Source organism: Colias eurytheme, chromosome 27 (assembly GCF_061535395.1).
Source record: "Colias eurytheme isolate Ceu_HAF_F1 chromosome 27, ilColEury1 Martin Lab GWU primary, whole genome shotgun sequence".
Classification (NCBI taxonomy): domain Eukaryota; kingdom Metazoa; phylum Arthropoda; class Insecta; order Lepidoptera; family Pieridae; genus Colias; species Colias eurytheme.
The window spans coordinates 2,430,647-2,502,735 of record NC_143006.1 but is presented as its reverse complement, the minus strand read 5'-3'; the positions used below and the strand labels follow the sequence as shown (position 1 = coordinate 2,502,735).

The window sequence follows — 72,089 nt, the reverse complement described above, 5'->3', positions numbered from 1 at the left end:
CTGGACCGATTTTGATGAAATTTGGCACAGATAATTTTTAGACCCTGAGAAAGAACATAGGCTACCTTTTATTGCGAAATAAGTACCACGGGCGAAGCCGGGGCGGACCTCTAGTAGAGTCTAAAAACACAGATTACTAAAATATAATTAAAACTAGTTTACTAATAGAAACACATACTGTTAGCACATTACCAAGAACAAAATGTATTCACTTGGTATTGAAAGTGATTACATTTTAGTTTTATTACTCTAACATGTTTTTTGCTTAGTATTAAGTCCTTGTTTTTGTTTTCTTATAAAATAGTGTGGTACAAGAATAAATAATTTCTTTCTGATTTTCAGCTCCCAATTTTTTACAAAACTAAAGAAATTCTCTACATACATACATTTTTCACATTTTTACCCGTAACACATATCTAAACAAATTCGCCAACCAGCTCCTGGACTATACAATAAAATACCTTGACACTACGGCCACCCGCGACGCCAATACATGCAGAAGATCCACGACTCGATTACTAGACTAATATTAATGTAATTTCTATCTAGATTTTCTATTCTGGGAAAGCGTAATTAGGGTTAGGGTTGGCGCCGACTTGGCAGGTTAATGTTTGGAATTAGAAAAAGGTATATATAGATTAGGAATGTTCATAGATTTGAATTACCTAAGGGCAGTGTATGTATATGTTGTATGTTTAATTATATGTCTAAATATGGATCAATTAGTGTAATATAGAATTCAAAGTATTTTAAAGAAGTAGTTGCTAATTATGAACAAGGAAATATTTTATAATAGTATGAATAATATTCATTAGGTTTAGATATTATTTCAGGAATAACAAGATAAAACGTAATATTATATAACTGCTGTACTTTTATCAATAATCTGATACTTATATATTTAAATATTATAATATTAATAGGTAGTAGTAAGTAAAGCATAATGTGCGTTAACCTTTATAATATGGAAATGAAGCATATGCAATTTGTAAGTTTTGTGCTGTGAAATAAGGGACCATTTATTAGTCTTATTTCATGCGATATTTAAACATGAATGTCAAACATAATTTGCACTATTTTTTAATATGAATAACTAAGATAAGGAAAATTTAATTTTAAAATCAGGAAAAGGATTTTTGTATGCTAGCTTTTCACCCCGCGTAGTCAATGAAAAATGCTCCTAGTTCCCGTTTTCCTGGGATTTCCGGGAATAACTTTTACTGGATTTCATTCAAATCGGTTAAGCGGTTTAGGCGTGAAGGAGACAGACAGACAGAGAGAGTTATTTCAGTATTTATAATATTAGCATGGATGATGTCTATTTAATAGTTTTAATCTACATGAAACGAAAACTAGCTACTTGACTGGGCTCTACTAGGATAGATAAGGGATAAAATAAATAAGTATAGCATAATATATCACTACAATAGTTTAAAGGGCTAGATAGCGTTCGACTGATTAAATAATTTTCAAAATTGGTGTAATAGTTTCAGAGCTTATTTGTTACATACAAACAATTATTTCTTCTACATATAGATAATGAGAGACTGATTCCTGATGGGTAATCATTTGAATTCCACTAATGATAGATTATTATGCTAATGTATACAAACTAATTATAGCTAATATAATAATTAATCTATTAAGTATAACGATAACAATTGAAAGGTAGTGATTGATATTATGTTACGTTGCATTTAGATCAACGAGCGAATGTTAATTCTAACCCCACTATGTTAAATTCCTTTAGTGTTAACAGGCGTAGAGCATCTTTCTTTGTTCTTAGTGCGTTCGAAAAGATTCTATGCAATGTTCTTTTACTGAACAACACTGAATACGAGTTTTCGTTTACACTAAAGACCGCGAAAGAATGATTTTGCTCTAGCTCTATAATATTATGTTCGTTTGATGTAAATGCACGGATAGGCGTTAGCTCATAGACTGTTTAATACAGTGAATTTTGAAATTAACTGTCTATTTTTCGCATGAACTAACGTGCAATTGAAATATTGAAACATCTCAACTTTATTCTGTAAATATTTTAATATTTAACTGTTCTACAGAATAAAGTTGAGATGATAAAAAAATTAAGTAATATTAAATCATTACTTCATTTTTTAATCATTACATTACCTTTATCTTTACTGTCTAGTGTCTATAATGACATACATTTACATTATTTCAAATGAAACAACTACAAAAATTCACAATTAAAAATGAAAATACACTAAAATGTATTGAAAACTTATTCCCATTTCGCTTGGCACAAAATCCCCTACACTGTCTCTATTAAAATTTAAAAATTGCCTTTACCGTAAAGACGAGGCTATTCAATATACCTCATAAATAATTTACTGACCTGCTGACGTTGCATTATTCATTCCTTATCCAGCCATGTCATTTTCACGCGCCATTTTTAAAAGATGATTCAATTTTGACTTGTAAATTTAGAACTATTTTAGGTTAGTTTGAAATTGATGATAGAAAAAGAGGAATAATTTTTCGCTCTACCTGTATGTTTCTATGTAGGCGACATGTTTGTATGTAACTGAATCGTTTAGACTGGATTTTGACCCACTGTCAACAGACAGATTTAATTCGAAGTTATACACTCGGTAAATATAGATTTTCATGAGTTTAAACTCGTGAAAATTATTTTACTGTCATAGCGTGTTTTTTTTAATAAGGTATAAAATATTAATATGTTGGTTAATAGCGTCTGAAAGCAACAGTAGGTATTACATGTTTCATGTATTATTTATCACGAATTTATGCATTTTACGGGATATACGAAAACAGTCAATAGTAAAAACAAGAAAAAATATGAGAAATACTTCAGTAATAATTCAGTTATAGATTGATATTGATAATTACTTATTCTTTCTTATATATAAAAATGAATCGTAAAATGTGTTGGTAAGCGCATAACACGATAACGGCTGAACCGATTTCGATAATTCTTTTTTTATTATATTCCTTGAAGTACGAGGATGGTTTTTATGTAAAGAAAACGTAAATATGTACCACGGGCGAAGCCGGGGCGGACCGCTAGTCTTATATATAAAAATGAATCGCAAAATGTGTTGGTAAGCGCATAACTCGAGAACGGCTGAACCGATTTCGATCATTCTTTTTTTATTATATTCCTTGAAGTACGAGGATGGTTTTTATGTAGAGAAAACGTAAATATTATGTACCACGGGCGAAGCCGGGGCGGACCGCTAGTTGATAATAGTTATTTAATTCTTCTAGCTTACTAGATCTACTGGTCGGATGGTCTACTAGTCCATTATTATGCCAAAATTAACAACCTTAAAACAAAGATATCTACTACTGTAATAATCCATACTAATATTATAAATGCGAAAGTAACTCTATCTGTCTGTCTGTTACTCAATCACGCCTAAACTACTGAACCAATTTTCATGAAATTTGGTATGGAGATATTTTGATACCCGAGAAAGGACATAGGCTACCTTTTATTGCGAAATATGTACCACGGGCGAAGCCAGGGCGGACCTCTAGTAAACTATAAAACCGAATAAAAAAGTCTTTAAAAGCTCGATGTCGCCCAAACGCCTCGACAAACAGTTTGAATTTCCATACCCGAGTTCACTGTAAATTTTATTTTTTCATAGTTATCAATTTACCGGCAAAATGATGAAGTATTGTGATAGTAGAGCGACATAACAGCACTCTGAATTGCACGTGATTTATGATATTTTGATGCAAGATTTATTTGGAATTTTATTTGCGACTTGAAATAAACTGCTGTTTTATGGACTTATTGTAACGCGTAATGTTCTGGTTCATAGTTTATTGTTTGTTTTTAAACTATTGCATAGATTCTATCGCGGGCCTTGAGCGCGGGGACCGAATCGAGAAATTCCATAACGAAAAAACCTCACGCTCCCCACTCCGACGGGCTCGGAGGTGTGGCTTGAAGGCATGCTATGCAATAGCTTTACCGCGGCAGTCCCCGAGTGCCGCGTCTTTATTTCGTCTTTTTTTAACGTCTTTTTTTTAGTGTGAACTGATATTACGCGTGACGATCCTTCCAAGTTCATCTTTTAATTTCAATTTTCAATTATAAAATTAGTAGGAAGGATAGGATGTCCCTAAATAGCAAAAATATTTCCTCATAACAACTATCGCATACCACAGTAAAAAACTCAAATTCATTAATTATCTTTTATCGAAAGCTCCGTAAAACTTAAAATTGATTCCATTTAACTGAACTCCCAGTGACTCCAAGATCGTCTGTCGTAACTTTAAAAAAGAAAATTTTAACTTAAGCCAAGTTAAACAAAAGTGGGTGACTTGGGGAGTTAAGTTGGCTGGGTAAGTAAGTTACTAAGTTACGAACTCGGCTTATCTCTGTACCAATACAAAAACATGTCATTTGTTTCAAGTTCAACTTTTGAACCTTGGTCTTGTTTTGAATTAAAAAATATACTAGCTAGAGCCGGCGGCTTCACTTGTACACGAAGTAACCTATTTATTCATACCATATTTTTCTATACGAATATTAAACGCGTTTAACCAGCATCGTACATGTCCTTTATTTTTACGGTTGCCTGGAAGAGATTGCTTTAAGCAATAAGGCCGCCAATTGTGCACTTACCATATTCATGTTCTCTATGTTAAATTATATATGTTTTTTATTACTGGTATTGTACAATAAAGTGTAAAAATAAATAAAATAAATAAATAAACGCGGTTTATTTATTAAATTACATGCGGTGCATTTAAATCAGAAGATTGCTTATTCTAACCCTACTTTGTCAAATTATTTTAGTGTAAACAGTCGTAGAGCATTCTTTCGTTGGTCTTTGTGCGTTCGAGATGATGCATTTCGATGCAATGTTCTACTACTCAACAAGTGATATATTTTTATCAAAATTCCATTTTATTTCAGTTTTTTTTTACTCAAGAAATTAATGTATTTTTTTCAGATAAACATACCTTTCCGAAATATAATATCATCAATTGATTATTCGTTAACGGTTTCAAAACTATACCAACATTCTAGAATAGGTATATGATTCCAAAGGTACCAACATAAAGTAAGAACTAAAAACGCGATACAGAAGTAAAGAGCGAAATTAAATTACGTGGCAGTTGAAAGCTTTTAAAGAAATAAAAGTTTTACAATGTTGCCTCCTTTTATTTAACTTTACTTGCAGTTAGATATAAAGTGTTGGTATGAAACGTGTGTGTTGCTTTATTCCTTTTTATATACCTGAAGTAGGTTTTCAGAAGACGTATTACGGTGCTATAGAAATCTTCACTACATAGTATAAAACAAAGTCGCTTTCTCTGTCCCTATGTCCCTATGTATGCTTAAATCTTTAAAACTACGCTACAGATTTTGATTCGTTTTTTTTAATAGATAGAGTGATTCAAGAGGAAGGTTTTAGTATATAATTTATTATGTTTTAAAAAACGCGGGCATGCCATGGGCGGAAATATAGTCTTATATATAAAATTCTCGTGTCACAATGTTAGTCTGCATACTCCTCCGAAACGGGTGGACCGATTCTCATGAAATTTTCTGTGCATATCGGGTAAGTCTGAGAATCGGCCAACATCTATTTTTCATATGTACCACGGGCGAAGCCGGGGCGGGCCGCTAGTAGTAATATATAAAATGAAAAAGTGACTGACTGATCTATCAAGGCACAGCACAGCTACATAACCGGTCGTACTGAAATTTTGAATGCAATTTTTTTGCAAATAAGTCTTCCAATTAATAGAGGCAGATGTAAATAATTTTTTGGTGTTTTTATGTGCTTATTTTGTAAAGGATGACCTATAAACTACTGGACTGATTTTGAAAAATTTTCACAAGTGGAATACTCATTATCTTCTCTTACGTAGACTATGTATTTGAAGTGAAACTTCTTAGCGCGTTGACAGTAAAATTTCAATGTAGCGTCATGGGAATACCGTCACGTCACGTAAAGCGACGATTTTGGTATCTTTTAATCTTGCCAAAGAAGTTTCACTTCTGACACGTGTGCTCGGCTCTTTTTTTATTTTTAATCCGTGTAGAGCAGAGACAAACTTTAAGGGCCGATTTTTCAATGCTTGGATAAAACTTATCCGTCCAATAAAGTATTACACAATAATATTAAAATGTCACGTAAACTGTCAAATACGGGCAATTAGAATACGTTTTTAAAATGGTAGTTTTATACATTATTCGACGAATAAGTTTTATCCAAGCATTGAAAAATCGGCCCTAAGTCATATAATATCTAAATCTATACACAAAGTACAATGATCTTTAAATAAGAATGACTCAAATCAAAACACGTGTAGGTAGATATTTGTAAATAAATCCAATAATGAGAAACGTTCTGAAATACCTCAATTTTCAAGTAAACAATCTTGTCCATTGAACCAATGAATCACGCTAATTTACGAACGAATTTTATAGAATTCACTGGAATAATAATTACTTCGAAAGAATAAACACAATCCAGATGTATTAAGTTAATTGATGTATTTGTACCTACCGATTTTTGGTAATAAAATGTTTTATATTTTATTATATATATATATATATATATATATAATATATAAGGTTATTTATAGTATCTATATATATATATTATGTAAGGTTATTTATAGTATAGTCATTATACATGTATGTATAGTTATTTATATGTGCATAATATAATGTACTTTTTGTGTAAGTATCATACTTTTTTATTTTCATGTTTATATTTAAATTCTAATTTTATTTCTAAAATTTTATTTACTAAATATTTCGCTTTTTTACCGCTTGGTTGCTTGGCAGAGATCACTGCTTAGTGATAAGGCCGCCGATTGTACTACATCTTTCTTGTACCATATTTTCTTTTTATTGTTTCCTATTTTTATGTGATTGTATTACAATAAAGTGTTATAAATAAAAAATAAAATACTTAATGCGTGAGCGTTGTTAATAATATAGTGAAATAGACTGTAAGTTCATACTATAGTTCGTAATTCGTATATAACAAAGGTATTATTTGTTTAAAAAAATCGCATCTCCTCCAACCTCATATTACGTGTCTATACTAAATATTATAAAGCTGTTTGTTTGTTTGTTTGTTTGAACGCGCTAATCTCATGCACTACCTAGGTACCGGTCCGATTTGAAAAATTCTTTCGGTGTAAGATAGCCCATTTATAGAGGAAGGCTTATATCATCATAGGACCAGAAGCGGAGCCACGCGGGGTAGTATATTATATAACATTTACTAGTGTTTAATTAAACAAGATTTAAATAAATTTTGATAAGATCAAATACACGATAAACTTTCGAAAATGTCCCTCAAAGTCAGAAAAATTACTACCACACTATTACAACTAAAAATATATCCAAAATTCATTTTCACAACACAAAACTGCACTTTCGCAAAGCAGTCTAAGACAATGATAAAGCAGATAATATATATGTATTTACTATACTATGGCCCATATATTTTCAGTATTTCTCTCTTGACACAAAGTTCGAATGCATACCCGTATAAAACTATACAAGAACTGTGAAATAAGAAAATATCGAACAAGAGAAGCGTTTCAGTTTATTCCGATACAGTTGTAACATAGATCGAGTCACGTACGACCGTGATTTCACTGTTCCAAATCACTGCTGTTATTTAACTGTGATTTTTAAAAATCGTTCTAGAAATTTCGAACGCTTATAGAGATGGAATTGCAAATCATTTTACAAATGAGTTTTCGTCGTGACCTATGGTTTGACTGGAGTTCAAACGCTTTGAATTAAAATTGAATTTTATTTGTGTTATTTACATATTGCGGAATAGGTGTTTTTGACAAATGGAACACATGTACTAACGAGGAAATTAATACTCGATAAAATAAATATTCAATAATTAGTATTCTTATAAAAATGTTATTAATAGAATTAATTGATTTGTGAGTTAAAATTCAAAGTTCACAGTATCGTATTAAAATAAAAATGTACAGTTTGACTTTCATGTCATTTCTTCATTTATGAATTAATATGTTTTATTCTATAATGGAAACTATTACTTATTACTATTACTATATTATGATGGATGCATTAAATAAATATTATAAATACTTGTTTCATCAGTATATTATGGAATTTCAACACTAAATACTATAACATTTGACAAATTACGTTACAATTATTATTAACTGTGACTTGTTTTCGTATCCTCATTGCTATTTTAGTAGCATTTCACAGACGAAGCACATCACTAGTTGAACAGCGTCACGTAAACATGTACAAAATATGATTTCCAATTTATGTGCTGGTTTATATTTTAATGTGATTCTCGATGTGCCTCAGACACAATTTAAATATGAAAGAAATTTAAGTACATATGTTATATAAAATATCAACAAACGATAAAAATATGCCTCCAATTTAGTGAAGTAAACGTGTTTTAAATCCGTTTTATTTTAAAAAATTGATATTTTTACCAAATTGCTACGAAATTTCAAAATTTGTTATTAATTGAAAACGCTTGTAAACATCAAGTTTCTTGCCATTACAAATTCGACTTAACAATCGTGTATAAGGAACAAAAAACCACGGAGCCGCTATTAGTGCAACATTAACTTCTTTTACCGAAAAGTACGTATTATTACGTCGTAAAGAAAAATTTGCACAGCTGCAAGTAAAATTAATGTAGGTACATTAACAATGCCCACTTTAGTCAACTTATAACACCTCTTAAAAACGAATGCAAACATTTAAGAATGAACAAATATTCGGGGTAAGCGGGAATAATATATAACGTACTTTTAACCTACTGGTTTGGTGGTTAATATATCGGCATGGTAATTAGAAGGTCCTGGATTCAATGAATATGTATGCAAAATGCAGAGGTATGGAAACAAAATAATAGACTGAGCTTTTCATTTTTATTATAAAGCAAAAGACGTCATCACATTCTGCATATTATATTGTCCTGGGGCCTTAGACAAAGTAACAATTAAAAAACGATAACGAAGTTAGAAAAGGAAAAATGTATGGGATTGACATTAGATAGACCACGTGATCTAACGCGGCGTATGTCAATCCCGTACATTTTTGCCTTTTCTTCCAGTAGCGAGAAAGTAGACTAGTAGACCAGCTTTATAGTTGAAAAAACATCTCTGTCAAAATTCTTCTAAAACGTGGCTCTATAAAAATAAAAATCAATGTCCACTCCACAGCTCTATTATTTCAATAGCCATCCAATATTTATACCAAAATATTTACCTTTTCACTTAGCCAAGTTTAAAGCAAACACTTTGTTCTAACATCAACGGAGTCAAAGCTTAGAAGCGAAAATCGACCGTTAAATTATAAACAACAGTTTAAACGACAGTTAAATATTTTTAGCTTAAACTGTTAGTTTAACATGGTTTAACACTAACAAATTACACTTACAAAGATAAGAACGTAATTTAATGATTTTTGGCTTGTTGATGTATGAAATTTTATAATATTGTGTTTACAATAAAATTACAATGTTGTGTACAATAGACATACTAGTTGTATGTATTACTAGCTTTTCACTTGTGTAGGATAGATTATTTTTAAACTAACATTAATCTACGGTGGAGGTGCTCCATTGTATTTTTTTTTTAATTTGTTACCTCATATTTTTCGACTGGGTAAACCGATACTGTTGATTCTTTTTTTATTTGAAAGCCTTACGATTTCCCATTTAAATTTCGTCCAGTTGAGCGCATAGAGGCGTTTTAGAAAACAATTATTACTACGGCGAAACAGATCTCAGTCCCTTAGAAATTTTATTTGGTCGCAAGTGAAGTCGTGGGCAAGAACTAGTATACAATATACATAACAAACAAACGCCTTGAGTGTTCGTCTATCGTTTATTCGACCTAAATACCAAATAAATCGCGGTAAAAGCTCAAATATCAAAGCGAAAAGCCTTTGAGATGTGACACGTGCTTCGAAACTGGGATTCAATACAATTATTAATAGAATTTTCCCCTAATATAGGGGTAAATATACCCCGGAATATGGGGTAAAATATTCCTTGGAATAAAGACCCTTTGCTGTTAAGATCTTGTGGATTGTCCTTTGCGTTTTAAAACCTTTTATCCATTAAGAGGAAATTTTAATTGTGTGTTGATTTGTAGCTTTAAAACCATGGTAACTTTTGGCATGCTTATTTATATACTAAACTTGTTTCGAGATCCTTAAAGAAATCTTTTTTTTAATAATATAACAAATTACGAAATTTAATCTCTATTTGATAAGTATAGAATATCCCTACTCACAGATTAAGAATCTTGTGTAATAAAGTAGTAATTTTCGACATAAATTTCTGGAATAAATTACTTCTAAATGTAGTACAAATAAAACATATTATTATACTAGAGTCGAGACGGTATTAATTTCTTAATTACCTTATATTTGGGTTAAGTTTTGTTTTACTTTATTTGTTAATTAAGAAATGGAATAAGTAAAAGTATGTAGAAAATAATAAATTACATCTATATTCTATATATATAAAAATGAAAGCCGTTTCGCATTATCACGGCATCACGTGTGAACGGCTGAACCGATTTCAATAATTCTTTTTTTATTATATTCCTTGAAGTACGAGGATGGTTCTTATGTAGAGAAAACGTAAATATGTACCACGGGCGAAGCCGGGGCGGACCGCTAGTTTCTAATATAATTATTTAAACTAAACTATTTCGTACACCTTTATCCAGTCTAATATTGAAAATAAGAAAGATTATAGTACCTAGTTTGTTTACATTAAACGAACATAGAGCTAGAGCTAGAGCAAGAGCATTCTTTCTTGATCTTTTTGTGTAAACGAAAACTCGTATTCAGTGTTGTTCAGTATTAGAACATTGCAAAGAAGCTTTTCGAACGCACTAAGAACAAGAAAGAATGCTCAACGCCTGTTTACACTAAAATAATTTGACATAGTGGAGTTAGAATGAACATTCGCTCCTTTCGAGAACTCTAACTAGAGTGATAAAATATATTCATTAGAAAGCTTCTATGTCTTTGTCAATTACCTACTTAATATTATTTCCAGATTAATGGCCGATTTTTCAATCTATAGTTAAAACTTATCCGCCCAATAAAGTATTACACGATAATATTAAAATGTCACCCGTAAACTGTCAAATACGGGCAAAGAATACATTTTTGAAATGGTAGTTCAGTACGTTATTCGACGAATAAGTATTAACCAAGGATTGAAAAATCAGCCCTAAAACGAGTAAATCCAACGCATGCTACTAGTATTATTATAACACTTTCAAAACATTACGTGTTCAGAAAAGCATTTTTACTTTTTAGCATCAGTTTGAAAAATTATACCGCCTCAATCCACCTTTTTACGCACAAAAAATATTTTTACACTAACTTCGACTTTCGCTTCCAAACATCAAAGATTCCTGAATATCTAAAACAGTATTCAGAATTCAGATGCGTATCTTAAAAAATATTATTCCGTTATGCAAAACGGTTGTAAATTTGAATCCCTAAACGCTTGAAGGGTATTTGATTCAGTATTAAATTATATTTTGCTCATCGTACCTACTTTTTAATATACCTTAGGTTTGGGGTAATTTTTATGAGGTATCTGTGTTGAGGCTATTTTTTTCCAAACACAGAAAAAAAATATTTTCAATCACACACATCTTCACAAACTTTCGCATCCTACTAATATTATATAAAAGCGAAAGTTTGTGAAGATGTGTGTGTGTGTGTGTGTTTGTAATTCTTTCACGCAAATTCTACTAAACCGATAACAATGCAATTTAGCACACATATAGAGAGTAGTTACTCTAGGATTAACACACAGGATAATTTTTATCCCGGAAATCCCACGGGAACAGGAACTATGCGGGTTTTCCTTTGAAAACGCGGACGAAGCCGCGGGAGGAAATCTAGTAGAGTCTAAATTTGGCTTCTTACTCGATGTCACTTGTAAGCATACTATTAGAAGAATATAGTTTAAATGTTTGTGTAAATAGATAATATTATTCATGCAAATTATCATTCTATCTTAAAACAAAGTTACTTTCAAATAATCATAATTATTAAGTTCGATCCATTTAAAATCTCAATGCTCAATATCTTATCAAATTTCGTTATCAGAAATCTTAATTTCTATTCATTAATATGCATAAATTGTGAGAAGATAATTTGAAAATTTATATTCAGTTTTTATCTTTTTATAATCGCCTTGTTATCTGACCCGGCTTTGCACGTTCTTATTTAAAGTTACGAAAACACTGTAAAATGAAATATGTACATTGTACATTATATAATTTCTATTTTTCCGAGTAAGTAGATATATTGTAAAGGTATATCTTTTGTATATGTATTCAATCAAATTTGAATGAAAACATAGACAAATCAACCTTTTTCAAGCATCACTCTTATCATAATTAAACCAAAACTGCATGAAAATCTACATATTATGTACTAGCGGTCCGCCCCGGCTTCGCCAGCGTTTTCAAAGAAAAACCCGTTCCCGTAGGATTTCCGGGATAAAACCTATCCTATGTCCTTTCTCGGGTATCAAAATATCTCTATACCAAATTTCATGCAAATTGGTTCAGTAGTTAAGGCGTGATTGAGTAGCAGACAGACAGACAGAGTTACTTTCGCATTTATAATATTAGTATGGAAATAGTATGGATGTTTTTACAATAATAAATGACCGATTTCTTACAGCTAATAAACTATACTATTATTATAAAGCTAAAGAGTTTGTTTGTTTGTTTGAACCCGCTAATCTCAAGAACCATGTGTCCGATTTAAAAATGTATTTCACGACCTGTGCCCCGTGATTTTACCCGCATCGCTACGTTCCTATTGGTCTTAGCGACTATATACAACTAGTTGAAAATATAAGATCTTAAGATATTCAAATTCAAATATGTATATTTATTTGCTCGTATATGGTTCATAAGGGTGTTACACAAATTTTTTTTTATAGATAGTATAGAGATGTTAAAAAATTAACATCAAATTATGTCGATCACTAGAGTCACTTTGTTCTTAATTATAATACCATAATATGTAAAGAACATTTAAAACAATGTCGTAAAACATCCTCCATTCCATAAACAAATAAATTTAATTTATTATTTTTTCGCATTTTTAACCGTCCGTCAATAATTATGTTTACGTTGAAACAAAGGCGTTTTAAAGCACTTCACAAATAAGAATAAACACCGGTTTTGCAAATACCGGTATTTATTCATAGATATTTGTACCGGTATTGATTTAAAAATAATTTGAGTAAATACATATAATATGTGATTATAGATTAAAAATGTTCTTAATTTATATAAGCGGCAATAAATATATTAACACCCGAAATAAATATATTTTTTGGTTTGTTTATTAGCTACTACAAAATGGAATGACTGGAGATATTTTGATAGAATTTTCACTGAGAAACACTACTGGAACGTGTTAATTTAATTAAAAAAATCTATCAACATGTTTATTTATTGTTGAAAAGTCTTGAATATTTCCCATTTCGGAGGACTAACGGCAGACTTTACTGAATAGTTTTAAAAACCGATATTTTTGATATTAAAAACCGGTATGTTATTCAAACCGTTAGCAGCTGAGTTATAGCAATAAAATAAATTGCTGTCAACAAAAACCATTTGTTTAATGAGAGAGTTTTTAAGTTTTCATGCACACAAAGAAACAATTTTATTAATAGCGTTTTCTTCTACACTAACTATTTACTACGACTTTGTCTTAAACAATGTTTGGAGCAATCTTTAGATTTTCTCGTGAAACTATATTCGAGATTTTCTATTTATATTCTAGTTTGAACAAACAAATGAAAATTGAATTTGAATATAACTAACATCAAGATATTTATGTAACTGTAAAAACATGTCTAATTAAGGACTAGACTTTTAAGTAAGTACTAATTAGAATTTCGCTTTTCACAAATTGCCGAATAATCACGTTAGTTATATAATCTTAATACTATTATAAAGGCGAAAGTTTGTATGGATGTATGGATGTATGGATGTATGGATGTATGGATGTTTGTTACTCTTTCACGTAAAAACTACTGAACCGATTACAATGAAATTTAGCACACTTATAGAGGGTAACTTGGATTAACACATAGGATAGGTTTTATCCCGGAAATCCCACGGGAACGGGAACTATGCGGGTTTTCCTTTGAAAATGCGGGCGAAGCCGCGGGCGGAAATCTAGTATTTTATAATTAAAGAAAAGCTTGGATTTTGTTCATGTGGATATGTTTTTCTTCCTGTATTCGGCATTGGAAAAGATTACTGAATTGTAACTTGTACCTTGTACTACGTAAGTATTTACAATTTACTTTTGTTCTTTGATTTGTCCACAGTTCCATACCGCAGGTTACAGCTTATACCTACACATAATATGAACATAAATAAAGTTTGTAAATAGGAAGCTTGTATCCCTTTTGTGGGAACTATGGGCTGATGACAAACATAGTTAAGCGTAGTTTCACAAACATATAATAGTGACATACACGTAAACATAATGTAAAAGTTGTATTTGCTTCTGTACCTTAAGGCTTTGTCAGATAGAAAGCGTTTATTTCATGCGTCAGAGCGCAAACTGACGCCGCGTTTTGACGTCAAGCTGTGTTAAACTGCGCAGTAAAGTATACTGCCAAACAGACTGCCGGCGCTAGGCGTACGCAACGCTTTGACGTGACAAAGCGTATTCAGATAGAACACATACTTAGCGCGCGTTTAGAGCATCGTTACTCCGTTAGACGGTATTCTACCGCGTAGTACGATTAGTCTTAGCGCAGCGTAAGGTTAATGCTCTCACGCGCGATAAAAACGCATTATATCTGGAAAAGCCTTAAACGTCGCGATATATCGTAAGACGTATCTCACAATATGTTGAACTAATTGACGTAATCCGGTTTATCCGAAGACAATGAAATACCGTGTCTTCTGTTGGACATAAATTGGTTGAATGTATGCAATGTTAGCTTTTACGTACGTAATTGATGTGTATGTATGCATGTATAGAGATATGAACGGAACTGATGCAATTATTCTGAATATTGGCTCATAAAGCTACTAACACAGCCATCTACGTAAAGCAAACATTTAAAAACCAATATTTTAAAAATATTGGTTTTTAAATGTTTGCTTTCGCATATTAATATTAAATAATGTAACTAATACCTTTATACAACAAAATTTATAATTCAAACTCAATTCGAATAACATACTTAATTGTATAAACCTATTTATATGCTTTAATATATTTTAGAGATATAAATATTAAATACACAATGAGTATGTTATGTATGTTAGTCAATTCTTCATAAATTAACCTATTTTCACACTTATTTTCTACGTTTTAATTCACAATTAAAACCAACATGGGCTCTATACATATAATATCTCTATATCATGCCGTTTCTACGTTACGATTAAATTCTATAAAACCTGAATATCTGCCATTAAATACCTATGTTTCATCCCGTATCAAACTAAGACTAGTACATATAATTAAAGATTCATTAGCCCACTATCTATACCTATACCTAGATATCTAGATAGAGTACATTGGGAACACTAATTACAGTATCTCTGTACTAATTGTCCCGGAGACACAAAGGATCAATCTTGGGTACATGCGCTAATTGACAGTGTCTTGCTGACAGTTGATATTTCTTACTGCTGTTGTAATAATGATTTGTTAATAATAATTGTCACAGTTAGACCGGGAGATACTGACACAAAATTTCGAGTCATTTGTAACAGGATGGCGGTTCTACAGGGGTCTTAGTACGCAATGACAAAAAGAAAAACGATGGCGTGAACGCTGGTACCGGCGGCTTAGTCGCGTGGGCGTTAGTCGAACTCGTCGGAAAATAGCGAAAGTCAAACAATTTGTAACAGTATGGCACTTATTTTTCCTGTAAGTTTGAGGATCAACAAATATAAATACAAAATTTCAAAGATCTAAGTGTTGGAAATCCTCACTTATATAAATTAATAATAAATTAAGTTTTCAAGTATAACAGCACTTTTTCCCCCTACTAGAAGTATGGCAAATATAATAATGGTCACATTTTATCAAATACTCTCCAAAAATCCAAATGCAATACTGATACAAAAAGTTTGGCGAAATAAAATTTTTTTGCAGATTTTCGGCGGTATGGCGACCATTTGGAATCGTCCGAAAAGTATGGCATGGCGATTTTCGTAAATGGCTGCACGACGATAGTTACCTGTGCAAAAGTTAGCCTGGTACAAATGGTTGAATGATTGTTTTATTTAAATCAACACATTCGCGTCGGTATGGCGGGCTGTAAGTCACACCGGAAAAGTATGGCATGACACTACCGCCTACTACTTTTTTATGGGCTATCGGTAAATTCTAAAATTTTTGTGTTACAAATCGTTTGACTTTCGCTATTTTTCCGACGAGTTCGACAAACGCCCACGCGACTAAGACACCGGTACCAGCGTTCACACCATCATTTTTCTTTTTGTCATTGCGTACTAAGACCCCTGTAGAACCGCCATCCTTGTTACAAATGACTCGAAATTTTGTGTCAGTATCTCCCGGTCTAAGTATTAAGAGTGTAAATAAACAGGTATTGAGAAAACATGGCTTAAAATACTGATATAACGTACCGAATAATTTGATGACATGATGTAACTATAAATTAAATCAAATCATTTATTGCATACAAACATACACACATATTTGCAACCTTGCGCAGGTATTGCAATACAGTGAATCATTATTATATATTTTTTTCTTTTTTATTTTATTGGCAATAGGGAAGCGCTTGACCACAATCTCGGCTGATGTTAAGCTGAGATGTGGTCTAAGATGGAACGCGTTTCCCTAGAAGGTACCTGTTCACTTTACGCTTCTATATTTAATTAGTTAACACTTCAAACTATTATAGAGTTTCTTGCCGGCTCTACTATTTAGAAACTGCTTTCCGCACGCATCTTCGCCCGCTTTGTATCTTAACAAATTATGTAAGAAAACCTTCCAACCATTCTATCTCATCAAAATCCATTGCATAGTTTTAAAGATTTAAGCATACTTAAGGATAGACAGACCGCGATAGTGACATGTTTAATTCTAATAAATATGTGATGAAGATTTTAAAGTGCTTTCAAAAGATGAGAAATGATTAATAAACATTTGAGTTTGATTAAGAGCCGATTTTTCAATGCTTGGATAAAACTTATCCGTCCAATAAAGTATTACACGATAATATTAAAACGTCACGTAAACTGTCAAATACGGGCAATTAGAATACGTTTTTAAAATGGTAGTTTTATACATTTTTCGAAGAATAAATTTTATCCAAGCATTGAAAAATCGGCCCTGAGTATAATATTATGTTGTTTTCAAACTTGCTTTCTTCCTTAGTTGTTTACTATCATAGTGTTACTCATGTAAAAATATATTTGTACCTTTTTTATTTTCATGTCTACGTAAATGTGTTAGTGTAATATGGCCCTTCAAAAATGGTAATAAAGCTGTCTCAAGACCATATATTATATACCAAAATGCACCCTGCAGTCAAAACGCATTATGTAAATCGATGAATTGAGTTATAACACATAATGGGAGCATAATTTCTCCAAACTAAAGTCGGTTACATTATCAGTTAGGGTACAATTTATGATTCGCAGATTTTATCTTAAAATAAGGGTATAAAGAGAGAAAAATAAGTGTTATTTATTGAGAGAGACTATCGTATATTCTTGTGAGATGTAATTTATATAGGTTCCTTGGCTATGTGTAAAGTAAGTATACGTTATAGATATAATATATACTTATACATATATTCCAATGATTCATTGATTTAAATATCTTAGTTTGTGAAGAAGATTTTGAAAGTTTAAACTTCAGTTGTTTTCAGTATAAAATTGGAACATTGGGAAAAATATAATATGTATTATATTTGCAGTATACTAGTAGTATAAGTACACGTATAGATTACATATAATTATGTACTTGGTTATATAATTAAGAAAACATGGTGATTTAAACTTATTTATTTTTTTAATTAATTTGAATGTGTATTAACATTTATTGGTTAGTAATAGACATACAATAAAAGATCAACTTTAATCGTATACCAACAAAAAATCAAATACCTTTTTTTTAAAATCGCTTTTGTATTAAAATCAACGGTCATACGTCATCATTGAGGTATTATTACTACGTATAGAGAGGACACAACGAACAAAATCTGTGCGACAAGCGCAGCGGCGCGGGGAGGGTAGTGAGTCATACACTTTGTAGATATTCTGCCTCTTATTACTTATAAATTAAAACCAACTAATGTAACAAAAAGAATATTATTTATCTTATTAAAAAATATGAATAAACTTATCGATTAAAACCAATCAATGTATAACAACTCGTGTTACAAATAGTGTAGTAGCGATGTCCTCTCTAGTACGTAGTACATAGTAACTCAATGTACGTAATAGATTTCATAATTATATCGATAAAATGAAGCCATTATCAACCCATCAGCTACTATTTTAATTAAAATTCAATCATTTTTACTCTCTTAATTAAATATACTCTTAATTGCGTTAACGTCATTTTAAAGACCACCCAGTCACTATTCGTTATTACTGCAATCATATTTCAATTAATTTACATTTTAATATAGAGGTTTGTGCATGCGGGTGTTAAAACTATGCTAAGATATATATAGATACTAGATACCGCAAATGTATATAGCTACCGTGCCATAGATTAGGAGCTCTTACTTCTCTTGACTTTAATCACTCAGATAGGACACATCTAGCAGCTAATCTACAGACATATTGTGCTGACGCTAAAATAAATAAGAATTGAAGAAATCGGTTTTACTTTACATATTTTCAAAATACTTTTATAATTTGCTGAAAGATGTATTAAACTTGGTGGACTAAAATTTTGCTAGAAATTTATCTAGCTTGTTAACAAGAAATCTTACTATCACTTAAAATTTTGTAAATTTTTGGATAAATTTTCATTTCTAAATTCATGACAAGATAATATGAACGAAATAAACTAATTTAATCTTATAAATGGCACGCTTCTTACTACACACTTTTATGCGATGGCTCTTCTAGTTTTATGTATCAATGGTTACAGCTAATAAAAATATCGTAAAAGCATGTTGCAAGCGTTCAATGTTTTTACTTATAAGTACTCGAGATTTCATAAAAATGACTAATAAAAGACTTCAAAGGAATTAACAATTTACCAAACAGCGTTTTATTTTATGAGAAAATTTTATAATTCCTCATTAATAATAAGATCGGAATAGTTCCTAGAAATATCGTTAAAACATTAATTATAATTTAAAGCGAATTTATTTCCTTAGGAAACAATATGGAATGAAATTCATCACTTATATTTATTTTTAACAAAAAGAAATTATTGACGAAAATATTTCAGAAATCGTATCTAGTTGAATTTGATATTTTGGTATTATATCATTCAAATTCTTTATAATAAAAAATATAACTAATTAGGTTAGCTTTCAGTTATCTGTTTTTTATAAAATCATACATAGTATAATAATATATAATTAGGATAAACATAGAGCTACTATTTTCCTCGACTTTTTTGGGTTGCCTGGTAGAGATCGCTGCCAGCGATAAGGCCGCCTACTGTACATTGATTAATTTATTGTTAAGTTTATAAAATGTATCATATCTGGTGTACAATAAAGTATTTTTCATTCATTCATTCATAGAGCCCTGACTCTGCCTATATTAGTCCGAGACAAAAAAACGAAGTAACTAATAGATTTCATACACTTACTACTTATATAACACACCAATTTATAACTAGTAATTAATGAACAATATATTACTAGTAAATTGTTCATTAATTATAAATTATTCATTTACTAGTCACAATATTAAGTTCATTAGCCCCTGAAACAGAACGTATCTAAACTATTCTCAAGATTCTAGAATATTCTTAAGGCCAATGAAATCTAATTACTTTCTTCTTTCAATTTAACAATTATTTGGCAATCAATTAACTTGAAATTCAAATATTTTCTGCATTTGAACTTTCTATTGAAAATAAACAAATCTTTGATCTAATTAATTAGGCGTGTCGTCCTGTCTGTGCTACGCTATGCAAAAATATTAGTTTAATATAATAAGACGTACATAAATATATAAGACATAATATAATAGAATAGTTAAACAGTTTATCATACACTATTATAGTATTAAGTACAAAAAACAGTGAAATGCTGTACTTAATAATAAATAAGAAAGAGCGACCTTATCACTGAGCAGTAATATCACCAGACAAATTCGAGATGTAAGGTAGAAAAAGAGAAATAATAATATTATGTAATACTAATATTAAGTAATTGTATATAGATAGTTGTATTCGTAATTTATTATCGTTTTCCTTGGTTGGGTTACTTGGAAGAGATGGCTCTGTAGCCATAAGGTCGCCTATTGTGCAAATTGTATTTTATTTTGAGTTATTTCTTTCTCTTGGTGTGTGCAATAAAGTTTTCATTCATTCAAGTATATCTATTTCTCCTAATAGATATTCTAAGATATAATTCGTGATATTTATTTATTTATTTATTTATTTAACATAATATTAATTCTTATGATCTAATTTACATTGATGCAATCATAAACTCATTCAAGTTTTTCTGTGCACCATAAGCCCACAAACCGCTACATATGTTTTAATACTTATTGTTAGTCCTTAATCCTAATAAAAATTTTCTAAGTACCCTCTACTTAGAAAATTTTTAGTGACGAGCGACATCGGTAATCTTGCTGGCCGTGTAAACATACAGTATGATCCTTCCGTGAATCTATAATTTTGTATTATTTGTATTTATATTTAGATAAAATTAGTAATAAGTTCTTATTATTTTATGAATGAACAGTTTAATTATATTTTAGAGTTATTAGAAGGTTTTTTTTTATGATAGTTTATTTATACATATTAACTAAAAAGTATTGCTTTAGTTTTAATTTTAGATTTTTGTGAGTAATTGAAAAGTTGAAAAGTTGTGAGTAATATAGTACGAGTCTTGTAGTGGACATCCATCTTTAATTTTGTATACTCAGTTAATCAAATACAAAGCGTACAGGTAAATGACGCCCACATATAAAATGCTTTTAAGATTTTAATTATTCCCACGGTTCATTTACTTTTTCTTTGAAAATCTTAATAAAGAGGTGTTTCTTAAATGGATTATTTTTTTAATTCTATTTATTCAGAGCAAAATTTATCAAATCAACATTATATCTATATAAATTATAGTCTTTTATTTAATGTAAAGATTAGTTGTACCCCGCAGTTTTCTTCCTGTCTTCACGTGACGATAACGTGCCTATATAGCCTTCCTCGAATTTCGATAAATGGGCTATCTAACACCTAAAGATTTTTTTCAAATAGGATCTAGTTTTTGCGACAAAGATACAGCTTTTACAAATAAATAAAAAATCAAAAGTGATATCTTCTCATAGAAAACAGTTTTATACAAAAAACACTATTGTTAGTCATTGGTACAAATTAGTGAAATATTTTTGAAGTGAAACTTCTTTATCCGGGTTGGAAATAATTTAGTGTAACATTTTTTCGTTACGCGTGACATTTTTCCGTTACGTGCCATCTTTTTCTTATCCCAACGTGATTCGACGTATTTCTATAAAGTTGCATATAGTAAATTATTTTTTGAAAAATATGGTCATAAAGAAGTTTCACTTCTTACGTGTGTACACGCACACATTTTTTTAAAAACTTAAATTATTGTTTTATGTATCTTTAACCTTAATTTCACACATACCCTTTATAACATTAAAAGGGATAAGGAAAGATAAAAGTTTCCACCATCTTCCATGAAATGGTTGGTATAAAAGCAAACAAACTGTTCAACTCTTAAATGGGATAATATCACGGTAGAGTGGAAGGTAAGCTGTAAATACGATTAGAGGAAACGGGAATTTCATTTTATACACTGCCCCGGATTTGTCTGGGTTTTCCTGAAAAGTATAGAAATTTTAATGATACTCAGGTATTATAATTTTCAATGCTGAATTTACATAAATGTTAATTATATTGTGGTTAACAGTGAAAATGATAATATTGGCGATCAAGAAGACTGTAGCTTTCTTTTTCAAAATTTATCTTATCATTTTCAAAATGGGATTAATAATTTTTGAGTTTCTGCTTTACAAACATACGAAATTATTGAGAAAATCTATGAAAAGGTGCGTAAAAAAAGAGCTTATGCAACTGTACACTTAGGAATCGTGTGGCTTTCTGCTCGTGAATTTTCACAATCAGCTTAGTATTTTTTGAGTTTGTGCTTTACAAACATACAAAATTAGTATTAGCATTAAAACCTTAAAAAAGTTATATCCGAAATAAACTCAACTCAACTCAAACTCAACTCAAACATTTATTTATTCAATTAGACTACTTTTAGTAGCACTTTCGAATCGTCATTACATAAGTATTTTTAACATTTACCACCGATTCGGAAAGCAGTATCTATGGAGAAGAACCGGCAAGAAACTCCATAGTTGCTCTTTTAAAATCATATTGTCAATATTACATAATCTGTAACTTAAATCTAACTACATAATATATCATAATATGCCAAAGAACTGTCCTGTGGTTCTTACGCGACAACCCTCCATGGATTTTCATCTTCCATATATTCCTTAATGCTATAATAGGCTCTCTGAACTAATATATTTTTTACATAAGTTTTAAATTTAGCACTACCAAACTCTTTAATATTATGAGGAATTCTATTGTAAAAGCGTATACCTTGACCCATAAATGAATTTTTAACTTTAGCTAATCGGAAAAATGGCATTTCAATTCTATTTCTGTTCCTTGTGCCATAACAGTGTCTATCTCCTACTCTTGTGTGTACGTCGGCATTTTTGTGTACATGCAAAATATTATTAAATATATACTGTGATGGTACAGTAAGGATACCAGTATTCTTAAAGAGATCTCTTAGTGAGTCCCGAGCACGTAAATTATATATAGAGCGAATGGCTCTTTTCTGTAAGATAAATATAGTTTCTATATCTGCTGCCCTGCCCCATAGTAGAATTCCATAGGACATAATACTATGAAAGTAGCTGAAATAAACCAATCTAGCTGTATCTTCATCGGTGAGATGCCTTACCTTTCGGACTGCATATGCTGCTGAACTGAGCTTACCTGCAGCGGTGTTGACATGGGCTCCCCACTGTAGTTTCTCGTCCAATGTTAACCCAAGAAATACAGTCGATTCTGTAGGGTGTAATACCTCCCCGTTCAAGGTAATATTTCTGCTCAACTTTTTAACGTTAGGTAGTAAAAATTCAACACAAGTTGTTTTTTTGGCATTTAATAATAAATTATTAGCAGTAAACCAGTCGGATATGTGTAAAAGAGTACTGTTCACTTCGTCAACATTTGGGTCATGCCTATCCACATTGAATATTAATGAGGTATCATCTGCAAACAGAACTATTTCACACCTATCCTGTAAATAATAAGGTAGATCATTGATATATACCAAGAACAAGAAGGGTCCTAAAATAGATCCTTGTGGAACACCAATGTTAATTGACGCACCGCTAGAACGTTCTCCATTAACAACTACAGTTTGTATCCTATCATGCAGGTATGAGGCTATGAGGTTCTGAGCTTGTCCTTTAATCCCATAGTGATTAAGTTTACGCAATAATGTACAATGTTCAACGCAGTCAAATGCCTTGGAGAGGTCACAAAATATCCCCAAAGCATTTTTTGAGTTTTCCCATGCCTTATATATATGTGTTAGTAGTGCAACTCCAGCATCTGTGGTTGAGCGCCCCTTTGTGAAACCAAACTGTTTGGTGTGCAGCAAATTATTAGAAGCAAAGTGACTAGTCAATTGGTTTAATATTAACTTTTCGAATACCTTACTTAATGTTGGTAAAATCGAGATAGGTCTATAGTTGTTACAGTCTTCTTGATCGCCTTTCTTAAATAGAGGTATAACTTTACTAAGCTTTAGTAAATTAGGAAATGTACCATAGTCACAACACTTATTAAATATGAAAGCTAAATTGTTTGCAATATTTTCTATTATATTATTAACTAAATTTACGGACATTCCCCAAAGATCACAAGTGTTTTTTAAATTAAGTGTCTTAAATGCTGTAACAATATCATTAGCAGTTACGTGACGCAATTGAAATAATGTACTGCACCCCGCAACATGGTCCCTCAAAAAGGTCTCTGCAAGTACTGAAGACGAGTTTAAATTATTAGTAATGCTAGCAGGGACACTACTAAAGAAATCTTCAAAAGCAAGCGCAACATCAGCATTTTTGTCAATAACCATGCCATTATGTACAAGTTTTATGGTATTACTTGATTTGCTTTTACCCAATTCACCATTAATAATAGACCAAACTGTTTTAACTTTATTATCCGAGTCGCGTATTTTATCTCTGATATACAAACGCTTCGCAGTAAAACAAACAATTTTAAAAGTTTTTGAGTAATTTCTAACATATCTAAGAAAAGATGGGTCTTTATTATATTGCTTCATACCATATAACTCATAAAGAACGATCCTACACCTATGTATGCTAGGTGTCGCCCATTTACTAAATGGTAAATCCTTGGTAATATTTAAAGATTTAACTTTAAATATTTTTTCAAATTCATTATGAACTAAATTAAAAAGATTTTTAAACATTTCACAAGGATTATTATGACAGGATTGATCATTCAGTACGGGCAGGTTTTTATTAATATTATCTCTAAATTTATTAATGCCTTTTTTAGTTATAGGCCTAACATTAATTCTTTTAAATTCAGGTAAGCAATCCCATTCAAAAACTACTTTCTGGCCACAGTGATCCGAAGTGAGTGTATTGAGAATATTTTTCTCTAAACAGATGCAGTCGCAGTATATATTATCAATACAGGTTGCAGAAGTAGGTGTAATTCGTGTGGGTTCATTAAAAAGTTTATACAGATTAAATGACTGAAACAAATTAACAATTCGTGTTGCCATTTGTGTTTGTAAAAGTATATCAATATTAAAATCACCACATACTATAACTTTTTTTTTACTCCTACTTAAACGCTTTAATATTTCTTCCATGACTGTCTCAAACATATTATAGTCACTGGAAGGGGGTCTATAAACGCAAACAATAATGTAACGCTCCAGTTCAACACAGGACAGTTCAATGGTCCGTTCTACAGAAAGACTAACAATGTCAGTTCGTTCTTTGCATTTTACACTATTATGTACAAAAATAAGAGAACCTCCATGAATAGCATATGTCCTGAAGTATATACTTTTTAATTTATAATTATCAATATTTATTAACAACTGACATTGTTTAAGCCAATGTTCTGTTACACAAAAAACCTTAATACTATTATGATTTAAAAACAATTCTATTTCTAATAATTTGCTAGCCAAGCCTTGAATGTTTTGATGTACAATAGAAAAGGTCTGCTTAGCTGTTGTCTTATATACTAGTTTAAATCTAGCTTAGGGCTAGATTTTCTGTCAACACTAGGTTGGTGTATATAATTACTACTACATAAAATTATAGTAGATCCAGGGTCTGATACCGAACATGTACCAGACTGGTTAATATTATATGCTATTAACATAGCAAGTTCTCGCTTATATCTAGATGGCAGATACACTGTATTCTTTGTCAAAGTAAAAGATTTAATACACAAATTAATGTCAAAGTAAATAAATGCATCACGATGATGATTTGTTACATTATACAATTTTAAATTCATATTATGAATTAATCTATTTTGTTCTTGTGTCAAACCAGGTAGGTATGGCAATGTACACAACATAAATTTACATTTAGTCTTACTACTAATTTCCAACATTTTTTGAAATCCTACATCAATATCCTTATTTTTTACATTTAAACTATCTCCATATAGTATAATTACAATATTATTCTTATTAAAGCTGAAATGATCAAGTGATTTGATTATATAATTAAATGAACTGTTAGGAGTGCAAATATTAGTGACTTTAAGCCCTAAATTGTTGAGCATAGCGCCAAAACCCTGACCAATATTATCTGACAACACAAAAATTTCCTGCTCGGAAAGGTGTTTAGTTTTTCTAGTTGAAATTGTTGTCACGGGTTTTACACTATGTATGTCTGTGCAGTCAAGCTTATGGGGCGACGTTTGCTCATTGTCACTTTTTGAACACTGACATACATATTTATTGGTCAGCGACTCAAAGCGATCCATATTTTCAGTACTCAACTTAATTAAGTCATCTGCCTGTTGTATATGCTCGTTTATTTGTATTTGAGCAGCAGAATATTTTTGGTTGACATCATTTAACATATGACTTAAAGAGTCTATCTTCTCCTTTAATTCATTTGTTTCTACATCATACAAGATTTTATAATATTCTAGATCCCTATGATATTTGTCTAACTCTTGAACCAGGTTTTTATTGTCTTTCTCTAATTGAACTACATTTTTTAAAGAACTCTTTCTAACAATTGATTGGGTACGCTTGATAAACTTACTTAATCTAAGGTATTTTTTCAACTTCTTATGTGAAGAGAAATTGATTTTTTTAAAGTTTACAGAGCCACTTAACTGTCCACATTCAACTAATTCATCATGAAGACTACTTGGTGTGTTGCATTGCCGCTTGGGATTGTCCTCTTGCACTTCCATTAAGCTACATTCCAACTCTGCGATACGGCTGAGAGCTATCTCATGGTCACTAGAGCACTGCTGGAAGCTGTCCACAACGTCTTGGAGGGCTTTGCACTTGTCTTCACTATAAATGTATTTCATGTGTAGTTCAGCCAGCTCGGCCTTTAGAAGAGAGTTCTTTTTAATTACTTCTTGAATTTCTAATTCACTATCATCCCGCTCTTGTATGAGTTTTTCACATAAAGATTGTGAAGCTTTCAAATCATGGAGTGTAGCTTTTAATTTGTTCTCCATGTCCTTAGCTACTGCCTTGCGGGTCAGCATGTTGTATTTTTTAGTTGCTGAAACAGATGAAAGAAAATGTATGAGATAATTATATTTGAATACTATTATGATAGTACTAAATGTTGATAAGTGTTTAACGGTATGATGTAGTAAAGAGTAAAGAATAATATTGTCTGGGGCGATAAGTTTTTGTCTTCTAAATTGCTTCCAACTTGTCAAGCAAAGTGAGACGGTAACTTTTGTGCCAATGTATTTATTGTGACGTAGCTCATTAAATATGAGCGGTGTTGGTATAACAAATGAATGTAGGTGTTGTTTATAATTAAATATGAAATTATAAAACTAGTACTCCCCTGGTTTATGGAAGAAGTTTGAATTTGGATAACCGTTGACTCGTTGACCTCCGCGTTATACAAAACGTTGCGTAGATCCCATAGAAGGTGTGTTTCACAATAATTTTCACTTGTACATCAATGTAATGGTTAATAATTACTAATATTTTCTATTTAAGTACTATACAATTCGTTTTAAATAATTTTATAATTTAAAATCTAACAGCTGATGTTAACTTTGCTGTTGACACCTGTCAACACCTAAAGTATATTTTATCCCGTGAAAGAATTTTCAAAATCAGTTGCACAATTTTTGATTTTATGCCTTAACATAAAAACCAAATCTTTCCTCGTTATAATATTAATGTAGCTAAAAATTCCTTTAAAAGTTGCAGGGACCTATAAATAACGTCATACAAGACCGATGTCAAGATATTTTTACTTTTTACTAATAAACCTGGTTCGTGCTTCGACGTTCTTTGGTTTTGTTATTCATTTCCCTCTTTTTGCAAAGCCTTTGGGCAAATGACAGCCGATTTTGTAGCGAACATTGCAACAAATTATTTTCTTGTAATAGCTACCTTAGGGTATCGTATCAATTTTATGAACTGCTAAATACTACTTCAGATTACTAAATATTACCACTTTATGCTGCTAAATAGGTCCTGCTGCCTTGTGCAGTGGTTAAGGCGTGAGCGTGGAGCCGTGGGGACCTGGGTTCGAATCCCAGTGACTAACAAAAATGTCTCGGTCTGGCACGACATAGAAGACTGATCAGTGATCACCTAGGTATCTACTTGTCTGTAAAGAAAATCTATCAGTGAATCATATGCATAATAAATCTATTCTATACCTGCCCCCCTATGCAAGTGGCTTTCTGTTAGCGTAGCGTTCAATAGAATAGACTACGAATGTATGAGATTGACGTAAGCTGTAGGTAATTTTATCTACAGCTTACGTCAATCTCATACATTCGTAGTCTATTCTATTGAACGCTACGCTAACAGAAAGCCACTTGCATAGGGGGGCTGTGCCCATACCCCACTAAGGGACACGGGAATTCACCAAATACTACAGTTAAAGGAAATAAATTATTAACATTAACTTGTACCTTTTTCAGTAATAATGAATCAACAATAAACTTAACAATCACTAGAGATCTAAAAAATCAGAAGTTATTGTTTTATCTTTTTAATTCACGATAACAACGGACACAAAGCGTTCTTAAAAAAAGAAACACTTACTAGGTGTATATTTAAGACCGTTCCTTCAAAAAACCGGTACACAACACAACGGGCAATCAAATCCTGTCCTCATTATCACAGAAAAATAACCTTTAACACAGCTGATTAAAGCTCATATTTCTATACATTTTTGTTCAATTAGGCTGTTTTCAAACTTCTTCGTTTTGGGCGTCCGCTACCGAGGTTGTATTGGCGTTTAATTATTATTGGAATAAGATGCCGCCAAAATTTATGGTCCACAGTGTAATTGAGATAAGTTTGCCCGCGGGTTAAAAATATAGGTAGTCAGTTTTAAACGTATTGTAATTTATACAACTGTTAAGTACTGCAATAAATATGTGGGAGTTAATGTTAAATTGGGCTTAGATTTATTAGTGTTAATACTTGAACATTCAATCAATTATATTTCATTCAGTTTTACAAGCAAATGTAATAATATAATACTAGTAGAAATGCTATTCATATTTTTGATCGGATTTCGATGAAAATAAATATATAGAGCCTCTGTGATAGAGCCTAATATAGAGTACAAGTTTAGACATGAATACATACATTAATTTAAAGTATTTCTTGTTAGTTTGAATGCGCTAAACTCAGGAAATACTGATCCGTATCCAAATATCTTTCTTTCTTTCATCGTTAGATATAGGATACACGGGTGAAGCCAGGGCGGATCGCTAGTAATCTATATATATAAAACTCAAAGGTGACTGATATAGTGATCTATCAACGCACAGCCCAAACCACTGGACGTATCGGGCTGAAATTTGGCATGCAGGTAGATGTCATAACGTAGGCGTCCCCTAAGAAAGGATTTTGATCAATTCTAGACGATTTGGACCGACTTAATACCTACTGTTCTAATAACAAATTAAATCTTAGTGTTCCCAAATGTCACACTATTACTTTTACAAAGAATAGGAATCGTATTCTATTTGACTACAATCTTTGTAATGAAACATTAGATAAGGTTACGTATTTGCGAGATCTTGGAATCACTCTCGACGAAAATCTTCACATGAATTTACATATCGCTAACATCACCAGTAAAGCTTATAGAATGTACGGTTTTATAATGCGCGCATCGTTAGAATTCAAAAAGCCTTCTACGTTTATACACTTATTTACGTCGTTGGTCCGTCCGCAATTAGAGTATGGCTCGTTCGTGTGGGACCCATTTTACAACAAGTACGCGGATATTATTGAAAAAGTTCAAAAAAGGTTTTTCAATACCATGAACTACAGATGTCATAAAAAATATATCCCATATTCAGACGTTTTGAATAAATACAAATTTTTGACTCTTAAAAATAGGCGTTTGCTCCTTCAGACCATGTTCTTGTACGGAATTTGTAATAACAAATTTGACTGTCAGTATCTCGTGAGTAAATTATTTTACACCGTGCCACGAACTGTATACCGGCGAAAGCTGCGCACTTATCATCTATTCGCTACTGAGGCATGTCGTTCGAATGCTGGCTTGCGCTCCCCTCTACGTCATGTTGTTGACAATTTTAATAAAAATTTCTCTGACCTGGACATTTTTTCGAATTCAAAATTTAAGTTTCGAAGAGGTTTAGTTGATCTGCTCTTAAACATGCAATAACCTATCTTATTTTGCGTCCCTCTACTTTTATCTCTAATTCTTAATTTATTTGATTTTTATTGCCATGGCTAAGTGCACATTTATATTTATTTTTTCTTATTCGCATTTGTTGCACGTATCAAAATGTATGTATCCAAACTGTGGATAATGTTGTTGGTTGGACAGTTATACCTGTATTTAGATTAAGTTTTATTGTACAATTTACCACTGTTCTGCTGTTTATTATCCCTAATAAAGAAAAATAAAAATAAAATAAAAATAAAATTCTACCCCCAAGAGAATACAATAGGGGATGAAAATTTGTATCATATTTGTTTATCTTTTCCACGCAGGCGAAGCTGCGGGCAACAGCTACAGCTAGTAAATTAATAAGATTAAAGTGTGAGTTGGACGCGTAGGAAAGTTTCTGTATATTATATGACATTCATCTTAATCTTAATCTTAAAGGCGAAAGTTTGTATGGATGTATGGATGTATGGATGTTTGTTACTCTTTCACGTAAAAACTACTGAACCGATTACAATGAAATTTAGCACACATATAGAGGGTAACTTGGATTAACACATAGGATAGGTTTTATCCCGGAAATCCCACGGGAACGGGAATATATGCGGGTTTTCCTTTGCAAACGCGGGCGAAGCCGCGGGCGGAAATCTAGTATTATATAAATTAAGTTTGCCGTAGAACTTGCGTCTTCATGTCATATGAATAGTTAGTTTTCCAACTATAAATAGGACATCTCATTTCTCCAAGGAATTATAGGCCTATATACATATATTATGTTTAATACTAACAGCTAGTCCTGATATTTTAGTTTATGATAGTTTAGTTATAATACTAGCTGTGCCCCGCGGTTTTACCCGCGTTGCTCTGCTTCTTTTTGTCTTTTCCGAATTAAATATAGCCATCCTCGATAAATGGGCTATTTAACACCGAAATAATTTTTCAAATCGGACCAGTAGTTCCTGAGATTAGCGCGTTCAAACAAACAAACACACTCTTCAGCTTTAGATAAGATAGTTTTAATTCAGTGTCACAAGTTTAAATACATACATCTCTTTTACATAATTTATGAGTCTAACCTAATTTATTCATACCAGAATTTCACCCAACACAAAAGAAGTTATTTATGTTTTTTCTATGGAAATAAAAAGGTCCCGCGATACAGACCATGACTGGTTTTTGGTTCATTCTTAATTAAATAAAATATACTATTTATTGTCTCTGACTTTGCTTTAAATGTGAAATATTGATTCGCAAAAATCGGTTCTGAGTAAAGCGAATTACAAAAACAGTAGAGAAGAGCAATTTTCTTTTTAGTTACCTACAAGTTAAAATTCCGTTCCGTTTCCGTTTTAATCGATCCAGCTCTTTCGTAGATTTGTCGAAACAAACAGACAAATTTAAAAATTCTGTATTGTAGGCAATTCTTTCTTTATCTACATAACTACATTACATTTACATCTTACGTTAAAATCGACAAGGTATTAAAAATATTTTAGCTCTATGTTTACTTGTCAATAATTGTTTATTTGGTATAAATTTACATAATACTAGCGGCCCGCCCCGGCTTCGCCCGTGGTACATATGAAAAATAGATGTTGGCCGATTCTCAGACTTACCCGATATGCACAGAAAATTTCATGAGAATCGGTCCACCCGTTTCGGAGGAGTATGCAGACTAACATTGTGACACGAGAATTTCATATATAAGATTATTAGGGTAAAATACCTATAGTTTACTAATGAAAAACTATTTTTTTAATGTCTGATATTTTTATCATTAAATCGCTACATAAATTGAACCTTTCGTCTACAATATTACAATACACTGAAACTCTAACAAACGGACCATTTTACTTATTTATATAGATAATACCAATTAATCACAAGAGCTGACGCGGGTCAAACTTGTGTAATGAGATAACAGAATCACGTAACCATAATTACATTTAAAGAGGCCCTGGTTAAGGTTTGATCCTCTAGAGGTTCTTGGTCCTTTGTCCCTATAATTGTAAGGGATACGTATTAAATGGATTCGAATGTGTCTCTATTACCTATAATATTATAAAACTAGCTTTCCGATGCGTCTTCGTCCGCTTTGTCTGAAATCTAATAAACTACATGATATAGTAAATCTTTCGGCGAGAACCACTGTATTTATTAAAAAAAAAACATTAAAATCTGTTGCGTAATTTTAAAGATCTAAGCATACAGACTCACAGATAGCGAAAAGCTTGTCTTGTATGAACGTACCTACTATGTAGTGAACAAAGTTTTTTTGTCCGGTTGTCAAAAAGTACGTACATTCAACGTTGTACGTAAGCTTTTGAAAATTCAATCATAATATTATGTTTAAGTTACTTATTATTAAGCTGTATGAATGTTATTTTATATACTTTTTTCAATATTTGCATATAATATATTCCTTAATATTAAAAAATGCATCTGTCGTAAAAATACAAGACTTTATTTCTTGTTTCTTGTTCTGCAATCATTTTCCTGAAAATTAACCTTACAATGATAACATGATGATAACGATAATCATAAAAAATAACCACGCTCGCTGTAAAGTCTTAGAAATAAAGAGTTGATAGCAAAATTAATAAAACGCGTTTAAAATCCCTTATTATCTTTAATTTCTAAACTTATAATACTTACGTAAAATCAAACACAAGAAAATATATTAATATACAAAATATATTAATTATTATATAATACTCAATATGAAATTACTATTATATAAAAAATGTGTGCGTGTACTAGTGTACACACGTAAGAAGTGAAACTTCTTTATGACCTTATTTACTTTATGCAACTTTACAGAAATACGTCAATCACGCGTGGTAGGAATAAAAACAGGATGGCGCGTAACGGAAAAATGTCACGCGTAACGAAAAAATGTTGCACAAAATTTTTTTCCAACCTTTCCAATTCTTGCACTTTTATTTAATAAGCACCACCATGTTTACTTTATTTATTTTCCTCGTCTTTTTTGGGTTGCCTGGTAGAGATCGCTGCTAGCGATAAGACCGCCTTCTGTAATTTGAATAATTAATTGTTAAGTTTATAAATTGTATCCTAAATGGTGTACAATAAATTAATATTCATTCATTCAAATTACTTCCTTTTACAGAATATTCTATAATATAACTTTCAGCTTGTTTTAACTCTCGAAACTCCATGCAGCCAATAGTTTAATATTTAATGCCCTTAAAAGAGATATTTTCCCGGAAGCAATTTGTATTTTGAACAACTCAATTTGTTTACCTATTTGGAGTGAAGTCAAAATATTTTTATTTAAGGGCTTGGTCTAGTAGTGCAAACAAATGCATCCTGTCATCCTATATGTAAATAATACAAATGTACTAAGGGAAAGTTGCTCCACTTAATTTTTATAAATTAAATCATTCGTATGCATAATTTAATATTCGTAATAAGTACCTAAAATGACAATTTGAAACAATTTTCGTGAAAATTACACCAGTTGATTCTCTTTATAAGTACACAAAATTTGCGAATACGTTCTATTGATATCTTCAACTTCATGTTTATATAACTGATCAACTTTAACAAAGAAATTTGGACGAAATATAAAAAAAAATAAGCTTTACATACAAAATGCATAACTCTCTACATTTTTTTAGACCTAAGTTTCTTAGTGAAAGTTGTTCAGTTTCACTAATAAAACGGATAAACAAATTTTGTATATAATAAAAAAAATGTAATGTTTGTGTAAAAAATTATAAAATAGAAAAATGTGCAAATGAAAACAAAAGATATTTATTTCTGACTAGCTTCAGCCCGCGACTCCGTCCGCGCGGATGTCGGTCTTCGCGTGGATGGTTTATTTCTCCATTTTGAACTGGGAAGACGTTTCTCACTAAATTAATATTAGACGATCATGATTCACTCCAGTCCAAACAGCAAATAAGCAGACTTCTACTTCTGCAACGTTTAGTTGTCCCTGAATTTGGAAAAAATAGTCATGATTCTTATCTATGACAAAAGTGTTATTTTTTTGCATTGTATTTCAAACATTAAATTTTTTATTTTTAACCGCATCTTCCGCATTCATGTCTTTTGCCGGAATTAGACATTTAACTTCTACTAGTCCCATTTTCCCTTCTTGATATGGGAGTGTATAAAGTAAATTTTTTAGATATTTCTCGTTATACTTTTAAAAAGTTATTATTGTCATTTTGCTCATTAGGTAAAGTAATTTCGATATCAGTTTTAAGTTTTTTGATACCTGCAATAATAACGTCATAATCGCCTGCACATACTTATCGATTACACCCTGTATACAATCCACCATCCACATTCATAATGTTTTCCTGCCCTCCTCTCCTTTACGCTGTTCACCGATACATTTTAAATCAGTAAATCTGCTTCCACTGAAGGATGTTTCATTGTGATCAGCAAATTTTCACCACTGTTGTCGATTATTTGTTTTTCATTTTTAATCAGCAATTGGGAATCATCAGTTTTGTTTTTTGCAGATTGGTGATGTACCCTAACAATACGTCGAAAAGGGAAAGCATCAACGAATTATCGTTTTCGTCCTCTTTTTTTATTCTGTGCGTCTCTGTTACTTGTGTTTGTTTAGTTCTCAACACCCATTGAATTTTCTATGTTATTGTGATCTTCCATTACATCTGAGTTTTGATGATGTGATGATGATCCATTCATTTTAATATTGGTAAATAGAGTTGGTGGACCAAACTAGAAATGGTGGACTAAATTTGTCAGCGCGTCTGTAAGATCAGAATATAAAACCAACATCCTGTATTTAAGTTACAAAATTAATAATCAAACAACATGCCGCTACGTTTAAAATGACTAGAAGAAAAAATTGAAACACCTCGACATATTTGGAATTTTGGAGTAAACAAATCATTTTCCCCGTATGTCCCAAGTTCAAGTTCTCAATACAAGTTTATATTATATTTCGTATTTCTCAAACGAAAAATAAACATTTTTGGAACTTCAAAAAAAAATTATATTATTATAAGAAAATTTATGAGCTTACTTTAGTTTTAACTAGCGACCCGCCCATGCTTCGCATGGGTGCAATGGCGCGGCCGCGGCGGCCGGCCGGTACCGCCACAAACGCTACGTCCCGCAATTTTTAAATCTGTAATATTATCTTCGAAAATATTCACTTAAATCATACGGTGTAAAGGGCCATATAGATCTATATTAAATGAACAATTTATTCAAGGTATTTAATTGGTTAAGGATTAATGCTGTATTGGTTAAAATCGCTTCGAAAATTAGCCATTATTTGTCGTAAAAAGTAAATGACAAAAAAAGTTATTGTGGATTATCCATAAGAGATAGACATATACCATCACGGACTTCTCTGTAGACATTTTCAATGTGTACAATACTTAGTACATTATTTTGATAAAACTCGTAGGGTTCAGCCTGCGTTTGCAATGTAAGCGGAAAAAATGTAATTATTTACGACATCACATTAGAAACCTCAAAAATAACAGTACTTCTCCACTATTTAATGGATGTTATTATACATAAAAACCTTCCTCTTGAATCACTCTATCTATTAAAAAAAACACATCAAAATCCGTTGCGTAGTTTCAAAGATTTAAGCGTACAAAGGGACATAGGGACATAGGGACAGGGAAAGCGACTTTGTTTTATACTATGTAGTGAAGAAACATACATCCCTTTACTGACACCCCGTAAAATAAAGAAATTGTTGCCAATCACCTTTGTAATCTATTTGGTTTCATTAACTTTATGTTCGAAGATAAATTTTTGTCTAGTAGTTACACGCATATTTTTTTCGTTTATTTTCCATATCGAAATCAAATGTTTAAAAATATGAATATTTGCATAAAACTAAGATAAAAATAATCAATTAACAAAAATATTAAATTTAATGAAGTAGAGCAACTTTCACTTCGGTATGAAGGAAAATCGAGCGTAGAGCAGAACGCTCCGGCCCAAGGAGCGCGACTGAAGAAATTCGCTAGGATTTTTTCTAATTATTTTAAATATTTTTTTTTAATATTTAAAGAATTATCAAAATTCAAAAAAAAAACTTTTTAAAGGATTAATACTCATTGGTCTTCAACCAACTCGAATAAATTAATGGAAAAAATAACTTTTAGCAGTATTTATCAATAGATTTTGTAAGGCAAAAAATGGGAAATTTAATGAATTTATAACGTTCTAATTAAGAAAATCATAAGTTTTTCGGCAATTGTATTCAGCAGTTTTTAATAACGACTATATAAGGATAATAATGCGCTGATCAGATTGTGTAAATTGTAATCGGTTGCAACGTAGTGAGTGCACAAACTTAGCTCGAAATGTCTTTGGGGGAAAGAGACTTATCTTGAAGGCCTGATTAAGGTAACATAAAGTAACTTTATAAATGTGAAAAAATTCACGCGCATTGCGTATATAACACTAATTGATAAACAAGAAAAAAAAAATTCAGTTTATCATTTCATTAGCCGGGAAAAAATTGTCAAATAACTTGTTGAAAACGCAATTTTGCTAGACTGCAGCCTTAATAATTTTTTACCGTTATAACGTTTTGGCGTTTTAGTAAGCTTTCCAAAGTGTCTAAAACTTAACAAATTAAAACTTCAATCTTCTTCGCGAAATCAGTCTATCAATTAAAAAAAATCGTATCAAAATATATTTCGTAGTTTTAAAGATACATTGTTACAAAACTAGTAACAATGCGCGGCTTCACTCACATAACAATCTTACAAAAGTAAATCTTTAGGGTAAAAATGAAATTATCCGCACCTTTTGTAAAAAAAAAATAAACATCTCCTCCAACATTGTAATTACTATATATTATAAAACAAAATCTCCGTCTCGTCCTTTAATCTAAAAAACTACTTAGGTAGCCAAAGAGCTATTCCATGGATTACAAACCAAATTATCTTCAAAAGTGACTCAAAATTTGATGAATGTCATTTTGAATAATATTTTTTCTTCGTTCTACCTTGTGTTGTTTCTTTTACAATTAAAGCCGTTAAAAAACAAAAACCTAAATACAACACTACAGCATGATCAACAAGATCATTACATGGATTACAAACCAAACGTGCATAAACATAATCAGCAGGCCGAGACAAATGGCAGACGAATAGAAAAACGCTAAGGAATAGAAACTGCTGTCGCTAATTATTGACATAAGCTCATGAAAATTTTGCTCGTGGTCGTCGTCGTCGTTGGTAGGGTGACCAAATCCTTAGCAAAACATCATACGCTTATAATTTTAATTTAATTAATTTAATTATGTCTTATGTCTATGGCTTATGTCAGTTAGTATCGATAGCGGATTCTATTCCTTTGCGTTTTGACGTTTGTCTCGGCCCCCTGTTATCACTGACCGCATCATATCGATGACACGTCGCTTCGACTCAGTGCAGTGTACAATTACCGCGATGTTTACGGTTTTTGCACAAATGGCAGTTAATTTGTAACCCGTTTGCTGGTTGTTTTTATTGCAAAACGACGTTGATGAATGCTTTCGTAGGTCGCAAACGATTTATTATAATTATGATCACTAAACAACATACAAGATGTTACTAAACTTATTTTTTGGCCAGGAATAGTTTTTTTTATGCAAAAGTTACGCGAACTTTTAATATAAATAATTTAAACTGCTTATATCTAAATATAGAATTCTCGATCACTGTGTTTGTTTAAATTCTACAGAAATGGCTTGATCGATTCTGATTAATAATTGTGTGCGTATTGGGATAGACCTGCGAATCAGTTGAACTATTTTTCACACCCATAAATGATAAGAGTAAGGCAGAACAACGTGTGTAGGTAGTAGGTACACCTATAAAATACTAACAGTAATTAGTAACTGACATTTTTAGGTAAGACACATTTCCTTGCTATTCCCTAAACTAAATCCAAATCCATATATTTACACCTAAAACTCACGGTCCACTTTACAATTCCCAAGAACACGTTTTGCTGAAGTTTCAAAATTAACTGCATATAAGTCACTTGCACCTGGCTTGTCATAAATACTTGGCGATCACGTGCAAACTGCACTTTATCATGTAAACGTGTTGGTGACATTGTAAACTTGGTGTAAATGCTAGTATTATAAGCGATAATACTACTAATATTAATGCATCATGCTTCTTTTATAGAATAACTTGCTTTTGTTATGAAAAATAGCTGTTTTATGATTCTCACACCTATCCGATATGCACACAAAATTTCATGAAATCGGCCGAGCAGGAGGAGTTTCGCAGGAGAATGGTAACTAACATTGTTGGGCAAAATCAACTGTAGCTTACGTGTGCTTTGTGTATAATTTTGCATTACAACAAGTACCGCCACCTTACAAACTTTTGGATTTATAATATTAGCACAGATAATAAGACCAATAGGAGCGGAGAAATGCGGATATAATCGCGGGGTACAGTTAGTATAATATTGTTTGCTATAGGTACGTAAAATATGTTTATATTCTTGTTGTAATATGAACCAGTGCATCCAGGTTGCGGTCAAGTACAGTCTAAGTTATTTTAAATCAAAGAGCAAATCTTCGTTTATTCCTTAAATTATTTATTAGCTAATTTCTTAAAAATTTCGTTTATAATTCAGAATACTTTGATGTGCATAAAATCTATTATAGTATCTATTTACATACCTAGTTTTTTACTCATCTATCGGTACAATAGTGGAAACCTGCTAACTCTATCTAGTACATAATATATGTAGTGCTAGCTACGCTCCGCGGTTTTACTCGTAGTGCTCCGCTCGTGTTGGCTTTAGCGAGATTATATTATATAGCACTAGCTTTCCGCCCGCGGCTTCGCCCGCGTTTCAAAGAAAAACCCGTTCCCGTAGGATTTCCGGGATAAAACCTATCCTATGTCCTTTCTCGGGTATCAAAATATCTCTATACCAAATTTCATGCCAATTGGTTCAGTAGTTAAGGCTGTGTACGCGGTCCGTGCGCTGTTTGGCTCAAATATGTGATTTTTCAAACCAGATTGTCCATCAACCACTTATCTTACAAACATATGAATTACTAATAATTTTAGGAAATTTTATTGTCTATGTAGTTAGTTAAGAGTTTTTTTCAATTAATACAGTATTTCTGAATACCATCAAGATAACTGAGCCGATGATTACTTGATTTCACTTTTAGTGTCAATTTCGAAGCTAAAAATATCTGAAATTGCTGACAGATCTAACACACAATTATTTTTAACTAACTGCAAAAATGCTTATTAAAATAGTTAGTTAAAAGATTTTTTTATTTTGGACTCCTAACTTACGAAATTAAAATCCGAACAATGTGAATTTTTTTAGAAATTATAGTCGACAAAATGATTATTTTCACCAAGATATTTGACTTTATTGAATATAATTTATACATATTGCAATAAAAGAATGTCTTACTTATAAGATAAAATTTAAAAAATCAACTAAGGTACCTCTATTATTTTTCTACAATTTTTTTTAAAGTACTATAAAACACTGCGCGCGACCCGATTAAAATCAGTCGGCAGCGAGCCTTTCCAGAGAGAGGACATGTTGCTCGGCGCTCTGCTGTGGACCTATGCTGTTCATAGTAAAAGGATAGCGCAAGCCGCGATCTATCGTAATAGATCGCGGAGTTTTTGACTTGCGTTAAATAGAATATGCGCTCTTAAGGCGTGATTGAGTAACAGACAGACAGACAGAGTTACTTTCGCATTTATAATATTAGTATGGATTATATATTTATATATATATAAGTAAACGAACAAACTCTTCAGCTTTATAATGTTAGTATCCTACTTATCTTAATCTTAATCTTAATCTTAATCTTAATACTATTATAAAGGCGAAAGTTTGTATGGATGTATGGATGTATGGATGTATGGATGTATGGATGTATGGATGTATGGATGTTTGTTACTCTTTCACGTAAAAACTACTGAACCGATTACAATGAAATTTAGCACACATATAGAGGGTAACTTGGATTAACACATAGGATAGGTTTTATCCCGGAAATCCCACGGGAACGGGAACTATGCGGGTTTTCCTTTGAAAACGCGGGCGAAGCCGCGGGCGGAAATCTAGTACATAATAAATGCATGTTACCAATCTCCAAACCATTGATTTCGCTACTTTACTACTTTAATTCTAAATTAAATAGTTTTTTCTTTCTTTCTTTCTAAATTTCATCAAAGTCGATTCAACTTTTTGAACGTTATAACAAGGTTTAACTGAATACACGAATATTTAATGTTCATTTTGAAACTTACTATTTTAGTAGAGAGCATTTTAGTCTCTTAACATGAGACGAATATAATATAATACATATTTTAATACGTTCTCTTAGTAAAGCGATTTCTTGGAAGCTCATATAAAGGGTAGACAGATATTATGTATAAATTGCGAGCAGCGTAGGGTGTATAATGTTGTATGAAATTCGAATATAGAGAATATTCAGCTTGTTAATATAATGCTTTTTCATACTTTAAGAAACATATTTAAATTATATATTTTGTAAAATTCGGTGACAATTAATATAACATAATTAACTATCGTGTGATTGTACATGTCCAGATTAAATAGTTATTACAATAAAGTAAAATTGTAAATTTTCTTTTGTAAATTTCTTCTCCTTAATAAAGAAAACATTAATAAATGAATTATCGAAATCGGTCTAGCAATTCGCGTGATGCCATGAGCAAGGGTAATAGAGATTCATTTATAGAGATATAATAGAACCTAGTTTGTAAGTACATATATACTACGACAATTCAGCATCTAATGACGTCACAATTATTGGCAAGAAAATCGCTCAAACTCACACCAAGGATATATAATTTTATTGATCCCTTGATATACGATAGTCACTCAATACCTATTTTACATAGGTCTCATAAAATCGATGGTTTATATGACGGTTGCGAATGTCTTGAATATTTTATGATACATCGTATGTAGTAGAAATGTATAATAAAATCGGTCAAGTGCGAGTCGGACTCGATAACTAAGGGTTCTGTACAAAGATTAAGAGTAAGTGCAAAAAAAAGTTTACTCATTCAATTTATGAACTCGATTTCTTATTTATTTACTTATTGAGTATCTTTTGCTATAGCGGCAACATAAATACATAATGTCTGAATATTTCATGTGTCTAACTATTACAGTTCATGAGGTACAGCCTGGTCACAGACGGATGCACATACAGACAGATAGATGGACGAAATGTCCCGGAAATAGAGTCCCGTTTACCCTTTTGATACGGAACCCTAATTATCACACCAATGTGAAGTAACGTGCTTGTATTCCCAAAGGGGTTGAATCGAACATCGAACTTCTGTTCGATTACGGAAAAACTATACTTTTTTTTATTAACAATAGGCAGAGGTATGGCCACAATCCCACCTGATGGGAAGCGGCGATGTGGCCTACTTGGTTGCACGTCTGCCTAGAAGGAGCCTATTCACCCTAGCTTTGAAGAGGTCCAAGTTGTATTGTTCAGGAAAAATGGTGTTAGGGATACTAATATTATAAAGCTGAAGAATTTGTTTGGACGCGCTAATCTCAGGAGTTACTGGTCCGATTTGAAAAATTCTTTAGGTGTTAGATAACCCATTCATCGAGGAAGGCTATAGGCTATATACCATCACGCTAAGACCAACAGGAGCGGAGCCACGTGGGTGAAACCGCGGAGCGCAGCTAGTAGAAAATAATTTTAATTAAATTAAACCTTATAATATCTATCCACAATATAATAAAATTCACATATAATTTAAAAACGGATTCATATTTTATTCGACGTTCATTATCATATTTTATATTTGCAAACATTATTAACATAACAAAACAAACATTAGCCACAATAAACCGACTAATTCAAACACGTTAAGCTCTGATAAAACAAATTCAATAAATCCCATACTAATTACTTTAGGCTCACGTAGAGCTGTCACTGTAAACTATAGTTATATCCACATATAGTTTGGAATACGGGAGTAACTTTTGTAAACCGCAAATGATTTCTAGTTGGTCCAGTAAATTAGCCGCATACGGGCTTCAACTTTTCAATTAATGACCGCTTTAAAAGTGCGGTTTAAACTCGGTTTAAAAATTTTGTGGAGTTGTTTTTTGTGTGTACGAATTAATATTTAAACGGAGTTTAAGCTTATATTATTATATTTTTTATTATTTTAAATGCAATAAGTAAAATATTATAAGCAAAAGGTAAATTGTCTATTAAGTTTTTGCATACCATTTAATTGTATCGAAACAATTTGATGTATATTAGTAATAATTTTTTAAAACAGTTATTCGTCATAAATGAAGATGGCTCAAAATTATATAAATAATAACATAGAAACAGTATTTAAATCTATTTCGATTTGCAAATTAACGCATGTAAGTCTTAGATAGAATAAAAAGAATCAGTGAATATAAACACATAAACATAATATTAAAAAGCTAAAAAGTCCTTAACGTTTTAAGTCTCCAAAAGGGTATTTTATTATCCCAAATTCATTAAAAGTATCCCTCAAAATAGTGTTTCACAACCTCGTAAAATTAATTCAATTCCATTTAGGACGTAACACACACAGGCTTAACCCTTCACCCTAATTATTTTTCCGTTTTTAAGGCTTAGCATCCTAGGGCGTAAAGCTTTCCTTTAAACTGTATATTTTATAAGCCATTTATTAGATTTCTTTTTACAAGCTCTAAATAGCTGGAAACAAGCGACTTGGCTGAGAGCCAAGTACACAGCGTTTGAATTAATGACGGCCCGTATCTTTATGTTTTATAAAATAAAATGTTGCCTCGTAAATTGGATTTTTATGCCAAAGGAAAATGGGCAAGCGATTATTGAGTTAAATGTTGAACGATGAAATTATTAAGTATTAGGTTATAGATTTTGGTGTAAAAAGTTATATATTTTGATAATTCAAACTTGTACTTTTATTCGGTACAAATTTCTGTTTCATCATTCAATTTTACGAGTCCATTAAATTATAGTTTGATTATATCCGATGATTTGTGTAACAAATAATTAAATGTTATTTATACTAGTTATGCCCCGTTGTTTATTCCGCATTGCTCCGCTCATTATGGACTGAGCGTGATGATAATATAGCATATAGCTTTCCTCGATAAATGGACTATCTGTCAGTGAAATAATTTTTCAAATCGGACCCATAGTTTCTGAGATCAGCGCGTGCAAAATAAACAGACAAACTCTTCAGCTCTATAATATTAGTATAGTAATCTTAATATATTATTCTAGTATATACCTACTATTACCTAGAAGAAGTCTTTATCCATTAAAATCTGTTAAAATGCTTTCAGACGTCCTTTCAAGGATTTCAAAGGGTATATACAGATAAACAAGTGGCGACGGAGGCTTTCACCAAATGAACTGTCTTCACTACCGAGTGACAGTTTAAAGCAATGCTTAACAGGGTTCTATGGGATATTTATTTGTCTTTGCTATCAACACTGATCTAAAGATCAAAATTAAAATTAGTGGTGTTTTGTGCATGTAGAAGTTTTGTAAAGTGATTAGTAGATAATTTATTTTCTTGTTGAAATGAAAAGCAAGCTTTGAAGTGTTTTTTAATGATACTTCTCTAGGCGCGTTAGGAGTTAAATTTCAAAGTCGCATATGCCAATACCGTCACGTCATGGGATAAGGCGACGATTTTGATATTTTTTAATCTTGTGAAAGAAGTTTCACTTCTGACACGTTTGCTCGGCACAGACGCTCTTTTTTTCTTCGCATCTTTTTTTCACGTAGAGCCCCTATATGATTTCTGAAAATAAAAAAAAATGATTCAGTTAGTTCGTATCCTATAATATTATAAGCATTTTATTTGTTCTAAAACTAACCTAACACTATTAGTACATCAGAATTCAGATGCCCGTAGTTTCTATGTTTATTAATAATAAAATTACTTTTCTTCTGAACGCATTAAAGTGAAAAGTAATTTTCTTGAGCTAGCTTCGTAGCCTTACGTCGTGTGGTTGCGCTCATATCCAGGGAAATTTTCACGCCCTGTTTCAAAGCCTTAATAATTTGTATCTTACAACACAAGTAATTACATCGTACTTTAAGATTTTCTTTAACAAAATTAATCAAAAATGATTTTGCTAACGGCTTTGCTAAGGTTGACCGGCTATGCGGATAAAATGCGCATATTACTTCATAAATGTACCTTTCAATGGTTAAAATCGATCGAGTTGTTCTTTTTTATCGTAGCAAACAATAAATAAAAAATCATTCTTTATAAATTCTATACTTTTATACAAATATTATAAAGCTGAAGAGTTTGTTTGATTGTTTGAACGCGCTAATCTCGGGAACTACTGGTCCGAATTGAAAAATTCTTTTGGTGTTAAATAGCCCATTTATCAAGGAAGGCTACAAGCTGTGTCTCGTTAAAATTAACAGGAGCGAAGTAATGTGGGTAAAACCGCGGAGCGCAGCTAGTCGAATATAATGTTATATACATTCACATTTTCGTATTCAGAAATTCCTTTCGTTACAGGCAGTTACTCGCTTCCTTATCCCACTAAAGGGAGTACTATTTCAAACAACATCACGGGTCATACCTAGTCATATTACAGATCAAAGCAGTAACACCAACAATAACCTTCGTATTCCAGACGATGTTACAAAGTTAAGGGTCTCTTAGGCCCTCAAAATTGTTCGTTCAAGTAGGGTAGCCTTTAGGCCTCTGATGGTTATTTTATGTATTTGATTGCGTAAAAGCTGAGCTTTGAAAGTTGATATATTATTATGTGTGTCGAGGAAATGTATGTATGCTATACTATAATGTTGCTTCTAAATGAACGAATTTGTGCGAGCTTATGAGTTAGAGGTATGACAGATTAGTCTTGTATGGAATGAACATTTCCGATTTTCACCCGCGTTTTCAAAGAAAATCCCGCATAGTTCCCGTTCCTTCGGGATTTACGTGATAAAAAGAAGCCTATGTCTTATGCTGAGTCTTCAGCTACCTACATACCAAATTTTATTGTAATCGTTTCAGTAGTATTTGCGTGAAAGTGTAACAAACTTCCATCCATCTATCCCCAAATTTTCACATTTATAATAGTAGTAGGATATTATGTTCTGTAAAAAATTGCAGTTTTGTTCTTGACTTGTTAGATAATAAAATAACATATTGTTTATTGTATTTTAATAAAGTTTTAATCGCAATTTTTAAATAGTAACTATAATTGCTATTCATTAGATTTAGCAATCCATTTTAATCATAATTTGTAAGGCAAATGACAGACGTTTGAGCTCAACGAAATAGAGATTAATTAACATCATAAATATTGTACTTTAAAGTAACAATAAATATTTATGAAGAAATTTTTTAGAAATAAATCTAATGGTGAAATACTGAGTTACTTTTATATCTTACTTTTTATCTTTAAGGCTGTGTACGCGGTCCGTGCGCTGTTTGGCTCAAATATGTGATTTTTCAAACCAGATTGTCCATCAACCACTTATCTTACAAACATATGAATTACTAATAATTTTAGGAAATTTTATTGTCTATGTAGTTAGTTAAGAGTTTTTTTCAATTAATACAGTATTTCTGAATACCATCAAGATAACTGATCCGATGATTACTTGATTTCACTTTTAGTGTCAATTTCGAAGCTAAAAATATCTGAAATTGCTGACAGATCTAACACACAATTATTTTTAACTAACTGCAAAAATCCTTATTAAAATAGTTAGTTAAAAGATTTTTTTATTTTGGACTCCTAACTTACGAAATTAAAATCTGAACAATGTGAATTTTTTTAGAAATTATAGTCGACAAAATTATTATTTTCACCAAGATATTTGACTTTATTGAATATAATTTATACATATTGCAATAAAAGAATGTCTTACTTATAAGATAAAATTTAAAAAATCAACTAAGGTACCTCTATTATTTTTCTACAATTTTTTTTAAAGTACTATAAAACACTGCGCGCGACCCGATTAAAATCAGTCGGCAGCGAGCCTTTCCAGAGAGAGGACATGTTGCTCGGCGCTCTCCTGCGGACCTATGCTGTTCATAGTAAAAGGATAGCGCAAGCCGCGATCTATCGTAATAGATCGCGGAGTTTTTGACTTGCGTTAAATAGAATATGCGCTCTTAAATACGAAAAAATAAAGTAAGAGCCACATAAGTATTTCAGCAATGACCTATATTACTTTTTCGCGAAATACTTTAACGCTAAAAAATATGCCCTTTTCTTTGAATAAGAAGTATATTTCTATACCAAATAATTATTCGTTTTAAAATAGTTGGAAGGTTGTCATGTCACATGCATAGAAAGGCATATAGGTTACAATTTTACGCACGAAAAAGTGTTGAAATTTGAGGCGGGAAAATTGAAGTGACGTCATCGTTAGAAACATCTTTTAGAACCGACTGTAACAGAAATAAAGAGTCGTGTAACAGGGCGCCATGAAGACGATAGAGATTAGAGATACTTATATTCTTTCCTTTCGTCAAAACAAAATCTACTGCATATCCTGTTTCCATGGGATTGCTGTGTCCTTTTCAGGTCTCAAACTATATAGCAAATTTCATCCAAATCGTTTAAGAGGCCAGTTAAAATATGGCCTATGTCCATCAGGGATAATACAGTAGGTCCAGTAGTTCCGGAGCCTATTCAATTCAAACAATGCCTTAAATGCATATACATAATTAATATTATTTATTTGCATATATCCCTTGTTTAACATATAATTCAATGCAAACAATTTTATTTAAGGTACATACACACAACAGTGCGCTTGGTTTCATTTATCAATATTAATGGTAAAGTATGAAATTCTCAGTATGGTGATAAAAGGTGTCTTTGATCTTTTGTCGTTTTCAATGGAACAATCAATGGAAATGGTGCTGTTCTATTGCATGTTTGCAGCTCGCAAAAAATTATAACTGATTTTTTGTACGAAAATTTTTATATGTTATTTGAATAACACAATTTTAATAGAACTGTACTTTTTTAGGGTTATATTTGAAATTATCGAACAATCAGATAGTTCACGCATCCAAAAATCATAAAAAGGCAGGTCAAACGCATCAAAAAAAGGGTTTTGATTCTTCAAATTATATACTCTTATTGCATACATCTGATTGACTGATTGATTTTCTAAGCAGAAAGAAAACAAACTTAAGGCCACACTACAGGACTTAAAGGCTTCACAATCCCTGTGTGAACAACTCTTGCTGGAGAGAGAGGAACATGAACTTGAAATCCAGAAAATAATAAAAAAGAACACAAGTTTGAAGGCCGAGCTAGCTGAACTCCACACTCAATATATGGACAGCCAAAACAAGTGCACAGCCCTCCAAGACATTGTTGACAGCTTCCAACAGTGTTCCAATGACCACGAGAAGGCTCTCAGTCGTATCGTTGAACTGGAATGCAGTTTAATGGAGGTTCAAGAGGATAACTCCAAGCGGCTATGCAATTCATCCAACAGTCTTTATGGTGAACTGGTTGAATGTGGACAGTTAAGTGGCTTTGAAAACAATAAAAAAATCAAGTTAAATTCACATAACAAATTAAAAAAATATCTCAAATTAAGTAGGTTTATTAAGCACACAAAATCAGTAATTAAAAATAGATTTTCATTAAGAAATGTAGCACAATTGCAAACTAAAAATAAAAGCCTTGTGAAAGAGTTAGATAGATATCATAGGGACTTAGAACATTATAAAATGATATATGAAGTGGAAACTACTGAACTAAAGGAGAAAATAGACTCATTAAATGATATATTACATGACCTCAACCAAAAATATTCTGCTGCCCAGTTACAAATCAATGAGCACATAAAAGAGGCAGATTACCTTATAAAGTTAAGCAATGAAAATATGGATCGTTTCGAGTCTCTAACCAATAACTATGTATGTAAGTGTTCCATAAGTGACAAGGAGCAACCGTCGCCCCATAAGCCCATTGACTGCACTGACATGCATAGTATTCCATCCACGGCAACAATTTCATCTAGTAAAACAAAACATCTTTCCATGCAGGAAATTATTGTGTTGTCGGATAACATTGGTCAGGGATTTGGCGCTTTGCTTAACAACTTAGGGCATAAAGTAACTAATTTTTGTACTCCTAATAGTTCATTTACATATATCATGAATTCATTAGATAATTTTAGTTTTAATGAAAATAGCATTGTTGTTATATTATATGGAGATAGTCTTAATCTAAAAAAACATGACATTGATATAGGATTTCAAAAAATGTTGAAAATTAGTAGTGAGACAAAATGCAAATTTATGTTGTGTACATTACCATATTTGCCTGGTTTGACACAAAATCAATATAGATTTATCTATAACATTAACTTAAAATTATATAATTTAACAAATCATCATAGTGATGCATTTATATATTTTGACATAAATTCATGTACAAAATCTTTTTGCTTCACAAGGAATACAGTGTATCTGCCATTTAGATATAAGAGAGAACTTGCTATGTTAATAGCATATAAAATTATTAACCAGTCTGGTACATGTTTGGTATCAGACCATCGATCTACTATAATTTTATGTAGTAGTAATTATATACATCAACCGAGGTTAAGTGTTGACGGACAAACTAGCCCTAAGCTAGATTTAAACTAGTATGTAAGACAACAGCTAAGCAGCCTTTTTCCATTGTACATCAAAATATTCAAGGCTTGGCTAGCAAATTATTAGAAATAGAATTATTTTTAAATCATAATAGTATAAAAATATTTTGTGTAACAGAACATTGGCTTAAACAATGTCAGTTGTTATTAAATATTGATAATTATAAATTAAAAAGTATATACTATAGGGCACATGCTATTCATGGAGGTTCTCTTATTTTTGTTCACAATAGTGTTAAATGCAAAGAACGAACTGACATTGTAAGTCTTTCTGTAGAACGCACCATTGAACTGTCCTGTGTTGAGCTTGAGCGTTATATTATTGTTTGCGTATACAGACCTCCTTCCAGTGACTATAATATGTTTGAGACAGTCATGGAAGAAACATTAAAGCGTTTAGGCAGGAGTAAAAAGAAGGTAATAGTATGTGGTGATTTTAATATTGATTTACTTTCACACACACAGACGGCAACAAGAATAGTTAATTTGTTTCACTCATTTAATCTGTATAAAGTTTTTGATGAACCCACACGAATTACACCTACTTCTGCAACTTGTATTGATAATATATACTGTGATTGCAACTGTCTAGAAAAAAATATCCTCAATATACTGACTTCAGATCACTGTGGCCAGAAAGTAGTTTTGGAATGGGATTGCATACCTAAGTTTAAAAGAATTAATGTTAGGCCTATAACTAAAAAAGGCATTGATAAATTTAGAGATAATATTAATAATAAACTGCCTAACCTGAATGATCAATCCTTTTATAATAATCCTTGTGAAATGTTTACAAATCTTTTTAATTTAGTTCATAATGAGTTTAAAAAAATATTTAAAGTTAAATCTTTAAGTATCACCAAGGATTTACCATTTAGTCAATGGGCAACACCTAGTATACACAGATGCAGGAACATTCTATATGAGTTATATGGCATGAAGCAATATAACAAAGACTTGTCATTCCATAATTATGTTAGAAATTATTCAAAAACTTTTAAAAAAGTTTGTTTCACTGCTAAGTGTCTATATGTCAGAGATAAAATACGCAACTCTGATAACAAAGTTAAAACTGTTTGGACAATTATTAATGGTGAAATGGGCAAAAGCCGGACAAATAGTACCATAAAACTTGTAAATGCTGGCAGGGTAATTGACAAAAGTGCTGATGTTGCGCTTGCTTTTGAAGATTTCTTTAGTAGTGTCCCTGTTAGTATTACTAAAAAATTAAATTCATCATCAGTGCTTGCGGAGTCCTATTTGAGGGACCATGTTGCGGAGTGTAATGTATTATTTGAATTACGACATGTGACTGCAGATGAAATTGTTAAAACTTTTAAAACATTAAACTTAAAAAAAACATGTGATCTCTGGGGAATGTCTGTGAATTTAGTAAATAATATTATAGAAAACATTGCCAACCATTTAGCGTTTATATTTAATCAATGTTGTGACTGTGGTATATTCCCTGATTTATTAAAGTTTAGTAAAGTTATTCCTTTATTCAAAAGCGGTGACCAAGAAGACTGTAATAACTATAGGCCTATTTCTATTTTACCAACTTTGAGCAAAGTCTTCGAGAAATTGATTTTAAACCAATTATGTAGTCATTTTGTTTCAAATGGTTTACTGCACGCCAAACAGTTTGGTTTTACAAGGGGGCGCTCTACCACTGATGCTGGAATAGCTCTTTTGTCACATATATATAAAGCATGGGAAAATTCAAAGAATGCTTTGGGGATATTCTGCGACCTTTCTAAGGCTTTCGACTGTGTAGAACATTCCACTCTATTACGGAAACTAAATTTTTATGGTATCAAAGGTTTATCTCAGGACCTCATAGCTTCATATCTTCAGAACAGGGTACAGACCGTTGTTGTTAATGGAGAGAAATCTTGCGGTGCGCCGATTAACATTGGTGTTCCGCAGGGATCTATCTTAGGACCGTTTTTGTTCTTAGTGTATATTAATGACCTACCTTATTATTTGCAGGATATGTGTGAAATAGTACTGTTTGCAGATGATACCTCATTAATATTTAATGTGGATAGATATGACACAAATGTTGACGAAGTAAACTCTGCTCTTTTACGCATATCTAATTGGTTTAATGCTAATAATTTATTATTGAATGCAAAAAAAACAAATTGTGTAGAGTTTATCCTTCCAAATGTAAAAAAGGTCAAAAGGGATATCATTTTAAACGGGGAGGTATTATACCCTGTCGAGTCTACTGTTTTTCTTGGTTTGACACTAGATGAGAAGCTACAATGGGGGACCCATGTTGCCACCACCGCTGCTAAGCTCAGCTCAGCTGCATATGCAGTTCGAAGAATAAGGCATCTCACCGATGAAGATACGGCTAGATTGGTTTATTTTAGTTACTTTCATAGCATTATGTCCTATGGAATTCTACTATGGGGCAGGGCTGCAGATATAGAAACTATATTTATATTACAGAAAAGAGCCATACGCTCTATATATAATTTACGTGCTCGGGACTCACTAAGAGATCTCTTTAAGAATATTGGTATCCTCACTGTACCATCACAGTATATATTTAATAATGTTTTACATGTACACAAAAACGCGGACTTACACACAAAAGTAGGAGATAGACACTGTTATGGCACAAGGAATAGAAATAAAATTGAAATGCCATTTTATAGGTTAGCTAAAGTTAAAAATTCATTTATGGGCCAAGGTATACGTTTTTACAATAGAATTCCTCATAGTATTAAAGAGTTTAGTAGTGTTAAATTTAAAACTTATTTAAAAAATGTATTAGTTCAGAGAGCCTACTACGATGATTGATGATGATTGATGACATGAATGAATGATATTATGGTTATTGTTTTTTATGACAACAGACAGCAAAGAGAGGCGCTAATGAAATTTCCAGCTGTGTTTTCAAGTTTATAGAAGACACGGTGGGTAATGGTGTCAAAGATTACCGGTTCAGGTCAGACAACTGTGGAGGCCAAAATAGAAACAGAATTATATTCTTAATGTATTATAATATGTATAATATATCTATAACAAACTTTGATCTAGCTAGTTCAAAGTTTGTTATATATTAGTCATAGCTTTCTATTAGTGGGTCCAAATGAAGGCGACAGTATGCACGCTATAATTGAAAGACAGATGAAAGACAGCTACAGCTTTTAGTTTTGCCAAATCCGATGAAAAGCCATACAAAGTTACTAAAGTGTCTCACTCACTTTAAATCAAAGCTATAACTTATAAACAACTGGACAACTACCAATGATGGATCAAAAATGCCTTGGAATAAAGTAACAGAAGAACTAGTTTAAGCGGATTATCCATATAGGCTGTTTTGTAAAACGAGATACCAAGATGTTGTTACAAGTAGATAGATTGTGTAAAGATATCAAAAGCTACACGAAATAGAAAAGAGTTAAATATTGACGTAGATAATAATATTTCTTTAGCTTATCAGATACCCATTCCTGTTGACCAAAATAAGCACAAAGATTTGATGGATCTTTGTAAGACACTGGTAATTCCTAAAGAGTATCATTTATTTTATAATAATTTGATTTCAACGAACTCTAATGCAGCTAACGACAGCGATTCTGACTTATGATTATAGATAATATATGACTATAATTTGTTAAAATTGATATTTTTGAGTATTAGAAATGCCTTAGACTGTTACGTTATTAATTTATTTCTCTTTGATGATGGAACATTGTTAATTCTAATGGATCTAACGACTGATTTTTAATTTGTTAAGCACTAGAAATGTCTGGATTACTACGTTATTAATTTCTATAATTTTCATTATTGTTAAACGTAAGTTACCAATTGATATTTTTTAATAGCGATTTGTTCACGTTGTAGCGTTTAGTAAAGCTATTATGTTAAGAGATATTCCTACTTAATTATGGCTAAAAATACATTGTGATTCTTCAAAATGAGTTGTTATTGGTTTCTTATTCATGTTCTTCTTCCTAGCTTTTATTAATCCCACACATCGAAAGGTATTACAAAAAAAGATTCCTAAAAATAAACCTCAGTAAATTACATTGGTCCAGTATACGTTGAGGTTTCAAATGTTAACTTTGCTAATTACTTTCCTAGTATAATGAGTCAAGTGACATAATTTCAGCATTTTATTATTTATTGGGATAAACAAACCCGAAAACAAACAAAAGTAAAATTAAATTAATAAAATGACAATCATTATTTCATGTGATTTTGGTGTTAACGATAGATTTTGATGAACAACGTACATAAATATAACTGGTAGTTAAACCATTTCACTATTGAGTCCCGCCGGCGTATACCCAGCCATCTACAAAAAAAGCCATTTAAAAACAAAAATCAGCAAAATCATTTTATACCAAAGGAAGGGCTTACAATTTTTATTAAAAAAACATTTACTTTGTTTCGAATTAATTTGATTTCATTAAAATATAAACGATTTGCCTTCAAATCACTCTCCTGTAAAATTACTAAAATGTCAGTTGACTCTTTATACTTAGGAGGCATCGTAATGTTACCTACTTAATAATTGTGCTTAATTGTGATACTTTTACTGTTGCGGTGGGTACAGGGTAATCAAGCGTACCTTTAATTTTACAAATTTAAGTTTTATTTTATTCATATTTTATATATATTTATATATTTATATATTATTATTATTTATTATACTATATTTACTTATTTTATTTTATTTTATTTTTATTTTTTTTTTTTTTTTTAGATGTCAGATGTTAGTGTGAATTTTGATATCAATGCCGATTTATTAACCGATTCGTCGCTCTGCAGTGAGGATAGTTTTCATAGTGCCATTCCTCCTCCTCTCGATTTTTCCCTTTCCTCCTTTTTTAATGATGTCCCTAAAAATTTTAATGCCATCCACATCAATGCACAAAGTATTCCGGCACATTTTCCTGACATGCTCTCATCGTTTACGTCAAGAAATATCCATGCCATCCTTGTTTCAGAATCCTGGCTCAAACCGTGTCATCCATCAGCTGCTTATTCTATTCCTGGCTTTCACCTCTTACGCAACGATCGTGTTGGAAAGGGTGGTGGTGGCGTGGCGATCTACCTCCGATCTCATATCCCGTTTAAATTAATTTGCTCCTCCCCTCAACCTCCTCCTTCCAATTCAACCGAACATCTCCTCATTGAAGTACACTTGCCACATTCCAAAATCCTCCTTGGCGTTTTTTACAGTCCTTCTCTATCCATTGATTACTTTTCCTCTTTTGAAACCCTCCTTGATAACCTGTCTCCACAATATGAGCATTTAATTTTTATGGGAGATTTTAACACATGCTTGCTTAGAGGTGACAGCCGTGCTAATAAGCTGCACTCCATCCTCAACTCCCACAACCTCCACACCATTTCCTTAAATCCTACTCACTACTTTCCTGGCTGTAATCCCTCACTATTAGATCTGATGATTGTCTCCTTACCCAACCTCATATCCAAGCATGGGCAGTGTCCTGCCGATGCTTTTTCCTTCCATGACCTTATTTACCTTTCATACAAGCTCCGATCTCCTAAATTCAAACCCTCCACTGTTCTGCTTCGTAATTTTTTGGGGATGGACAGAGATTTACTCCGGTCTGATGCGAAAACTATCTGTTGGCGTGAGGTCTACGAAGCAGAGCTCATTGATACGAAAGTGTCCTTATTTAACAAGCTGCTTGTAGATTTATATGACAGACACGCGCCATTACGACCAGTTAAAAAGAAGCACACACCGGCTCCTTGGCTTTCACCTGAGCTAAAAAGTCTATCGTTGAAAAGGAATCGTGCTAAATCCAAACTTAAAATGGCTCAAACGGACGAAGCGCGGGCAAAGTATAAACGAATACGTAATCGCTGCAATGTATTGTGCAGAGACGCTCAACGTCGTCATATCCACAAGTCTCTTGAGAACGGTGATTCAGTTTCCAACTGGAAATTCTTGAAAAGTTTAGGCGCTGGTAAAGTGACTCACAACTCCCCTCACAATCTCGACATTGAACAGCTTAATGGGCACTTTACATCGTCTCCTTCTCTTGAAATCAGTAAGAAAAACCGTACTCTTGCCAACCTCTCCTCACTCCCTACCCCTGACTATCCTGCTTTCCTTTTCAGCCTTGTTACTGAACGGAATGTTAATAGAGCGATATTGTCAATATCATCAAACGCAGTTGGCTGTGACCTTGTTAGCCGTAATATGATCATTCCTATCCTTGACCTCATTGTTCCCATTATCACTCACATTTTCAATACCTCCATTTCCACTAGCGTCTTTCCAAGTGTTTGGAGAGATGCACAAGTTATTCCATTACCTAAAAAATCTAATCCTAATTCCTTTTCTGATTATCGTCCCATCTCTATACTACCTTTCCTCTCCAAAGTCCTTGAACGTCTTCTTCATAACCAACTCACCTCTTTCCTTAATACACACAATATCCTTAGTGACTTCCAATCTGGTTTCCGTCCTGGTCATAGTACGACTACAGCTCTTATCAAGGTTACTGACGACATTCGTGCTGGTATTGACAATAAGCAGCTCACAGTACTGACTCTGCTGGATTTCAGCAATGCCTTTACTACCGTTGACTTCGACATACTGTTGGGTTTGCTGCGTTTAATTAACATATCTCCTTCGGTAACTGACTGGTTTCGTTCCTACCTTACCGGTCGGAGGCAGCGTATCATGATAGGTTCTAAATACTCGTCTTGGTGCGCAGTCTCTGCTGGGGTTCCGCAAGGCGGTGTCCTGTCTCCTCTCCTCTTCTCCATTTTTATCAATTCCTTATGTTCCCGATTGACGGCTCTGTACCATATGTATGCAGACGATTTACAGATTTATACCCAGTCTACTATCGTTGACTTACCTAAGGCAATAGATTTTTGTAATAATGAATTAGCTTCTATACTTAGTTGGTGCGATGATTTTGGTCTAAAACTAAATCCTTCTAAAAGCAATGTCATCATAATCGGTAGTCCTTACCTAATTTCTGAAATCGACTGGGGTATTTTGCCTAGCATCAAAATCGGTGACGTAGTCTTGCCTTACCAAAAGGTAGTCAAAAACTTAGGTGTCCTGTTTGATCAAACGTTGTCCTGGACTAATCATATCCAGGAATTGAGCCGTAGGATTTATGCCGCTTCCGCAACGCTCCGAAGGCTTCGTAACTTTTTGCCCATTCCCACTAAAATTATGCTAGCACAATCCCTTCTACTTCCTATCCTTGATTACGCTGATGCATGTTTTCCTGATTTATCAGTAGAGCTAACTGATAAACTTGAGCGACTCCAAAATTTTTGTATTAGGTTTATTTTCGGCCTTCGAAAATACGATCACGTTTCCATCTACAGAAAAAAGCTCAAGTGGCTCCCCATCCGTCTTCGCCGGAATCTCCATTTGTTGCAATTACTGTTCCGTATCCTTTTTGATCCTTCTGCTCCTATTTATCTCAAAAACAATTTTTCCTTCCTGCACAATGAAATCTATTCTCTTCGCTCGGCTGATAGACTCACCTTGAGTGTTCCTGTTCGACGTACTCACTTCCTTGCTAAATCGTATGTTGCCACTGCTGTCAATCTTTGGAATTCTTTGCCACTACCTATTAGACAAGCTAAAAATATATCTTCATTTAAAACCCTTTTGCGACGACATTTTCTCACTACTGCTTTCAACTCGGCACATTAACTATGTATTTACATATTATTATCTATACACAGATATGTATATGTATGTATTTATACAATTTTATATTTGTTTTATGTAGTATGCATGTATTTAATAATATGTACCATGTATATAATTTATAGTTATATAAGTAAATTGTATATATTATTAATAAAAATGTAATTGTGTATATTCGAGTGTAGTATATTCATCTATATTTATCTTTATTTATATATCTACCTGTATATCTATTTTAATTATTATCATTTATTTATTTATCTTGTTTTTTTTTTTTTTTTTTTGTTCCTTGCCTTTTTTCTTCTACCTACCATCGTAATTTCAGTAAGCTTGTTACCTTTTGCCCAGGTTGCCTGGAAGAGATCACTTCTAAGTGATAAGGCCGCCTAATAAACTATACTGTTTTTTGTTTTGTATATTAGCAATAAGTTTTCTATGTATAGTTTTATTGAAGGGTAAATAAAAATAACGTAAAATAATTTCATTATATCTATAATGAAATTACAACCTTCATAGATATAATAATTAAATTCAAACCGATATTGAATACAAGATACGGAACCCGCATTAATTATGTAAATTCAATCAGACACTTTCCGGTTAGTTAATTGTCAAAGATGAGGAAATTTCGAAATGTTATCAAAATGAAAGAATAGATATTTATCGTGGGAATTGATTAGCTTCTTCCTTTTATCGTAACACGGAACGTAAATAATTTTTGAAGTGAAACTTCTTTATCGGGGTTGGAAAAAAAATTTGTGCAACATTTTTCGTTACGCGTGACATTTTTCCGTTACGCTCCACCTTTTTCTTATCCCTACCACGCGTGATTCGACATATTTCTGTAAAATTGCATATATAGTATTATATGCAACTTTAGTTTATTTTTAATAGTAAATTATTTTTTGAAAGATAAGGTCATAAAGAAGTTTCACTTCTTACGTGTGTACACGCACACATTTTTTTTATTTCTAATGTCTAAACCGGAGTTCTTTATACAAAAGAAAATAAATTATTTAATTGACTGACTTATCTGCTCTCAAATGATACATTTTGGAAAAAATATGGTAATATAATGGTTTTAAATTTATTGAAAAGGGTTACATTTTCAATAAATATGCATATAAAATATTAGCATTTAAAAAATAATAGCTACCAGATGACCATTAGCTAATAAATGTTCTTCTATCAGGACATCCCTTTTATTAGGAGTATAAAAATAGTAAACGATATAAGTTATACAGATTATACCATTTCATAAAAATCGGTCAAGTGATTTCGGAGAACTGATCGCATACAAACACTTTTACTTTAAAAAAATATCTATGTACTTTTAATTTACGCCTAATTATTATTTTGATAAAAAACGGAGGCAATTGTATTGAGAAAGTGTTTTTTTAATAATGTTCGAAAACTTGACAAGTAAATCCAATACCATTAACTTATAGTCCTTTCCACCTAAGATGATTTCTGTGACACATCGATTTTTGGCACGTGTAGAGATGTCGGTTACTGAAATCGTATCAATTGTTTCCGATAATCGATAATATTCTATATGGAAATGAAATCGATTTGAATAAAGTACCAAAATTAGTTTTTTCGGCATTTCGCCAACAATTAACTAAGGAAACTTAGCAAACAACAGTAACAAAAAGTCAACAATAACAATTAGTAACAATAACAGAATACCACGTAAAGTATCAATATAAAAATGCAACTTGTATACAAGGCTGACGCACTCGTACAGACGATTGACTCGATTGACAAACGATCACAAGATGGGCGCCGATTATATGATTTTCCAACTCTATGATTTCTCAACGATCCATTTCATGTACACGAATTGCGTAGGTATTATATTTTTGTGTTATTTTATTTTATTTTTCATTATATTAAACTAAACAATACTGTTTTTTATTTATAAGCTTACGATGTTTCATTTTTTTATTTTTGGTAATAATGCCGCCATAAAATAAAAATATTATGCACTAAAATTATTTTGACTTTTTAAACATAAAATACGTAATTCGGAACACGATGAAGTGTCACAGGAATCATCCTAGTTGAAAAGGACTATAGTAAGTATACAAGCTGAGTCATCGCTCTATAACTTAATATAAGTAATTCTGTTTTCATGTTTCTGTATTTCTCCATTTGGAAATTAACCTTGATTTAAAGCTCTTGACTGTCATGTCTCAATTAAAACATGTTTTTTGAAGTGAAACTTGAAGGCGCGTTCAGAGTAAAATTTCAAGGTCGCGTCATGGCAATACCGTCACGTCATGGAGAAAGGCGACGACTTTGGTATCTTGGAATCTTGAAAAATCTTTTTTAAGTTTCAAATATCCATGTACAAATATTTTTACGTTTGTATGGTTGCAATGGACAACCTTAGACACTATAATATGACTGATTTTGACGATTTTCACTAGTAGTTACATTATTTCTAACTTTTATCATATTATTTTTTAAAGTATACTAGCCGAATATAATATACTAGCTGCTCCGCGCGGTTTCATCCCCGTGGCTCCACTTCTGTTGGTCGTAGCGTGATGATACATAGCCTATAACCTTCCTCGATAAATGAGCTATCTAACAGCGAAAGAATTTTTCAAATCGGACCAGTAGTTCCCGAGTTCAAACAAACAAACAAACTCTTCAGCTTTATAATATTAGTATAGATATAAAAGACTAGTTATTGTATACTCGCTCTACATTACTGTAGAGCTTTTAAAGTCATATTAATTACTAGCTGTGACCCGCGGTTTTACCCGCATTTCTCTGCTCCTATTGGTCTTAGCGTAATAATATATAGCCTTCTCGATAAATGGCCTATCAAACACCGAAATAATTTCTCAAATCGGACCAGTAGTTCCTGAGATTAGCGCGTTCAAACAAACACTCTTCAGCTTTATAATATTAGTATACATTATCAACAACGAAATGTCTTTTAGGTTTTAATTAATATATTACAAAGCGTCAGTTTAATAAATACAATATTTCATTTCAAAATTATACAAAAAAAAACCTTTCCTATTATTTGACGTTTTTCAAAGTTTTTATTAAATTAAAACATCATATTTATATTTTTTAGAAACATCCAAATGTAAAACGAGAGACAAATATTGCCTGTTATATTTTTAACCTGTTATATTTTTACATTAGCGCGACATTTTGACAATGGCCGGACAGGTTTCAGAAATACGGAGTACAATTTTAACATTTAAGTAGCAATTTATATTTAAACTAGATACAATGAGCACGAATTCCTTTGTTTTTAGCACCTTTGATTTGTTTTAAACTTGTGTTATATTTATATCGTTTATTTAGCTTATGTAGTTCGAAAAAATAAATAACAACTCTCTGAAAAGTGATAAACTGTGAAAAGTTTAGTATGATCGTAGCCTGCAAACTTACCTGCAAACGTAATGAACTGTTTTAGTGAATTTTTATAAATAAAAATTATTTTCTTTTACTATAATAAAAATAATAAGGTAATTTAAATAATGTTTGGAAATGTATGTAGAGTTGTATATGATTTTAGCTTTTGTGCAAAGCTCACCGAATATTGTAGAACTTATTTTAATGTATTATGTAGGTATGTAATAAAGGTTTTTTTAATATAATATACATGAATTAATTCCTAAATAATAAACGTATTTCCAAAGAATTCAAAGTATATGAACGCTAAAATAATATCATCAAGCATTTTATTACAAAACAAACAATCCTTTTATTCTAACCCACTAATTTCGATCAAATTTAAAATCAATTTTCCGTTACAATTACTTTTTTCGTTGTTGACGTTTTTGCTGTTTCTATTAAATTAATTTTTATTTTTCTTGACAAACTTCCTCAAGTATAAAAGACAGAAATGATTTTTTTGCGACTGATACTTTTCAAAATATCCGTAATATACAGGAATTTTAAGAAGATAATAAAATTTTGATCATGTTATTTTAGATTAAAATTCTAAAATTAATTGCTTGATGCCAATTATTTGAGTACAATGTATTTTATATATAATAGTGTAAAAGGTTTATTTTTATTTATTTTTTAATAAAAATAATAACCATTTGTTCATCAGTCTTCTTAAGTCCTACAAAGTGCAAACACACCAAAAATATTTTAAAGCCAACTTACAACACGACAAATATATCGTCATCTTGTCGTATCAAAATATCGTCGCCTGTAAAAAGCACCTCAAACGTGATACTCGCAATCTTATTATAACAATTCACATAGAACTATGTAGCTATGTGGGTAGTTGAATAAAATGTTATTTTAGACAAGCAATGGCGGAAGTTATATTAAGTTTCGAAGTTTCTAGAGTTAATTTCGCTTTGTTTTGAATATTCAAGCCGTATCCGGTTTTGTATCCAAATTTCAGGTGAATTTAAATATTTTAAGTGACTTTCAGTTTGTTAATGTTAGTGGAAATATTTATTATATCATTTATATACAGGGTGTCCCACTGTTGGTATACTAAGCTCAAAGGAGGTTATAGTTTTGCATACGCTGAGTACTTAAAAAATACTTATAAAATTACAGACGCAGTTTTTTTTCACCCTGTATAAGTTTTAAGCGTATTTATTTCACGATTTTTCTAAGAATAACCCTCTTTTATAATAGTTTGTTTATGTTAGTTTTGATAGTTATAAAATTATTGACTTTAGTGCTACGTCGTAGTACGTAGTAGGTTTGATTATAAGATTTTAAAATAAAACAAATATTAGTATTCTGAAATATTTATATGTGCATTTCTTGTAGCTATAGGTAGTTACATATTCATTTATTATTAAGAATAAGTATAAAGACAAGTTTCTTGCTTCTCTATATACTTATGTACTTTAAAATCTATCAATAATTATTACTTTTTAATATTTATTCAATAATATGAGAAACAATATTACTAGCATAATCAGTAAATTATTTGTTAGAAATAATAATTATTTTATACACTAATTATTAAAAAAAATCATACAATAACATTCCGGCCTAATAAAATGATATCCAGGCTATAATATCATAAAATTTTAATTGTTTCAAACTCCACAGACTATAAAAGCAATTGGCATACTGATATGAGTCTTAGAACTTTTTAATTTTCACTGAACTCAGAGCTTACAAAAGGTATAAGAGAATTCAATAAATTCCTTCCTCAACTTTGCTAATTGCGACTTATTGCCGGTTTTTTGTATTCTATAGCGTTTTTAAACTTTTATCTCCCGTTTATCTTTTAACGGAGAATCGTATGGAATGTTAATAGAGTTTATTTGTTGATTGCGATTCTTTGCGCTTTCCCACGTTTCTGTTGGATGTAATAGAAATAAAGAAAGTTAATACGTTTTTAAACACACCAATAAAACAATAGAATCACTACATAGTATAAAACAAAGTCGCTTTCTCTGTCCCTATATATGCTTAAATCTTTAAAACTACGCAACAGATTTTGATGCGATTTTAAAGTGAAACTTTTATTACATCGTCTCAAACTTTTTGGTCTGTGTAGCGCATGTCGCGTGTCGGTCGGCTGCCGAGTAGGTATACCTACTCGGCAGCCGCGATAAAGCAGTGTTCGGAACCGTTCGAACAGTTTCACTTTTACCGTGGTTTCATAAAACCACACAACATTTTTTTTTTAATAGAACGAGTGATTCAAGAGGAAGGTTTTAGTATATAATTTATGAGGTTTTAGACAAAGCGGGCGAAGCCGCGGGCGGTAAGCTAGTTAAGAATATATTGAACATGCGAACTTTTACACGCTCAATAGAGCTTTCCTAAAGTGGATAACAGCATTAATTATATACTCAAACTTACATCGAGAGCACCGCTATTAATTGGTGAAAACAGAATGGGAGATCGGTGCAGTAATTATTGAGTTTATCGTGAACAGACGGACGGACAGAATATGTAGTGCTCTATCTATGGAGTGATACACTTTTCTATTTAATATATTATGGTTGTTTTTAACTTTCTTATATAAAGAAATACACGAACTACAATATAACGTAGATAAGTTTCTTGACGATAGGTACTTCTCTGTAAAAATTACTTTCAGAACCAGTGGTTAATTTCTGTAATAGACGAAAAAAGAAATCTTCCTGAAAAAATAAATGTTTGAGATAAAATAATAAGCATAAAGAAATCTCTTCCAATCACAGGAAACATGTATCCCAAAGGCAAAAAAGCGTGAACATGGTAGAAATTCGCAAAAAACAAACATAACCTTTTAATATTAATTAAATGATCCTTTCTGAACTCATATTTTAGTATATTAACAAAACATCGCTTTGTAAAATAAATTATAGCCCGCACCCGACCCTTTTAGGGAAAAATATAAATTTCCTTATTCCTTTGGCCTTGCTGTTTGAATATATTACGTCACGTGATGTCGGATGTTAGATTAAAATTTACTTGTAATATTTCATCATTTATTATAAAAAATATTAGAAAATATATCATATTTCTTACTAGCTTTCCGCCCGCGTAATCAAAGGAAAAACCCACATAGTTCCTATTCCCGTGAGATTTTTGAAATATAAAAACTGTGTAGTATGCTTTGAGACTGGAGTCTCATACTATTTCATCTAAATCGGTTCAGTGGTTGACGCGAGAAGAGACAGATAGAGTTACTTTCGCATTTATAATATTAGTAGTTGATATACCAACCGAAAGACAACAAAAAATCCTCTATTAAACAGTAACAGACTATCGTATTAAATTATCTGTGATAATAGTATTAATGTAAGATGTTAAATTGATATTTAACACCGTACAGGTGAAAACATAATTAAAATCGATGCAGTAGTTCATGAGTTTATCCCGAACGAACAGATAGACGACACGACTGTTTTTATGTACTTATTATATTCGTATCTTATTAAAAGCAACGTGGGAATTATTTGTCACACAAACAAACAAATCTCACATAGTCACATCTCTTTGATAACCAACGCCAACGAAATGGCTACTCAAATAAGTCGTGGGAAGCTTAATTTCTGTGACACTAGCTTACTGACTGCGGCTCTGCTCGTTGTCCAAAACTTTAAAAAAATGAAAAATGAAAAATGAAAAATGAAAAATATATTTATTTCATACACACAATTTTCAATTACAGAACTTGGATGAGTCCTCCTAGTAAGTTCACAAAAACCTGTGTCAGGAGGACCCGCTCTTCCTTAACTAAAGTTTACAAATATAAAAATATAACTAAAAATATACTTTCCCTTGAACGAATATTGGACGACTCTATCTATTAACGAAATCACATCGAAATCAGTTCTGAATTAAAGCATACATAGGTACAGATAGAAAAACAACTGAAAGCTATTTTGCTTTATACTATTTAGCGATAGCAATATAGAATTTCAATTATACCATGTAATATATATAAACAATTTTTAATCCAGGGAAACAGATCTTCTTTAAGGTGCATTTCATAGGTAGAATTTATGTATAAGTAGGTAATTTAAATACATGGTCGTAGTTTATTATTAGGTACATTAAATGGCAAATAGGTACATTTTACGAATTATAAGCAAAACATTAACGCCTACAAAAGATACTTTAAATCTCCAACCTTAATTGGACCCCAAAGCAAAATATCATCCGTAAAGTAATTTATCGCAAAAATTCCGACCATTCCGATACTTTTGACGTTAGATGAGCACAAAGAACGCAATTCCAATGTTCTTTGACAAACGTGCCGTGTCGTATAGGTTATTGTATACAGTTTGTTTCTTCTAGAACGTTCCATTAGTTTAAAGGTTATGTCACTAAATATAATGCTGGTAAATAAAAATCAACTTTACTAACTTAGTCTAAGATCCGAACCTAAACCGACCTTCACCGGGGTGAAAAATAAACCAATTTTTCAGAATTTTTTTTTATTAAACAGAAAACAACAAAGCAAACAAAAAAAATCCAATAAACTATTTCTTATATCAAATGTATCGCAATGTCAAAGCCATACTCAACGTATAACCACAGTATAACTAAAGATATGAGCGACGAAATATTTCTTATTATTTGCACACAAAAGGTATATCGAGATGATATCCGCCATTGACATCGAGATTGTATTAAACCTTCATCAATGTCGACCGCTATACTAGCTTTATACGCGGTCCTGTTTGTTTTTGACCGTCAAAAACTTTAAATAAGTTTTTATGAGTGTGTTTTAAAGTTTATTGTGTATCTGTACTCTGTAAATAATATATTTTTGTGTGATATTTAGATTTACTAAACGATTGATGATTATAATTAACGCTGGCTCTTATGATACAGATAAGCTCTAGTTAAAGAGACATAAATACTGTGCCTCCAGTGAATAAGGGAATAACTCAAAAACAGCACTTTTCAGGAGAGACAAAAAACTATATATCAATACTAAATCTTTATTAATTCAAAATTTTAAGCTTGTATGTGTAAGATATGATGTTAGACTATATTTTTACATATGAACACATATTGTAACAACCCCATAAATATACTTTTTTCGTGTTTTTTTGTAGTTGTGGCCTTATGAACGAGTACTTCATGGAATAACTCAATGTATTCACATAATTTTTTTTTTACTCTTTGCAATATAACGACTTATGCCCTTATGCACTATGTTCATAGTCGCACAACACGACTTATATTATTGCCAGTTTTGGTTTTATAGAAATGATGTGACTTATTATGCTTGAAATTTGTGTACTTTATGACTCAATTGAGGCATTTTAGTGGAAAAACTATGCACGTAGCTTGAAAAACGAATGAAATCAACGGGTTTTTTTATCGTTATTAGATAATAAAAACAAAACAACATTTAGGTATTTATGCATTTAACCCTAGAAGTCCAATCTACGTAAATTTGACGTATGAACTCTTCTATATTTACCATCGAATCGCTGCAAAATCCAGAACCAACTTATTAGCCGTCGAGACCTAGCAGTACATAGTTGGCTCATCCCGGTAAATTCCGCCATTTTGTTGTAAAGAGGATGTTGTGCGTCATTTTGACGTATAATTGGGCTTTTCGTATCTTTTAAGATTGTTTCAAATTTTTATTTTGTGATTTATTTGAATAATTTTTTTCCAAGTCACGTTTCACATGATATCTATAGTATTATACTATAGATTGAGTTATACTCAATGGGATCCAGACAACTTTTATACTAAGGACGAAGAACCTTCAATTTTAGTAAATGACGATTATTGTCCTCCGCTGGATTTGGACTTCAAGCAAGGGGATTGGGTGGCTGCAGAAGATGTTGTCCGGAGTAAAACCGAATATGTTATGGGGTTTTGTTACCCATGTATAATGAAAGTCGTAGATTGTAAAATAAACCTTTGATCTATCTTTCAATAATACAGTACTATGTTGTTAATGCTATACAATGTTTCACCAGTCACCACAATGAGTCTAGTCTGTACATCTTAGCAGGAGACAATCTTTGAGTATTGGTATCAACTGCGTATTGCGTTTTGCGTATTAACTATTGTCCTAGTGAAAATTAATCGTCGAATCAATTTAAAATTCGATCAAGTGCGTTCCGTTTCGAAACGCCACAGATAATAAAATATAGATAATAAAAGTGGCAACGCCACAATGTCATGGTGGTATACATTGAGGATACAAGCACTATAAAGAGATAAGAGAAGCCCGAAATCCATATTCCTGTATGTTCAGTTAATACAGGAAAAGTTATAGGTGGTCAGTGGCGACTGGCGATATTTTACGGCATGATATAGAATTTTAATAATTTCTATATCATATAATATCAAAATAATGTAGATAAATAAAGAAAAAACAATGAGCCGCAAAGATTTTATGAAAAATTAAGCACAGATTTGATGGTACCTTGGATGCAAATACGACTTGTGGCACGCACTTTGAAGAGACTCTACGTGACAATAGCCCAGTTTTTTTCAAAATATGTATGTGGTACCATAAAATGTTTACGAAAATGCAGGACCAAAGAAGTATCGATATTGCGGATTTTTTTCCTATAAAAAAGGCAAATTACCAAAGCCCAGTGGCTAAAACGCTATATGCGGAGAAAACAATATTCATAATAATTGTCAAGACTGGTTATAAATACTTTTTTTTAAGCGACTATTATAGACTATAGTATTATTGTCTTGATTATTGTAGTTAGATAATTTTTTTAAAAAAAGATTAAAAACGAGTTATTTTTTAAAAACTTACCCAATTATAAGAAGAAAATATAAGTTTAACATTTTTGTTGGCTTTTTTTAGATGATTCAATTATCGTTCTGTATTTATATAAACAAAGAGTATAATATCATTAAATGCACTTAATGTGTTAACTGTATTTTTAATATCTATTGCAAAAAATAGTTAATTTCCATAGAAATATATTAGTATCCCAAGTTAACTGATATATACCTTTTTTAAAAAATATAAAGATTTGTTGTTGCAGATTTATTGAAAAAACGATTTAAAAATAATAAGGAATAGTGTGTGTTGTTTCCGTGCAGTATTCAAAATAATAGACCAATAGCAACACGGCATTAATGCCAAACTGTCTCATGTCGACACTTGAACCAATGACACAAAAAGAGTTGTTCCTTTATGCTCATGTTAGAAAAATGACACAAATGCGTTTATACTAAAATAGTGTTAGGACTGATGGAACAAAATGAATTAAGTCTTTATTCAAAAAGTATAACTACACATACGTCTTTGTGTTCGTGGGTACTTTTGCCTCAAGACGAATAGTTCCTTTACGATTGCCTAAAATGATGGATAAGGTAACTTATACCGTTATTCACACCCTACTTATACCGTTTGGGTCATTCGAAAAAATGGGTTAGGACGCAGCTAGAGATATGACCTTTTGATATGTTGTGTATTTTGACGAGCTGAATCCAATGGTGCAATAAAAACCAAAGGGAATAACTCGTCTTACTCCCTTATTCACTGGAGGCACAGAATAAATATGTACAATTATAATTATTGTGTAAGCAAAAATGTTTTTCGCAAAGTAAATATTTTTTTTAGATTTTATTAGATATATTATTATTTCTTATAAATAGATGATATTATAATGTGGATGTTTTTAAATCGAGAGTCTTGTTTGTAAGAAGGACTGTCAGCACAGACAGACACTTTAATCTTATATATAAAAATGAATCGCAAAATGTGTTGGTAAGCGCATAACTCGAGAACGGCTGAACCGATTTCGATAATTCTTTTTTTATTATATTCCTTGAAGTACGAGGATGGTTCTTATGTAGAGAAAACGTAAATATGTACCACGGGCGAAGTCGGGGCGGACCGCTAGTTTTATATATTTGTATAGATATACCAGTTCATTGACAGTCTACACTACACACAAGCACATAAATACAAGTTGCAGAACGAACTTCATTAAATTACGCCCTTAGAAGAAGCCTTCTTACTTGAATGTAGGTATATTTTTAATTCAATACGTCGTATTTCTTGCAATTGCATTGATTACTTTGCAGGGCCTACACTAGACTTTTCAATTATACAGATAATGTCAGAAAAATAGAATTAGGTACATTTATTTATTATTATACCTATTTACATTTATTTTTCGTACAATTCATACAATTCGAAAAAAACAAAATAGATTAATCCTCAAAACTTTTCTTCGTATCATTCTATATTAATTATGCCCATTCAAATATCCAAAAATCAATTTAAGTTCGCTTAAACACTGTCAAAATATCCTTTGATCCCGAAATATAAATCACATGTGTTTAAACGTGGTTTAAATCGATTTATCAATCATAAAACGAAATAATCGCTCTGATTTGTCAAACTCGCCATTTGTTTAAAGGTTAGATGTAACGTTTGTTTTAAAAGTGCAATTAATAATGTGAAAACAACCAACCGACCATAAAACTGTAACGATCACGGGTCCTATTAATCTTTTGGAAATTTTGGAGCAAATGCCTAAATAGATAAACGAATTTCGATTCAACTGGAGACAGAGAATTCTATGCTGTTATATTTTGTATAAACTGTAGTCAAAGTCATACGTCATAGCTTTCACCACGAAAGGAAGAAATATCAAATAATTAACAATGTTTAATTATCTATTTATTTTAGGGTTGTTGAGGAAGTGATTATGAGGATGCGGATGAGGAAGAGGATATTTTTTTGAATTTGAATTTGAATTTGAATTTGAATTTGATTGTGTTCGTTGTTCGTTGTTCGTTTTTCATGTTCGTGTTCGATTTTGAATTTGAATTTGATTGTGTTCGTGTTCGTGTTCGTGTTCGTTCGTTCGTTGTTCGTTGTTCGTTGTTCGTTGTTCGTTGTTCGTTGTTCGTTGTTCGTTGTTCGTTGTTCGTTGTTCGTTGTTCGTTGTTCGTTGTTCGTTGTTCGTTGTTCGTTGTTCGTTGTTCGTTGTTCGTTGTTCGTTGTTCGTTGTTCGTTGTTCGTTGTTCGTTGTTCGTTGTTCGTTGTTCGTTGTTCGTTGTTCGTTGTTCGTTGTTCGTGTTCGTTGTTCGTTGTTCGTTGTTCGTTGTTCGTTGTTCGTTGTTCGTTGTTCGTTGTTCGTTGTTCGTTGTTCGTTGTTCGTTGTTCGTTGTTCGTTGTTCGTTGTTCGTTGTTCGTTGTTCGTTGTTCGTTGTTCGTTGTTCGTTGTTCGTTGTTCGTTGTTCGTGTTCGTTGTTCGTTGTTCGTTGTTCGTTGTTCGTTGTTCGTTGTTCGTTGTTCGTTGTTCGTTGTTCGTTGTTCGTTGTTCGTTGTTCGTTGTTCGTTGTTCGTTGTTCGTTGTTCGTTGTTCGTGTTCGTTGTTCGTTGTTCGTTGTTCGTTGTTCGTTGTTCGTTGTTCGTTGTTCGTTGTTCGTTGTTCTTGTTCGTGTTCGTGTTCGTTGTTCGTTGTTCGTTGTTCGTTGTTCGTTGTTCGTTGTTCGTTGTTCGTTGTTCGTTGTTCGTTGTTCGTTGTTCGTTGTTCGTTGTTCGTTGTTCGTTGTTCGTTGTTCGTTGTTCGTTGTTCGTTGTTCGTTGTTCGTTGTTCGTTGTTCGTTGTTCGTTGTTGTTCGTTGTTCGTTGTTCGTTGTTCGTTGTTCGTTGTTCGTTGTTCGTTGTTCGTTGTTCGTTGTTCGTTGTTCGTTGTTCGTTGTTCGTTGTTCGTTGTTCGTTGTTCGTTGTTCGTTGTTCGTTGTTCGTTGTTCGTTGTTCGTTGTTCGTTGTTCGTTGTTCGTTGTTCGTTGTTCGTTGTTCGTTGTTCGTTGTTCGTTGTTCGTTGTTCGTTGTTCGTTGTTCGTTGTTCGTTGTTCGTTGTTCGTTGTTCGTTGTTCGTTGTTCGTTGTTCGTTGTTCGTTGTTCGTTGTTCGTTGTTCGTGTTCGTGTTCGTGTTCGTTGTTCGTTGTTCGTTGTTCGTTGTTCGTTGTTCGTTGTTCGTTGTTCGTTGTTCGTTGTTCGTTGTTCGTTGTTCGTTGTTCGTTGTTCGTTGTTCGTTGTTCGTTGTTCGTTGTTCGTTGTTCGTTGTTCGTTGTTCGTTGTTCGTTGTTCGTTGTTCGTTGTTCGTTGTTCGTTGTTCGTTGTTCGTTGTTCGTTGTTCGTTGTTCGTTGTTCGTTGTTCGTTGTTCGTTGTTCGTTGTTCGTTGTTCGTTGTTCGTTGTTCGTTGTTCGTTGTTCGTTGTTCGTTGTTCGTTGTTCGTTGTTCGTTGTTCGTTGTTCGTTGTTCGTGTTCGTGTTCGTGTTCGTTGTTCGTTGTTCGTTGTTCGTTGTTCGTTGTTCGTTGTTCGTTGTTCGTTGTTCGTTGTTCGTGTTCGTGTTCGTTGTTCGTTGTTCGTTGTTCGTTGTTCGTTGTTCGTTGTTCGTTGTTCGTTGTTCGTTTTTCATGTTCGTGTTCGAATTTGAATTTGAATTTGATTGTGTTCGTTGTTCGTTGTTCGTTGTTCGTTGTTCGTTGTTCGTTGTTCGTTGTTCGTTGTTCGTTGTTCGTTGTTCGTTGTTCGTTGTTCGTTGTTCGTTGTTCGTGGTTCGTTATTCGTTGTTCGTTGTTCGTTGTTGAATTTGAATTTGAATTTGAATTTGAATTTGAATTTGAATTTGATTGTGTTCGTTGTTCGTTGTTCGTTTTTCATGTTCGTGTTCGAATTTGAATTTGAATTTGATTGTGCTCGTGTTCGTGTTCGTGTTCGTTGTTCGTTGTTCGTTGTTCGTTGTTCGTTGTTCGTTGTTCGTTGTTCGTTGTTCGTTGTTCGTTGTTCGTTGTTCGTTGTTCGTTGTTCGTTGTTCGTTGTTCGTTGTTCGTTGTTCGTTGTTCGTTGTTCGTTGTTCGTTGTTCGTTGTTCGTTGTTCGTTGTTCGTTGTTCGTTGTTCGTTGTTCGTTGTTCGTTGTTCGTTGTTCGTTGTTCGTTGTTCGTTGTTCGTTGTTCGTTGTTCGTTGTTCGTTGTTCGTTGTTCGTTGTTCGTTGTTCGTTGTTCGTTGTTCGTTGTTCGTTGTTCGTGTTCGTGTTCGTGTTCGTTGTTCGTTGTTCGTTGTTCGTTGTTCGTTGTTCGTTGTTCGTTGTTCGTTGTTCGTTGTTCGTGTTCGTGTTCGTTGTTCGTTGTTCGTTGTTCGTTGTTCGTTGTTCGTTGTTCGTTGTTCGTTGTTCGTTTTTCATGTTCGTGTTCGAATTTGAATTTGAATTTGATTGTGTTCGTTGTTCGTTGTTCGTTGTTCGTTGTTCGTTGTTCGTTGTTCGTTGTTCGTTGTTCGTTGTTCGTTGTTCGTTGTTCGTTGTTCGTTGTTCGTTGTTCGTTGTTCGTTGTTCGTTGTTCGTTGTTCGTTGTTCGTTGTTCGTTGTTCGTTGTTCGTTGTTCGTTGTTCGTTGTTCGTTGTTCGTTGTTCGTTGTTCGTGTTCGTGTTCGTGTTCGTTGTTCGTTGTTCGTTGTTCGTTGTTCGTTGTTCGTTGTTCGTTGTTCGTTGTTCGTTGTTCGTGTTCGTGTTCGTTGTTCGTTGTTCGTTGTTCGTTGTTCGTTGTTCGTTGTTCGTTGTTCGTTGTTCGTTTTTCATGTTCGTGTTCGAATTTGAATTTGAATTTGATTGTGTTCGTTGTTCGTTGTTCGTTGTTCGTTGTTCGTTGTTCGTTGTTCGTTGTTCGTTGTTCGTTGTTCGTTGTTCGTTGTTCGTTGTTCGTTGTTCGTTGTTCGTTGTTCGTTGTTCGTTGTTCGTGGTTCGTTATTCGTTGTTCGTTGTTCGTTGTTCGTTGTTGAATTTGAATTTGAATTTGAATTTGAATTTGAATTTGAATTTGATTGTGTTCGTTGTTCGTTGTTCGTTTTTCATGTTCGTGTTCGAATTTGAATTTGAATTTGATTGTGCTCGTGTTCGTGTTCGTGTTCGTTGTTCGTTGTTCGTTGTTCGTTGTTCGTTGTTCGTTGTTCGTTGTTCGTTGTTCGTTGTTCGTTGTTCGTTGTTCGTTGTTCGTTGTTCGTTGTTCGTTGTTCGTTGTTCGTTGTTCGTTGTTCGTTGTTCGTTGTTCGTTGTTCGTTGTTCGTTGTTCGTTGTTCGTTGTTCGTTGTTCGTTGTTCGTTGTTCGTTGTTCGTTGTTCGTTGTTCGTTG

At 32.2% G+C, this 72,089-nt stretch overlaps 2 protein-coding genes across 2 annotated transcripts; one reads left to right on the top strand and one right to left on the bottom strand.

Moving 5' to 3' along the window:
- Positions 1-23,941: 23,941 nt before the first annotated feature.
- Positions 23,942-27,604, bottom strand: LOC149896801 (uncharacterized). Its single transcript, XM_090117119.1, has one exon. It carries the CDS (start codon positions 27,044-27,046, stop codon positions 25,544-25,546), a length of 1,503 nt encoding a protein of 500 aa, XP_089973245.1. The 5' UTR covers positions 27,047-27,604; the 3' UTR covers positions 23,942-25,543.
- A 17,425-nt stretch (positions 27,605-45,029) lies between these two features.
- On the top strand, positions 45,030-55,065 carry LOC149896800 (uncharacterized). Its single transcript, XM_090117062.1, has 4 exons — positions 45,030-45,062; positions 47,364-48,667; positions 54,740-54,909; positions 54,980-55,065. The coding sequence occupies exons 1-4, from the start codon at positions 45,030-45,032 to the stop codon at positions 55,063-55,065; spliced, it is 1,593 nt and encodes a 530-aa protein (XP_089973188.1).
- The last annotated feature ends 17,024 nt before the right edge of the window (positions 55,066-72,089 follow it).

Coding starts and splice junctions, on each gene's coding strand:
- LOC149896801 (XM_090117119.1), bottom strand. CDS start 27,046: ATGCTGACCCGCAAGGCAGTAGCTAAGGACATGGAGAACAAATTAAAA.
- LOC149896800 (XM_090117062.1), top strand. CDS start 45,030: ATGAACGAATTTGTGCGAGCTTATGAGTTAGAG. Junction 48,668..54,739: donor TGCTTCACAAGGAATACAGT/GTATCTGCCATT, acceptor TGTATTGTGCAG/AGACGCTCAACGTCGTCATA. Junction 54,910..54,979: donor GTCTCCTTCTCTTGAAATCA/GTAAGAAAAACC, acceptor TTTCCTTTTCAG/CCTTGTTACTGAACGGAATG.